The 72,089-nt window shown below is 45.9% G+C and overlaps 1 protein-coding gene and 1 pseudogene across 2 annotated transcripts; both read left to right on the top strand.

Moving 5' to 3' along the window:
• The first annotated feature begins 22,511 nt into the window (after positions 1-22,511).
• Positions 22,512-23,802, top strand: LOC146175355 (uncharacterized; annotated as a pseudogene).
• Positions 23,803-29,682: 5,880 nt separating this feature from the next.
• LOC146175356 (uncharacterized) lies at positions 29,683-52,692 on the top strand. 2 transcript variants are annotated; one of them, XM_084580740.1, is made up of 5 exons: positions 29,709-29,839; positions 30,961-31,073; positions 32,438-32,533; positions 50,222-50,482; positions 51,378-52,692. In XM_084580740.1, exons 2-5 carry the CDS (start codon positions 30,962-30,964, stop codon positions 51,581-51,583), a joined length of 675 nt encoding a protein of 224 aa, XP_084436866.1. In that variant the 5' UTR covers positions 29,709-29,839; position 30,961; the 3' UTR covers positions 51,584-52,692. The 2 variants fall into 2 exon arrangements, with proteins under 2 accessions (XP_084436865.1, XP_084436866.1); XM_084580739.1 differs by lacking the exon at positions 30,961-31,073 and having other exon boundaries at positions 29,683-29,839.
• Positions 52,693-72,089: the final 19,397 nt, after the last annotated feature.

Here is a 72,089-nt window from a genome sequence, read left to right on the forward strand (position 1 = left end):
ATAGTCAGGAACACTTGTGACTCTGACTGTCTATAATAGACAATAACTGTGTAATCTCTCTTAAGAAGTATTATTTTTCGTGCTTTTTTGACAGCAAAAACAAGGCTTCAGCGGTGTTTACATATCCATGCATGCACCTCGTTTTACAGTGAATTCAATGCGGGGAAATACCACTGCCACAGTAATATAGCATAGGCTACCATCTGGACTCGGTTAAAGTCTGTCTGTGTGCCAGCGTTGCCTGTTGTTAGGAATATCTTTCTGTGAAACCTGTATAGCGAAAATGGCTTAAAGAGAGGAACCTCTCGAATTCGTTATAAGTCATAGGCTGAATAAACCCAATTACAGTTTTTGGGTGATCTTTCCTAAAAACACTTCAAAATCCAGGAAACAGAGGGGAACTTGAACCTGAATAGAATCTCAGATTCTAAAGACTTAGGCGGGCCTTACTTATCTGAGTCTTACTAAAGCAGGCGCTCTCTTTCCACCCCCTCGCTCGAAATTGTCTCGGTTACAGTCATGGTTTTCTGTTATCCTTCCGCTTGCTAACTGCGTTATGTTATCTTCCCACTGCACTCTGCCACTCTCAGAAATGTACTAAAACAATCATAAAGTACTGGTACACGCTTCGAGTTGCACGGTTGCCATCTGAAGCCGCGTGGCGCGGAATATTGCAGTTTAATGGTGTAGCGTATAATTCGTAAAGCGATCGCGTTCCGTCCCTAGACGCTTCCTCCCTCATCCGGCTTTAATGCTCGGCTTAAGCAGCAGTAACGCTGGCGGCACAGAAATGCAGAACGATGAAGCATGCGGGTCCACGACGTGAGGTAGGTGTGGCAGGAATGTATAGAAACAGCAGCGCGTTCGAGTGCTCCCCGAACATTACATCTGGCTGCTAAAGGAGGACACGCCACGAGGACGGCGCTGCACAATGTACGAACGCGTTTCGGAGGGCTGCTGCCTCGACCGTTAGCGTCGGCCAGAGGAGAGGGGTGGCTGTTCCTGGCCCTACGGGGCTGGGATGGTAGGTCAACGCTGCTTGCGGCGAGAGCTAGCCAGCCACCGAACGTTATCTGTTGTAGGCCGTCACTGCACCCGCCACCGCTTAGGTGGTAGACGACGGCTCAACAATTTGAAGTAAAGAGAGAAAAATCAGAGCAGAAAGCTTCGAAAGGACTTTGTTTTCTCGCCACTCTTCCCTTTAATTACCTCCTTCCATTTCAAACTTGCGCAACCTTCCTCCCACGTAGCTTTTAGAACACGTGCTATATCTGAACGGTAGAAGAGAAGAACAAGGACTGCAGCATCTGGTCCTTAACCACAGCCACGGCAACAACAACAACCACAGCTGCAAAAGCCTTGGAACATGGTCGCGTTTTCTTAAATCTGTCAAGGTAAGGTTCCTGCGTGCGCTGTTCATTCGTAACATTATTGCGATTGCTCAAGTAGCGCGGAACGTTGTATTCCTATGTCTCTTTCTATTTGACGAAAAAGTGGCACTGTTTAGCGGCCGCCTACAAAGCACGCATAGTTTTCACCACCTTTTTGGGCTGCTACCTGTGAACTATAAAAGAAACGTTGCGACTGTTTATATAACTATAGTTGGGGTCATTCTAGACGTTGAATAACTATCCGGTAGGAAGAAATCAGTAGCAGATATACTACCCGTCTTTGGGTCAAAACTTTCACAAAGTGCTTCTGAGAAAACCAGCGTTTTTATACTAGGCGCTTTCTCTATTCGAAACACCACTATCTAAAACAAAAAATTATAAGAATAATTTTTTTTTTGTTTTCAGCTATGTTTTTAAATAATAATCAACATTTATGCTGAAATGAATCACGGCTCAGCTTTACTTTCAGGGCAGCCAACGAAAACCTTCATATGACCTGTGGACATTGTGTTTAAACCAATTCTCTAAAGAACCTGGCATAGGCAGTAGCACCTTTTTCTTTGTTGAATATTATTGAAAAATTTTACTTTTAGTTAATTTTGTAGCGCCTTTGCATTCAGTTCTCAGATTGAGCTACGCTTGACGAAGTGTGTGCGCTAAACAATTCATAGCTCAATGTGAATTTGCGGGCGATTAATGTCGACCCTCAGATAAAGGCCGATTCATCCGAGGGACCATCGGTCCCTCGTCGTCGGTCTGCGAGCCACGCATTACGTGCTCACAGGTCACTACTATGTGAGGCCCGTGTTCGGTCCGCTGTCAGGTCCAGCGGAAGATGTCAAACCCAGCGGTGGTTATCGGCGGGCAGCGAAGCTACCCGCGCTAGATGAGGCCCACTGTTCTCAACGTTTCGGCTGCCGGAAATGAACTCCCTCATAGCAGGCGCTCAGCTTGCGACTCGCACAGTCGTGGGACAATAGAAGACGGGCCTTCGCACTCGTGCCCTGCGGTTTGTTCATTGTTCAGAATATGGTTACGGAGTGGTGAATGGGTGAATTTGGACATGACGGGGTCGTTAGGCCTGAGGTGCGCGTGGACAAAACTCGTGTCCTTCCCTTTCCGGCTTCCCGACGTTGTGAATCGAATTCAAGTGGTCTGGCAACTTCGATTCGTTCTGGGCATCGTCTGATGTGCGGCCCGCAGACCGACGGTTCCTCGTGTGAATCAGCCTTAAACAACCACTAACGTTTTAATTTAACAAACCGTGTACTCACATGTTCAGTTAGTTCAAATCAGGTGTCTAGTAGCTATAATTGAACAGAAGAGGCTAGCCAAAGTTAAGCACCGTTGCAGTTCCTGAGCGCGTGTGTCTGGTTCTTCCCAAACTTAATTGACTTGAGAGGTCACCTGATGACACCAAGTGGCACTATCAAAGGAGTCTGCGATTTGTTTTTTTCTTCAGTTTGATGTAAACATGCACAGCATGCTCACCTTCCCCCTCCCACCTCAGTTCAGAGGAATAGCCACACGGCCATCATCATCATTAGTTTTGGCTTCTCCTATCAAAATGTGGTTCGGCTATGGTGCGTTCAGAACATCGTGGATCCTAGCGTTAGATTGCACGAAGCTACTGAACCGGTGGTAAGACCAGAGTCGAGCTCGAACGAAGGAATGCTCGCGCCACCTTGAAAGTTTTCCGAGTGATTAAGCTGCACCTTAGGCCATTAGAGACATATCGTACTAGAGGGTCCCGGATTAGTGTGGTCCAGTCATGGTCTATGCTGTGGACAGAAATATACTCTAAACTTGAATAACCTCTATGGGAGTAAAAGGGGGCACCATGTCCTGTAGCATACTCCCTATAAGGAGTAGAGTATGCTGCATAAGCCCTGGGTGAGCTCTTTTTATCCCTAAAACTTTAAAATGCCTACTGTAGACAAACGAATCACATTCTCATTTCTAAATAGGAGCAGCTCTCGTAGTTAACTTTAATGTTTCTAATGCCACCTTTAAATCTCTTCTGCGATTGCTAAATACATCGGCATGAAATAAATTTCGTTTCAGGTGGAAAATACTTCTTTGGTCAACAGTATTGCATTCAGTATACTTAGTGGTGAAATTGCTACAAAGCCTGAAAACAATACCTTGCACCTAAGGGCACGCGCTTGGGAAAATCGTGCTCACAGTTTTACTCCTTTATAAGGTAATTCTTGTTTAGAGTCTATAGGCATGCTTGCCTTCTCTTTTGTCGCTTAGGGAACACCCATACAGATGACCATGTGCACCCATTCGCGCGCAGGAATGTAACTAAACGTTTTCAGCCCCGGTTGCTTACTCGTCCTTACTGTTCAGTTTCAGTGCCCGTGCAAGCACTGGTGTCGTCAAGCTCGCCGACCGTTGCCCGCTGATGGCATCAGCAGCTGGTGACCAACCGCGGTCGCGCCCCATATTCAACAGTATGCGGCGCAAGTGGCTGATGGGACTCGCCGCAGTTGGGCTTCTTGTGACTGTGTCCATCGTGTGGGCCCAAAGCTACCGAAACACCGGGGCTGGAACGACCAGTACGTATGAAAGTGGAGAACATCGGCGCTCAATTAGGATTTTTCAGGCTGACCTTAGCAAAATTGTGATGTAGCTCAGGCGAAGCTGTATGTCTGCCATGGAAACATCAGGTTTCTCTACTATGCAAGTTTGTTAATTATTTGCAACGCGCCATAAAAATTCAAGTGTAAGCTTCTGGAGGCTTACTAGCTATGAGTCATGGGAAGCTGCCCCGAAATTTCAATTTTTTTGTTTTTCAGAGCAAAAGGTCGGTACCTGGCACCGCATTTAAACACTCTCAAAGCAAGGTTTCTAGGAGGCAGAAAAAAAAAACTGTGGTGGTAGGAAGCACAATGTGCAATTAAGGTCATTGAAGTTGGAACGCTTACGTTGAAAGAATTTCAGTGGACGATTTCTTGTTGTCTAATTTCTTTCACCTTAAGCTATGGTATATCCGTGTAACGCTACTCAAGCGACCACTGTAATTACGACAAAACTTTCCACACTTCTTCAAAGATCTTTATAGCTTCCCAGGCGTACTGCAATGTCTATACTACTATCCCTCTGCTCTGGGTGCCGGCTGTTCGATGACAACGGTGCAGGAAACCTAATGAAAGCCACATAACCAATCTTCCTCCTACAGACTTTCATTTGTCAACTCGTTAGCGTATGAGCGCCCATCAATTCGTAAAGTGTCGTGCTTTGGCGTGTTATGCCTCGGTTAAAAGAAGACACAAATGAAAGCAAAAAACATTAGGAGGGTTCAACGCTGCTGAGCTCGCTAATGCATGCTCTGCCACATGCGTCGCATTTATTGTCTCAGGTTGTTTTTTAAGGAGGAGCTTGTGAGCCTGCCTAAACAAATTACAGGGTCTCTTAAGATATCTGTTAAGAGGTAACAGAGGTAGGCGCGTATCAGCCCTTCAGTGAGGTATTTAGACAGCGCCGCCACGACCCGTTCGCATCCCATTTGTGAATTTGGGGCTTATCAAAAGCAGGTCTACATTATTTCATGAATGCAAACAACAGCACAACATAACCCAGCACTTGGTTTGCAGCGTTTCGGTCTCAAGTAAATTTTGTCGACATAGCAACCACCTTCACGGACGCATTATTGCAGTTATGTCCGTTTTAGGTAAAACAGAGCTGCTATATGCTCTTTTATTGAGTGTTCCTACGTATAATTTATGGATTTTTTCTGCAGTGTGCGGTAGCATTAATAGTAGTAGTATTCATTAGAAGTTATTTTAGTCATTATTACTCATTACTAATGTAGGACAGGCATTCGGCTCGGAAATGTTCAGCGCCTGATGCTCAAGAAAGAGAACGACGACAACCATGTGATGCGCCTGGCGCGCAAGAAAGACAACGACGCTCACTCCGACGCTCGCGCGTGTGCTGACACAAGCTCTACCACTCATCGCCGGACGTTCTGTTCACTGTTCACAGCGTAGCGCCCTGTGCTAGGTCTTAAGAATACGGCTTACACAGTATGAAGAAGCACTGAACAAGGGTAGAGAGGGAGGGGGGGGGGGGGAAGCCTCAGTTCGCAGGTCGAGCCAACGTTTCGACAAGTGGACTTGTCTTCGCTTGGGAAAAGCGGTTATCTGGGCAAAGCGATTAGGATGATCGCTTTGGCCACATGACCGCTTTGCCCAGAGGAAGACAAGACCACTTATCGAAACGTTGGCTCGACCTGCGAACTGAGGCTTCCCCTAACCCCCCTCTACCCTTGTTCAGGGCTCCTATATACCTTGTAAGCCATCTTCTTCTTCTCGTTTAACCTGGATACTAAGCATTTTAGTCATTTGTAATCAATTGTAGTCGTAACAAGTCGCCGCTAGACATATTGGTCATTAGACGTCATTAGTAGTAGGTTCTTTTAGTCATTATACTACTCCTTGCTAAGTATTTTCAGCCATTTTTAATCAATTGCGTTCCGTTGAATTCATCAAAGTTCACCGGCGTTCTGTAATTCATTTATAGGAAATAAAAAGTGCAGTATCTTTCACTCGCGGGCTCTGGCTGACACATCTCGCGGACAAGTTTTGCCGACGCAAGATTTTTACCACGAGCCTAGAGAGGCTTTCGCCTTAAAACACGATGCCAATTCGAGTGCTTGCGTTGTTTAGCGTGCCTCGTATGTTGCAAGGTTACAATGCTATTGTACACAGGACAGCCAACACCGAGCTTGGCCTGTGTGTGCTTCTTAAATTCCCTGTCCTTTCTATGTTTTCACTCTTGGCCTTGTTGAAGCACTCGCCCAAGGTTAGAAGAATTTCATCCCTGTACAGGTTTCATTTCTCTTGTTGGCAAGACCAGCTGTAGGGAAGAAGCAGGAGACGACAATGTTGCTAATTAACGACAAAGCACTGGAGGAAGTCGTGACGTCTCTCGTATCCTGAGTCACGTTGGTTTAACGTCCCAACGTGACTCAGGATACGAGAGACGTCTTAGGGAAGTGCTCCGGGTAATTTGTACGCCCCAAGGGAACGAGGAGTGGCATTTCACAGCCTACGTGTACCTTGGATCTTACCTACATCTAACCGAGGCTGCTGCGGAATTGAACTTGGGTTCCTCGGCTCAGTGGCCTTAAAGCACTCCTATATTGTTGGGCCGCCGCAAGGGGCTCTCTTGATCTTGGTTGCAATGGCTCTTAGATATACTTTGCCTCGTGTAAAGACGGATCCTGTGGTGATATAACGTCAAACTACGGCGGACAGAACAATCCGTTGAACCATATACTAAAGTTATCAGATTAACTCATTTTCAAGGTATATCATTTAACTCCTAAGGTTAGGCGCCTGGTATGCAATTTCTTATTCAGATCTGCTCGTTAAAGATAGCCTTCTGTATAGCTTCCATTCCATAAAAATTTTGTATGTTGCCCAACCCACTCTTATCTTAGCAAGCTGATTGAACACGTCTTGGAATCACCTGATTCAGAGGGTCGTTCCAGCCCTTGCAGTTACTGGCACGCGTTTTAAGGAGATCAACTGCACCCAGACTTGGTTTAGCACCCGATACCGAAAATTGCTCCCGCAAATGACTTTAGTGGTGAGTGATTATAAGGAGTGAGCTATATCCGAGTAAAAAACAAAAACCTGCCATAACAATACCTTGGCTTTATAATTTTCAAATATTCGATGTAGAGGCAGTGTAATAAGTTAAAGGGAAGAGGAGGGGACGTTGCTTCTCTGCAGCCCCGTTTGAATCAGACATAACCAAGCAGAACATGTAATATATTGGACGGAGATTAAAAAATAATGTGTGGTTATACCTAACCGGCCCTCTATCAAGTTATGTCATATGGTCTCGGTACAGCGTTGTGGAGTTTTGTGGTGTGGTATGCCGTGGTATGTTATATGATATGGTATGGTATAGTACGGTACGGTACGGTACGGTACGGTACGGTACAGTATGGTATGGTATGGTAGGGTATGGTGTGGTATGGTATGGTAGGGTATGGTAGGGTATTGTATGGCATGGTATGGTACGGTATGGTACGGTATAGTGTAGTATGGTATGGGTAGGCGTGGTATGCTGTAACATGGTATGGTGTAGTGCTGTGGTGAGGCTCTATAAGGAAAAAATGAATTCCTCTGCCCGTGAACATGATCAGGATGACCTGCGCGACATTAGCAGAGAGCTTTTTGAAAAACAAAAAGACTTTATACGATGCGGGCTAAAATGTAAGCAGAGGAGTTTGGCTGGAGCGAACGGTCTCTTTTTCTTATAGCCGTAACTGCTTGCCACAATTGCTGCAGAGAATCACTGCAAAAAGCCCGCGCTCCGTGCTTGCTTGCCGGCATCTGCTGCGGACAACGCCAGTGCGAAGTCCTCGTCCCTCCGGCAGCGATCGGCGGCGCCCTGGTTCTACATGCGCAGCCGGCGCAAGGGACACTGCCTGCAGTGGAACGCCGACCTCGTCTGCCTAGGCTGGTCACTGCTGCACTTCCGGACTCCAGCGTTCTGCAGCTCATACTGCGAAAAGGGTACCACATACTTGCGCAGATGGGCAGTTGTAATCTCGTTTGGGAAGCTGAAGGGAAAATCATTTTTATTCGTTAATTTTTGTTGACATGGGCTGCGTACAGGTTGATTGCAAGTTCTCAAGGCACAAGTTTTGCATCTGAGCGGTTGCATATACCCCACCTCGTCAAGTTGCAATGTGTGTAGGTTGAGGAACAGTCCCATACTCACGCTAGATCCTTTGTGGCTTGACAGGAGCCACATGAAGCCAATGACTCACTGCAAAAGCAATCCCTGTGCTGTGGGGACTCTTGACAAACCCTGTGCACCTGGCGTCAAAAGATCGCGCGAAAAGCGAATAACCGGTAAATGCTACTGCTTCGGAGCCTTTACACAGAGTCCTTTTTTTTTAATTGGTTCACAGGAAGGGTAAGGCGCGGTAACTGTCTCACTTGTTTTCTGTGGACACCTCGACCGCGCCGTAAGGAGAGGGAGGAAGGTGGGAGTGAAAGTGGAAAGAGAGAAAGAGGAGCCGTAGTAGAGGTGTTGGGGAGTAATTTCGACCACCTGGGAATCTTTAACGTGCGCTGACATCGCACAGCACACGGATGCCTCTTCGTTTCGCCTCCTAAATAGAGAATACTTGACGTTCTCGCGCGTTGTAGTTGATGCTAGCTACAATGAATATATGGCTCAAAAATCATTGTTCATGAAAACTCTCGTTGCCCGTAAATTTATATTTCAATCCGGATGCACGTCCACGAATAAAACCATGGGGATTTTCTCCAGTCTCCATCCCGTTCTTTTTTGTTCACCAAAAAATGAAACGGTGGCTGCTCCGCTTGAATTTTTCTTAGAGCGAAGGCTTCGAAGTAGTAATGCATGTAAATGCACAGCCTTTGAATTTTTTTATCATCACAGTGGGGGCTATGAGGATCGGCTTCTATGTGCGGCACGCGAGAATCGATTCTCAATGCCACCGCCGGATATCCACTGGATTCAATATGTTTACAATGGGTCTGCTGGCCTGGCACTAAATTCATCCAGATGAAAATGTGGTTCTTTGTCCTCAACTTGAGCAGAATAGTGTAGTCGCCTTGCTGGTGTCAATAAGCCAGAATAACCATAATAAATTTTCTCGTATAATTTATTACGCCACATTCCTAATGACGGGGAGAAGGGTAAACAGGCGCAGAGAAAGTACTATAGGCACCTGGTTGCAAGCTGACGAGTAACAGTATAACAAAAATAATAATTCTGCACAAAGAGAAAACACGAAGAGGCAAAATCTATAAAGGTAACGACAAAAACTCAACCTAATGTTCCTCCATCACTTGCCTGAAGAGCGAAGGCTTGCATGGAACCCGACGTTGTTGCATTTCATGTTACTTTGAAGGGCCAGCTTCCAAAGTGAAAGCAAGTGGCTCCCATATGTCCCTCAACGCAGATGATCCGAGACCCCGCTGCACACAGCCGATAGACAGCGGTATGCTACACTGCAGCAACGAGGAATACCACGAGGGCCGCCGCACGATGTGGTGGTTCTACGACTCGTACCAGAAGGCATGTGTCAAATGGGAGCACGTGTGCCTGGAGAACACCTACGACAGCCTCAGGACCTGTGCCACCGAGTGCCTCAGCTAGGCCTAGCTTTGAGATTAGGCCCAGTTGACTGCGACTGTTCCTTTTTCCTGCTCAAGCCAATGCGGTGTCAAGTCGACTTGAAACTGCGAGACCTGATTTTATTGAACACATCTTTATTTTGTGCTGTTCTGCACCTATTGAACTTACATACAACATGTAGCGAAGATTGAAGCCAGTGAGCTCAAGCGCTTCTCCTTCGCTGAACCTGTTCTTTTTTTATCAGATCCCCTCCATCAAAGCCGACGCGATCCGATTTTGCTACTCAGGTTTGTTTTTAATATAGTATTTCTGTACCTTACGGCATTGGTAGCTTCCTGTCTATCTTCGGGGTGTCCTTAGCGGAACATGAAAATGTAATGCTACCCAGCCACTCTGTACTTGAAGCGTAGGGTTGTGTTTGAGTGCAGCGGAATTAAGCTTCTTCTATGGAAACACAAGGAAATAATTTGATTTATTCTTTCTATGATCCCACCTTTGCGTTTCTGACACACATATGACAACGAAGTTAAATGAATTTATTTGCTTTGCAGAAATGGTCGATTTTACAAAAAAAAAAAGGCATCGAACATTTGATCGCACACTCCAAATCAGCCTTTTAAGTCTTTCAGTTATGTTTTTCATAAGAAATCGGCCTGCACTTAGCATGGCATATGAAAGAATAGACCCTGCAAACAATATGGTTGTCAGGACAATAATGTATAAATTTTATAAATCGAAAGGCTGATATTTCTGGCCTCTATAAGCACTATTAGTGCCTAACTCAGAATTCACTAATTTGTATCATCTCAAACCCTGTCACCCCACAGATACTGACATGTCCAAAACCAGCAACATAGAGCAATGAAGACCGCGTAAGAAACGCAAAATTTCTAGAATTCAATTCATATCAAGTAAAAAAAGAACAAGCGTCTAAAAATTGAGGAGGTTTATCCCGTTAAACCTATAGTTATACCTGAGCGCAAGCTCGGTTAAGCATGGCAGCCGGACTCCTACGCCGAAGACTGTGCAGACAAGCGCCGGCGAAACAGATGCCAACCCCTATTCCATGACCACGTGGCAAGCGCACGTTTAAGAACCCCATGTGGTCGAAGTCTCCGGGGTCCTAAATGGCATCTCTCGACTTAGGCGCCAGTAATTTACTGGCTCATCGGAACTCACTCAAATGGTCGAAATTTCCGGAGCCCTCGACTACGGCGTCTCTCAGCTCCACGTCAAGCATGCAAGTGAAGGGAGCTGCAGTAAGACAAGTTGAATCCACGCTCTAATAGCGACGATCTGTCCTATTTAAGAGAAACTGATTGAGGGTTGTTGAGTGTTCCGTGGCCTAGTATTTAATATTCCTTTCGTTTCCCCGAAATAAAATTGACATTATAAGTAGAGAGTAAGTAGTCAGCTTTTTAAACCATGTATTAAGAATTAAGTGTAAATTTGCAAAGGGTATTTATTATGAAAACCAGCTGAAATTTTTGCATCAAAGAACCAGTTCACTTATCTTTATCATCTGACCTTGCATAAAAACTACAAAATGACATCTATTGATACCCATCTCGCACCTACTGCGCATCAAACTCCTCTCCATAGAAAGCGCTCTGGAAAAAAAAAAGAAAAACGTAAATTCTTCCGTCATATCCTCAGTTGCTTTGATATTAAACCATAAAACCTAAATATGTTTTCATTTGTTTGCTGGTTTTGCCGCGAAAATTATTACCGCGTGTACAGCTGTCATGCAGGACACAGGATGTTTTATAATTGCGACCGCATTGGCATCCGCATAAGAGGAGAAGTATTGCAGCCGATTTAGTTAACGTGACCAAATGCGAGGCATGCGCTAATACATTGTACTTCGTTCTCGTTTCGAGGCGAGGCGAGAGTTTCAACGTAAGCCTTCATGCGAAGATCGGCAAAATCTCCCTCGAGATCTTAATGGCAGCGTATTATGAACCTTTGGCACCGCCTAATGCACTTTAATTAAGAGGGCGATGCAATAGCGATGTGTTTTGGATCCATTGAGCTCGGATTCCCAAATCTTGGCCGATCTGCTGTGTCGGTATGGTCCATCTGTTATGAAGGTACCAGCAACAACTCGCTGTTCCGCTACTGCATGTGCAATGGCCGTTCAACACAGCGTGTTGAACTGTCCCAGATATTATCGTACAATTGTACACAAGAACGTTCATGCAGTCATCTATGCACCCCCGCAGGTGTTAACATCAATGGGGCTTTCAATAATGTCTCCTAATAGCGCGATTCTAGTACGCCTTCAGGTAACACATTCCGGAGCCTGCCTATTCAACTCCATAAATAAACTTCCGCCCTTTCTGATCGGTAGTTGGCCCGAATAGCCAGCCGTTGCCACCCATCCACACAAACAAGGCACACTCTAGAGTTCGAGCCTATCCCCCACGTTTTTTAACTTGGTGACCAAAAATCTTCACGCTAAACTTTTCAACGGTCTGCATCTCCAACATGTCATCTACACGGATGTTGTAACGCAGTGGTGTGCCCGTAGTAGCTCAGGATGTCAAGAAGTGGCCATCCAGCAAGGCCTAGATATAACTCAAGCCCGCGGTACTGGCGTAGGGCTTCAATGTTTCACCTGAAAAGTCTGCCTACATTCTTGCTTTTAATCACAAGAGGAGTGCCGCTGATGCCCACCGCTCTCTCATTACACTGAAAATTGACAATTTCTCTATTTCACGCCAACCACTAGAGAAGACCGCCACGCATTGTGAATCTCAGTACCAACACTTGACAACCTCTTGTCAACGTCGAGACATGGCACGTCTCACCATTCATCAATCCCCCATTTTCTACCTCTGCGTCACCATCCTGCCTATACCCCACAACATGTTCCTAGATTCGACACGGCGAGAAGCATGTCACCTCACTAAAATGTCACACGATACATACTACACAGATGCGGAATTTGGGGACACTAACGATACAACTTCGTCTGTAGACCCTCACCACCAGACAGTTCGTCATTAGACTGATGTGCCTAGTCCGACGTTAGCTGAAACACAAGCAGTCGCGGAACCAATTCTTCACAACCCTCACAAAACTAACGCACATGGCCACCACTTGCTCATGGAAAGCCAGAATGCTCTCCTCAACTTCGTCACCAACTTCTTCCCGGGTATATTATCACGTGGCGGTGACAAGGCAATCCAAAAAAAAAAAATCAAGACAGGCGTAATTGCGCTGAAAACTTTATTTAAGGGGCCAGAACGGGGACAGAAAAAAACACGCACGACGAATGAGAAGCGCTTGTCATTCGTCGTGTGTGTTTTCTCCTGTTCCTGTCCAAGTATTAGCGCTAATTTCTTCGTATGTGCAGAACCAACTAGCCCGACAACACACACTCCTGCGCTGAAAACTCTTCAGTGGGCTGACTTGCACCCGCAAAAGAAGTAAGCAACACGACAGCGGCGATAGCGACGATAGCTCGTGTTATTTGGTCGTCGAACTATACGAATGCCCGTTGCACACGTCAACGCTCAATTAAATGGCGGCCAAGAAACACCGAGATAAAGCCATCGAAAACATCGAATAAACCCCCTGCTGTAGCACCCTCGGGCTAAGCGGGGTGATCATTAAATAAAGAGAAAAAAGTGTGTGCTGTTCTGCATTCTTCTCCTGACTGTTGGATCCTGTCTTGTCTGCAAGCCTGACTGTTCTCTCTGCCTGACCGTTCTCTCTGGTGAGGCCATTTCACGTCGGGGGATTGGCCAGTATTTGTTTTAAACCGAACCTAGGATTCATGTACAATTAGGCCTATAATGTCTCTAGCTTCCCCGGGTGGGGGTTTGGCATCCTGGTTTGCCAGTCTGCCGGCCCAAAGCTTGGACTTGGAATCTTTCGGACGAAATGGAACAAGTATAATACCGGTGGCATTTGTACCAATTGGGGATGGATTCCTGAAGTTGAAAAATCCAAAAATAATCCAGGAGCAGCTAAAGGCTGTCACCCCCCCCCCCCCTACCTAGAAATCTCTGAGGTGCGTCCGTTTGGCAGGAGAGGTATCCTATGTAAGTCCTCGAATATACAGTGTGTGTCGGACTTGCTTCGATGCACATCGTTTGCATCATTGCCTGTTAAACCTTTTATACCTGAACAACTGGCATGTGCAAAAGGTATTATACGCGGCGTGGATTCGTCGGCTTCTCCGCAAGAAATGATTGAGGAATTTAATGAGGCTGGCATTGGCATCTAATCACTATTCCGTTGCAGCAGGGATGCTGGTGGCTCTAGGGTGCCGACAGAATCAATGATAGCGACGTTTGCCGGGGCTAACTGTCCAACAGAGATTAAAGTATGGCCCATTGTTTACCGTGTAGATCCCCTGCAGCCTCGCCCTTTGCAGTGCAAAAACTGCTGGCGATTCGGACACAGCAGCAAGGCGTGCAAATCCGCATCACGCTGCAGACTGTGCGGAGACAACCATTCATCTGACATGTGCACTTCTGCTGTGGTAATTTGCGCACTATGTCACGCAGATCACCCTGCTGATGATGGTACATGCCCAAAACACGCAGATGAACAAACTGTTCTTAACATCATTCAGCATAAAAGGTGTTCTAGAGCAGATGCCTATGCACAGCTAGACCATAAAAGGAAGTCGTATGCAGCTTGTGCAAAAACAATAGCTTCAGATGTGGAAACAGGCATGACAAAGTCGGTTGTCTCAGCTGTAGAGAAATCTCTTGAGGGTTTCTTCGAGCGTATGTTAAGCACGTTTACAGAAGCTGTGTCACAGGTCATAGCTACAAAGATTGGTTCGACCGAAATTGCAGCTTTGCAAGTTGGCAACCCTGGTATAGCTGAATGCCATGCTCCTATGGTTGCTAGGGCCTCTGTTGAGGGAGATTCTACCCAAACGACGCCTGCTCCTTTTTTGTCAATGAAAGTACAGGGACAGGGTCCTGTGGATACCCACGTGTCCACCGTTTACCCATTGGATGTAGAGATGACATGTTCGTCCCAGAAGCGCCGCGCTTCTTCCTCTCCCTTACAATCCGCCCATTCTAACACTAAAAGTAAAAAAGGTTCCCCTAATCCTCAGAATAACATTGATGTCTTAAAGGAGGCGGTTACAGCCTCCCGGATTCTACAATAATCATGGCGGGTTTAAAAGTACTACAGTGGAATTGTCGTTCAATTGCATCTTCGTTTCACGATTTACAAAATCTTATCTCAAATTTCAACCCAGACATAGTTTTATTACAAGAAACTTGGCTTTTGCCAAATCGGCCATTTTCTCTAAAGTATTTTAGAACTTTTAGATCAGATCGCACTAGCGGCCGGGGTGGCGGCTTGCTAACATTAATTTCGTCAAAAACAATTCATCGGGCGAAGGTGTCACACAAAATTCTACGACAAGACTGCGAACTGCTTGCAGTTGATATCGCAATTACACAGTCTGCTCCTCTCACTATTGCAAATGTCTACTTCAAAACAGATGTCCGTACAACAGATGATTTAAGTGATCTTTTCAGTTCAACCAACGGACTGATTATTGCTGGCGATTTTAATTCACACCATGTTATTTGGGGTTACCGTTCAGATATATGTGGGCAGCGACTTTGGAACTGGATGTCTGTAAATGATGTACATTGCTGTAATAGTCCAGGCATAACCTTCATGCGAGCGGCTGCTAGGTCAGTAATTGATTTAACGTTAGCAGCAAAAGGAGTAAGGGTCTCATCATGGGCTACCGTGGATTGTGGTACATCTAGCGACCACTTTTCAGTTACGTTTAATACAGAATCTACTCCCCTTAGAGTAACTACTTGTGAACAAAAATTTGTCAACCATAAACTCTTTAAAAAGTTTGTGAACTCCTCTTTTTCCTCAATAGCATCATCTCAGCATTCTGAACGTGCTCAACAAGCACTCTCCTCACTGCTAGATGCCACTGAGCGTTCAGTGTTCACTGTGAAATCGTCTGTCCCTAACAAAATGTCATGCCGATGGAGGAACGAAGAATGTGAGAAAGCATTCCGTCGTAGAAAAGCTGCGTGGAAGAGCCTTTCCCATAACCAGTGTCCCCAAAATTGGATAGATTATAAATTTTATGCGGCTTCATTTAAAAAAACTATTCGTATAGCAAAGGATGAGTATAATGCTAATATGAATATTTATCTCTCTAATCCAATGAATCGGAAGGCATTGTATAGGTTCATGGAATGCAACCAAAGTTCTTCTCCACCACATATAACCGAGTTAGAGGTGTTATCACCCAATGAAGCAAAAGCGAAACTTGAACGAATTGCGAACGGTCTTGCTATTCGCTTTCAAGCGCGAACGGTGGCTTCCTTACTTCGACCTACACCACGTGCTGATTTCGTTGCAGTTGAGCCACCGGAATTGCATTGTATAGCGGCTGCGCTGAAACCTGCAGCTCCTGGGTGTGACGGTATTACAGTGGCTATGCTGAAAGCTTTAGTGCAAGACCACAGCTCGGAGGTGTTGAATATTGTCAATTTTTCTCTGGAAAATGCTTGGTTACCTCAAGACTGGAAAGTTGCAAAAATTATACTAAGCCTCAAAGATTCGAAAAAAGGCTTTCATTTGGATAATATTCGGCCAATTTCTCTAACTTCAAATCTAGTGAAACTTATTGAACGCATAGTTCACCGGCGCCTCACAAACCATGTGATGACCCTGAATGCATTTAATGATGCACAAATTGGTTTTCGTCAAGGGTGCTCCATTTGGACGGCTCATACAGATTTGGAGAGTAGAATTAGATTAGCAATGAAGAAGAAAGAAGTGTCGGCATTGGTCACTTTGGATATCGCCAAAGCATATGACAGTGTAGAACACTCTATTCTGTTGAATAAGATAAACGAAATTAGGTCACCTTCTTACATGTTTGCATGGTTAAAAGAATTCTTAAGCAATAGAAAATTTTTCTGCACGAGAGGTTCTATAACTTCTGAAACTTATTACCAAACTAGAGGCGTGCCTCAGAGATCGGTGCTGTCTCCATTGCTATTTAATATAGTAATGAGAGATATTCCTGTTCATCCAAATATAAAATTGTACGTGTATACAGATGATATTGCCTTTTTCTCTTCTGCACGAGATGTTCATTCCTTATATCAGCTATTGCAAGCCTACTTGAATGCCCTTGAAGTTTGGCTTGGTAAAGTAAAATTAACTCTCAACGTGAAGAAATCCTCAGTACTCGTTTTCCCACCGGCACACCCTCTTTATATCTCCCTTGCGTATTGCGGTTCACAAATCTCACAGGTTGAATCCTTATAATACTTGGGTGTATTATACCACTCCCAATTAGACTGGCGGCCTCATATCAAAAGTAATTGCCTGAAAGGTGAGCGAGCCCTTTGTCGCCTGATTCGAATTAGCCATAAGAAATTCGGTATGCGTCGAGATACTCTTTTGTTCCTCTTTAAAACTTATTTGAGACCAATTCTGGAGTTCGGCTGTGTTCTTTTCTCGGGCAGTCCTAAATACAAACTACGACCTTTGTTGCTACTGGAGAGGCGCGCTTTACGACTATGTTTGGGGTTGCCAAGAACAGTTTCAAATGCAGTCCTCTATTTAGAGGCCCGTGTACGTCACTTGAACTCTCGATTTGAGCTGCTAACTGTGCGAACCTTTTTAAGAGCACTGGAATCTCTGTCTGGAGTGGCTTCTTCCATTTTTATTACACACCAATCTCAGTTTCTAGATTATCATTGGCCGCAATATAAGCAACCACAATTTGTATTTACTCAGTCCTTGCTGTCCAAAATTGCAGTTTCGCTTAGGTCAGTAAGACGTGTTGGCAATGTTCAAGCTACTTCCACACTGTGCTTTGACCAGTCGTTGCCATCTAATGCAAAACACTTGACTACCACGGTAATAAATGGACACCTTGAAGATTATCTATTACGATATCCACGACACGTAGCTATTTTTACAGATGCCTCACAACGAAATGAAAAAGCAGCAATAGGGATTTACTCCAAAGCACTTGATTGGAGTTTTTCTTTACGGATCCCTGATTACACACCAATATTTACTGCTGAATTGCTTGCAATTGGTTTGGCCCTTCAAAACGTTCCCGGTAATGTTACTCACGTAATCATACTCTCTGACTGCCTGTCAGTCTTAGCAGCATTAGAAAGTCCGAAAATGCGTCTTTTGAAACAAACCCTGATGTTTTTCCTTCCGATACACTTACAGGAAGTACGTTTTCAGTGGGTTCCGGGACACTGCGGCATCGCTTCTAATACAATGGCAGATTATTTAGCAAATTCAGCTCTCAGTGGGCCTGTTGCCGATGTTGTACCCAATATTATCTTGCTAAATATATCCCGTTTTGAACGATTTCAAACGTTAAACTCCTTGAGCCATGAGCCACTCCATGAGACTACGGATTTTAACCATTTAAATTTCCATTGGTATGTCCGATGTTGTACCTCGAGGCAATGTGAGGTTTCCATGACGGTCGTATAATTCCTTGTTGTTGTTGTAGTGGTTATTTATTGTATGTACAAAAGGAAAGAAAAGATGTTTGCCAGCCCCGGTATCTGCTATCTTATATCTGAAGCACCTGAACTGGGGCGGCGGAAATAAAGGGATAGCGAGGAGAAGGTAGAGGAAATCAAAGAGGTGAGTGATAGGGAGAAAGAAAAGAGTAGGTAAAAATAAAAGAAATATATAGCGGCTCAGGCCTCCTCCCGGGCCCACGTATGTATCTTCGGCTTGTCATAATATCATCGTTATAATTCCTTCCCCCAATCTTTATTTATGTCGCTCTGGATTCACGCCGTCCAATCTTTGTGCGTCATGTAATGACGTGGAAACAATTGAACATTACATCCTCTCCTGCCACAGGTATGCTACTCAGAGAAGACATTATCTAGAAATACCTCTTACTCGCCTAGGATTGCCATTTACAGTTCCTGTCCTCCTCTCCTTTGGTGCAACCGTCAAAGGGTATGCCTTAAAACCGGTTTGTGAATTACTTCATAATTATAATATTGCTACTGGAAGATTTTTGTGTTAGCGCTGATCTGTCTGATTTGTGTTTTTTCTTATTATTATTTTTAGTAATTTACAATTTTATTCCTTTTTTTCATTGCTTTCTATTACATCGCCTCAAAATTTCAAGTTATTTCAGCAACACTAGCTCCTAATTATTAGGTTATCTATATCATACAGTCAAATCGACATTATCAAAAATATTATGTCACCTACAACGAATTCTGGCCAATCCCCCACTGTGGGTATGTGCCATTACAACGAGGGAGAAGAAGAAGAAGAAGATAAGCGAGTGGCCGGAATTTTCTAGACACATCTCGGCGCATCGTGCGCGACAAATAATCTAATAAAGCTTCCTTCATCTCGAGACAGTGAGCATAATCAAAGAATGTAGGACTGATCCGTATGCTAAAATCAGAATGATAAGGCCGCATGCTGGCGGCTGCCGAAAAAATTAGCTGTGGGTTAGCTTGAGGTTAAACCAGCAGTTACGCGAGAGCACTCTGCATGGCTATACGCTTGGGTTCGGCTTGAAAGTAGAGACATGGCTTTTGCACATATTAGTGTACTCTATGGTTTCAGCTTTATTTGCACTCAGGGGAATCACTTTATGTGACACTCCTTGCCTTTTGTCGTTGACTATTCTCGTTCGGGTGCAAAAGACTTCTAGTGGTATGACATCGCCTCTACGTCAAACTCCGGGGCACAACACCGTCACAACGTTTGAGCGAGCCTTATGTCTTAGCAACTCGCTGTTGTCGTTCACCTCTACCAACTACTGAGTTACCTGTCTTCTTCTTTTTCTTCTTCTTCTTCTTCTTCTTCTTCTTCTTCTTCTTCTTCTCACGGACAAGCTAGGGGACAGGCACGGACAGGCACGGACAGGCACTGCGAAATGGCGAGACTGCGGCCAATATAGCTCTCGCTACAAAAATGAAAAAATACAGATGGTTTGCGGCAGTATTCACGCCCAGCTAAGCACTTAATGTCACCAGTACACGAACCTGCATTTCCTGCTGAAATGGGTCCCTGTTCACCAGGGAACAGAAAGGAACAAACGGGTGAATGTCTTCGCTTTCAGCGCGTACGTCTCCGAGCAATCCTCACATATGGCCGGATGATTACACACCGAAGAGTGGGTGCACAAGAAACTCCGAAAGATCTACACCACCACCCGTGGCCATTTTCCCGCCCCTTCGTTACATCTTACTTAGCGTGAATCTACTCTCATCAGACAAACGCCAGCAAAAAAACTACCGCCACCGTCGACGTCGGTATTGGCGTTGTGACCATGGCACCGGCAGGCAGTATAGCTGGCAGGGGACATATGGTCGCGCACTGACTGGACGTAGGGGTTGTTGACGTTACTTTTGGCAGGAGCTCCCAACTCTTGCCTCTAATTTCATATGAGAGGGTGATATCAGAACCAGCCTGCCAGGAATCCCGTATTCCCGTTACCCCTAGCCAACGCAGGCACGTCCATGCGCCTTGGTTAAATTGGGCTTTATATGTGGGATGGTATCCTACGTTATGTCGTCGTACCCTTAAAAGCAGAGCTAAAGTATACCCTTGTCTTTTTTTAGAACAGAATTTGCGCTGCACCCCACTGCTGAAGTTCCTGATTCAAATCATATTTGCAACTTAGGTGGTTAAAACATGTCCACAGAACTTTTTAAATTTTTCTGCATAATGCACATCTGAAAGGGTTATGTTTGCCGGCACAAAATGTTTCACCACGGCCCAATGATCATCATTACTACTTCACCGCAGGCTGGTAGGTAATGAAGAAGAATATAACAAGCGCATAGTGCGTGCCTCATCCTCTCCTGTCCTTCAAGTATCTTGCTTGGAACCCTAGCTGGACGGCTCTGCTATCCAATATGCCCAACTGGTGTAAGTCGCATCTTCTCGCATTCTTTACGAGCTACTTCAGCGACTGTATCGCAGCAACGTAGAAACCGATGAGCGCTGCGATATTTTACGTAATAAGCACAGAGAGGCCCAAAAGCGATGGGAGCCCGTCACATATGAATGTTTCACGCGTATTATGTTGCAAAGCGCAGAAAGTCATGATTATTAGCGTTATTTTGACTTGAGAGAACTTAATAACCTGATTCTACTAAGCATTACTGTGCGCACCCATCCTCACGCTGGGATGACTGCTGGATGTTAAATAGGATTTGGTGCACATTGTTTAGCGTCCTAATGCTGCGCCCGCGCAATCCAAAATGCTGCCAAAATGCGCTTGCCGCGACTGGTGGTCAATTCCGTATGTCGGGGGATTAATTCCCTAGATGTGTCCCAAGGTAGCTAAGGCAAATATCAGAGAGCACATGGGATCAGCAAAAAAAGCAATAGCTTCTTCGCATGATGATGATTGAGGGGGGAGGGGAGGGGGGGCGTATTTATGAATACATAGCAAACTTGTTTTCATAAATGCATTAACAATTCCTACACCCCGTAGCAATGCGAAGGCCGATAAGTATACTTCATAGCGAGCTCCGCATTTCCTAACCCTTATGCCGATCATCTTCGTTCTCAGATTATATGGCGACATAGACGCTTGTTCGGCACTTAAAACCGAGACAAACCATGCATAAAACAAATTAAATCTGTAGCAAAGAAATGTTTGTGCATACTATCACAAGACATTTTCAGCCGCGTCCGACTGTGGTATTCAGCATTTTATTTAATTGAAAGCACTGTTCATATCCAAACCTTTTGAACAAATTTGAAAAAAAACGTCCTTCAACGCGATATTTTCGCAGATATATAACTACACCGTAACGAGCATTACATCACCACGTCCTCCCTAGCAGGAGAATAGGACTGTTTAAAAAATAACACCTCAGTGCTTTCCTCCTAGGGGTGTTAATTACTCTTGGTAAGCGCAAGGTGAGCTCCAGAAGCAAACTTGTATTCGACACATGCCCAATAATATTCTCAAAAACGTTCCCCATTGTTTTTCTATTGACGCCTTAGTTACTCTTTGTGAGCCCAGGCCAAAGTTTACCAGAAAATATTTAACTCCATATCATTGAACGTCCCCTTCTCCAAAAAATCCTCCAATGTCGGAGTTGTGAGCGAGAAATCACGGGCATGCCGCTGGCAAGTGGTAGCTTGCAACCGGCATGGTCGGGAACTAATTATTATATGATCTTTGCGAGTTAACGAGACCAGATGATATCATAAAGTTCGGATGAACTGCCAACTCTGGTTGCTAACTCCAATTGAGATAGTAAAACAAGGATCAGCCTTCAGAATCATTGCTCGGCAAATTATAAGCATTTATCCGGTATAGATAAACTCCGCGTCGCGGTTCGCGTACATTATCTTGGGCACTATACTAAACTAGTAAAACAAAAACGCGCATGAAAACTTTTCGTGTCTTTATTCCTTTAAATATGGGTCTAACTAAACATTTCATTATTACATAAGAATAACGTCTAGGTTTAGGCTAAAGCATGTTTTTGACGCAATAGCGTTGAAAGCACCGTTCATCGAAAATTCGCCGTCGTCGCGTTATTTGTGAGCAAAAGTCACAAAAATGGCAGGCGGCACCTTGGCGGCTGACATGGCCGCCCAATGACTGGACGTAGGTGCATGATATTGTAGCCGAGGAAGACAAAATGCAAGCGTTCGGTGAAGAAAAACGATGCTGATGCGGGCGATCCTTTTGGTGTTCTGGTGTCGCCGCCGCCATCGCGCCGGTTCCTGCTGCTGCCCTGCTGACCTGCAGTCGCTTTCATCGTCCCGTCCTTTGGCTAGGACGTGACATTTGGTGGAGTCGTCGTGTACGAATCCCATGCAGCGCAGCCCTACACGTAATTCGAGCCCGTTCTTAAGTCCAGGCCGAATTTTCTAGAATCTGTTGCAGTACCTGAAAGCCGCGCTAGTCAACGTCAACAAGGCCAAGCTCCGGAATTCGGACTCTTGCCCGAGGGGAAGACTGCCAGGGCTAACATCACCATGGCCTTCCAGCGGCGGCAGAAAACTGACAGTGCGGCTGCTAAGCGGATCATCTACGTGCCGGTGACCCTAAGGATTGTCACACCGTTTCGTGGCGATGGCCTGGATGATGTTGAAGACTTCGTTTAACATTACGAACGGGTTGCGCGCCACAACGGATGGACCCCCGAAAAGTGCCTTCGGAATATCTACTTCTCTCTGGAGGGAACGGCACGCTACTGGTTCGAGAACCACGAGGCTTCGTTGACCTCTTGGGAACTCTGTAAAAACGAATTGGTGCGCACGTTTGCCAACCAGCACCGGCGACAGCACGCCGAAGAGCTCCTTCACGCTCGAATTCAGGACCCTGCCGAAAGTGTGAGAAGCTTTGTAGAGGACGTGCTGCGCCTAAATGCTCGCGCCGACCCACAGGCTACTGAGGACGAAAAAGTGCGCGCCTTGATGCGGGGCGTCCGAAACTAGATATTTGGTGGACTTATACGCGATCCGTCGATTGCAATAGCCAGTTTTGTAACCGAAGCGACTAACATTAAGCGCGCACTGGCCACAAGAACAAACCCCTACCAGCGGCTGGGCACTTACCCCAACGTCTCGAGCCTTGCCTCGTCTGGCTATAGTGGTGCTGGCCTCACCGACGTCCGCGAATTCATTCGAGAAATCGTGCCCGAAGAGCTCCGGAAGTTTTTTCCCAGCTCCTGGGCAGCCTTCACCACTATCCATCGCTACGGCCGTTCGTGAGGAAATGCGACAGGCACTCACACCGGAAGCTATCTCTATTGGGCCAATGGTTGCTGCTGCAGAACAACAGCCGGCTGAAAGTTATGCTGCCGTTCTCCGTCGGCCTCCGCCCGTACCTCACCAGTACTAACGGACTACGGATTCTCGGCCTCGACGCATTGAATTCCTGGCGCAGCATGTCACATACTCTGAGCCGCGGAGACGACGAAAAGCCGTCATCTGGAGAACTGCGGACAGCCGACCGTTGGGTTTCCACTGTGGTGAACCTGACCACAAGTACCGCCGCTGCCCATACCGAGATCTCTGCCTGCGAGGATTCAGCCGGAGCGACCGGCTACCTCATTACGGTGAACAACCCCGAGAAATCCAGGAGTATCTTCGAGGCACTTCATCCCCGATGCGAACAGATGACCGTGAATATCTTCGACGCTCTTCATCGCCGATGCAAACCGATGACCGTGTATCCCGCTCACACTCGCCACGCTGCCCTCCCACGCCTCCTCACGGGTCTCGCTGTGAGAGCTTGTCTCCTCTTCCTCGTCGGGAATACTGAGTGCGTCCACGCCTGGAGGTGGCGCTGCCGAATTCGGCCGAAAGAAAGAGCCTCCACGTACTTTTGACATCACGAACAACGGCACACGCGGAAACGAAAATGGTTTAGCGGCCTCTAGTAATGCAGGCGTTATTATCGACGGTCACGCGTTCATTGCCCTCGCTGACACTGGCGCCGATTTCTCGGCGTTTAGCTTAAAGTTATGTCGCCGACTTCGCAAGGTGACCACCCAGTGGGATGGGCCTCCGATACGAACCGCAAGAGGTCACCTCGTCGTTCCGGTGCCCGCGTGCTGTGCGATGTCAGTGCACGTTAAAGAACCCCAGGTGGTAGAAATTTCCGGAGTCCTCCACTACGGCGTCTCCATAGCCCGAGCCGCTTTGGGACGTTAAACCCCCCAAACCAACCAACCAAGTTGAAAAATGCACCGCCCGCGTCGAAACTCACTGTGAGACATGTCCCGCCAAATTTGTTACCTTAGAGAATTGCTCCAAGGATGTTATTCTCGGAATGGACTTTCTTCGTGAATATGGCGCAGTCATCGATATAGGGCAGAATAAGTTGACTCTCCGAGCACGTTCTTCATCGCCGAGGTTCCGTAGAGCCACCTCAGTTGCGCTTAAAGTTGATGACGAAGCATGTGAACTTGCCACCGCTCTCGACAGTATTTCTACCTGTTCGAGCCGACACCTCCGCATGTGGGGAAGGCCTCCTGGAAGGAAGTGTACAAATGTTGCTTTCGAAGGGAATTGGTGTTGCGAGAGGAATAGCCGATGTTCAGGAAGGACGTGCCAGCATCTTAGTGACGAACTTTAGGAACGAGCCGCAGCACGTGGCAAAAGTGGCAGTTATAGCTCATATAGAAGAGATAAGTGAAGCTCGTGAGGCTGTTGCGTTGCCTAGCTGAGAGGGATATTCCACCAGACCCGCACGAGGAAGAAAAACCCTTGCAACTGAACACCGAGGAAAAACTTGAGTCATCCCAGACACGCGAATTACTCGAACTTTTACATCGTTACCGCGAATGTTTTTCAACGACATCCAGAGTTTGCCAAATGCCCGTCGCGAAACAGAATTATTGTCGATGGCGCGGCCCACCCGATTCGCCAACCACCGTACCGAGTTTCCCTGAAGGAAAGATAAGCAATACAGGAACAAGTGCTGGAAATGCTACATGACGATGTCATCCAGCCTTCAAACAGTCCGTGGGCCGCACCTGTTGTGCTGGTAAAGAAAAACGACAGGGCGCTTCAGTTCTGTGTGGACTACAGGCGACTCAAAAAGGTGACAAAAAAGGACGTATATCCACTGCCGCTAATCGGCGACACCCTAGATCGGCTTCGTCACGCCCGCTATTTTTCGGCTATCGATTTGAAAAGTGGATACTCGCAGATCGAAGTGGATGAGCGAGACCGAGAGAAGACTGCGTTTATAACACCGGATGGCCTTTATGAGTTCAAGGTAATGCCGTTTGGCTTATATGTGACAGCGCCCGCGACATTTCAACGCGTCATGGACATTGTGCTCGCCGGACTGAAGTGGCAGACGTGTCTAGGTTATCTGGATGACGTTGTCGTCTTTTCAAGCACCTTCGCTGACCATCTTGTGCGCCTCGAAGTGGTTCTTAGTTCTATACGGAACGTCGGACTCACACTCAAGCCTTCCAAATGCCGGTTCGCATATAGTAAGCTGAAGGTTCTTGGGTATATAGTCAGCCACAGAGGCGTGAAGCCAGGGCCGGCTTGCACGATAAAGTCCGAGCTAAGTCCAGACTTAAATGGTGTCTTTAGAAAGACCAAGCTTATTTAAGACGGCTCGTGTTCCGAACGTCGAACGCTTCGGGTTCATGTTCACCAGAGTGGCTTCCCAGAACGGCCTCAGCAACCACTTGGGGCATTTTTCCTCGTAACACAATCTTAAGCCGCAAAAAGCAATGGCACGGATTTTACACAACGCAAAATTGACGGAATGTGTACATCTTACAGCAGGGACAGTGCCAGCGCATCCCTGTATTTCCCTAATTTCTCTGCTTAGACACCTGGCGTCCTTGTCTCTTAACCAAGACAGCACTAGAGTCGTAATCATACAAGCGACTTATACAAGTCAGGACTGAAGCCCAGTCTTCACTCCAGTCTTAAGCGGCCATGCTAGTAGCCTATTCTTTAGACTCCAGTTAAGTCTGGACTTAGCTAAGACAGTCTTAAGATTGTTTTGTGCAAGCGGGCCCAGATCTCGAGAAAACAGCGGCCGTGGCATCCTTCCCGCCGCCGTTGGACAAGAAAACTATCAGAAGCTTTCTTGGTATCTGCTCTTACTTCAGACGTTTCGTTCGCAACTTCGCTCAGATCGCAGCGCCACTTATCCACTTTACGAAAGACAGCGTCGACTTTGTGTGGAACGACGAACAAGATTTAGCATTCAGGCAACTAAAGCAAGCCCTTTTATCCTCACCTATGTTAGGCCATTTCGATCAAAATGCCGACACCGAACTGCACACGGACGCCAGCAACAAAGGACTAGGGGCGGTGCTGGTACAATTCAAGGTTGGAGCTGAGCGGGTTATTGCGTACGCAAGCCGAACTCTTTCCAAGGCGGGAGGCAATTACTCAACCACAGAAAAAGAGTGCCTGGCCGTCATCTGGGCTATAACCAAGTTTTAGCCCTATCTGTACGGCCGCCCGTTTCGTGTGGTCACCGACCACCATCCGCTGTGCTTGGCTAGCCAATATTAAGGATCCTACGGGCAGGCTTGCGAGGTGGAGCCTTCGGCTACAGGAGTACGAAGTCACGATCGCACATGAATCCGAAAGAAGACATGATAATGCTGACTGCTTGTCTCGAGCACCCGTGGGACCATCGTCAGGAGGCGCAGAGGATGAGGAAGACAGCTTCCTTGGGGCCTTGAATCCGGAAAATATGGCAGATCGCAACGACATAATCTACAGCTTCGTCAACTGATGGTGTGTCTCGCAGGATACGAAGGTGGGGACCTCGGGTTTTCCGGCGTATTCTACCTGCATTTAAGATCCGGAATGGTGTGTCAACATTAGCTTAATATACGGCTTGCTGAGTTCTTCAGTAATTCAGACGAATCTAATCCTGACTTACTATGGTAATGTGTGCCAAACATCTTTTTTTTTTCAGATTCTCTCTTGTACGGCACGGAGCGCTTGGGGCACCAGACAAAGTTGTAAGGCTGCCATTCCTCCACCCAGGCATTTACATAAAAATGTGCATTGCGGGAAGCTTCCAGCAGAAAATAAGAGAGCAGGGATCGGCTAAGTCCAGTTGCGTTTATCTATTACACAAGTATACAGATTTATATAATGGTTGTCTAAGCAAACATCTATCAAGACAGCTTGACTAGGTTCAGAACTCCGCGTTACAAAAGCCCATAGTTTTGACGACCAGCCTATAAATATAAAAATAAGAAGCTAGTATATTGTCACGTGGTGGTGACAAGGTCGATGACACAAATGAAGAGTCGGTGATTGCACTGATAAACTCTTTATTGGGCTGACTTGCGCCCGCAAAAGAACTAAGCAACTCGGCGGCGGCGATAGCAACAAACGTGCTCGTCGATCGTGAGCAAAGAACTGCCCGTCACACAGGTCAACGCTCAATTTAAAGGCTGCTCAGGACAATCTAGATAACGTAGCAACTGCTACAAGCAGAAGCTGGAACATTGAAGAAAGACGCATGAGTGGCCGAAATCTTCGAGACAGATCTCGGTGCATCTTGCGCTACAACGAAACTGATAAAGGTGCGACTCGCGACATAGAGCATTAACAAACAAAGAATACAAAACTGATATGCGATCCAGAACCAGAGTGATAAGGCCGTATGCCGGCGGCTGTTAAAAAAAAAACAAGTACAGTTTTGAAGGTTTCGCGTCAATATAGAAATATCGATCTTGATGGAAACAGTAACGAATTTATGCAGCGGACAAAGAAACAAAATCTTTGAAGAACACTTCTAGAGAATACATGTAAAACCGCCAATAGAAAGTAAATGTCTTACTTCGAGAAAAAAGACAGTTAAGAAATCGACAATATAACAGTAATATTTGCCCCGCCGGGGTGATGCAGTGTTAAGACGGCCGACTACTGTGCCGGAGTACCCGGGTTTGAACCCGACCGCGGCGGCTGCGTTTCGCTGGAGGTAGAACGATGAGGCGTACGTCATTGTGCTGTGCGATGTCAGCGCACGTTAAAGATCCCCAGGTGGTTGAAATTACTCCGTAGCCCTTCACTACGGCTCGTCTTCCTGGCCCTACTGGGCTGGGACGGTAGGTCAGCGCCGCTTGAGGCGGGGGCTAGCCAGCCACCAAATTTTTATCTGTTGTACGCCGTCATTGCACCCGCCAGCGCTTAGGTTGTGGACGACGGCTGTTGCGGCGCTCGTCTTTCTCTCCCTATTCTTTTTTTTTTTCTCTACTTTCTCTCTTCTGTCTGCACGAGGCAGCGGAGGTGGCTCAGCTGCCCCGCCGGGGTGGTGCAGTGGTAAGACGGCCGACTACTGTGCCGGAGCACCCGGGCTCGAACCCGACCTCGGCGGCTGCGTTTCGCTGGAGGTAGAACGATGAGGCGTCCGTGTGCTGTGCGATGTCAGCGCACGTTAAAGATCCCCAGGTGGTCGAAATTACTCCGTATCCCTCCACTAAGGCTCCTCTTTCTCTCTTTCCACTTTCACCCCCATCTTCCTCCCTTCCCTTACGGCGCGGTTGCGGTGTCCACAGAAAACAAGTGAGACAGTTACCGCGCCTTTCCCTTCCTATAAATAAATCAATAAATCAGGTGGCTCAGCTACAGAGCCAGTAGCAGGCCCGTGCATTTTATTTTTCTTCTTCCTACAGCCCCAACAACAGAAACAGGTTTGACAGATACTTTAAGAATAATAGTTGTACTGTTTTGATTATGGTACGGGAAAGTTGCGGATGAGTGTCGATAAAAAATATTGATAGGGCACTTCGAAACGTTTGCTTTAAAGAAGATTAGCTTCGGTTGGATAGGGTATCGGGTTTTAATCAAAAGACCACTCTTACGTAACGCGAAGGCTTTTACAAAGTAGAACGAAAAAAAGCGAAGTACGGGTGTCGTCATCGCCGGAATATTTCGACACCAATCTGTTGGCGCTGATCCCAGAGTCTACAGTCCTCTGCATTGATTTAACTGAATCGACTGGTGGGAAGAATATCATGAGCAACTTTCTCGCCGTACAAACGTCAACACAGTCAAAAAGGGCCAGATAGCCGATTTTTTTTAATGAAAACAGAAATCGAATTTATTTTACTAAGGGTCCAAGTAAACAAACGAACTGCAGACACGTGTAGTGTACTGCCAAATTTTCACTGGCTAAGCTTTCACGCCGCTTCTGCTTTTCCTCAGGTAGCCTACAAAGCAAAGTAGTTCGTACAATGCCTTCCGGAAACTAAGAAAAGACCGTTCCTTCAAATTCACCATACAGAGCTTCTCAGGGCTACGAACATTTAACATTACTTTATTCGGTAGTCAGCAATGGGCTGACATATTTCCTGAGACAGGCAAAACCGGACAACCGACTCTTGAAGGCAGTGTTTGAAGCCGCGGGCTTGTATCGCACCTTTGGTGAATCATGAACTTCATTAGGATGACAATCGGAGTTTGTGAAATGGACCTATTTAGACCGTGCTCCAAAACATTTGCTAGGGTTTGGCTACGTTAGCATAACGAACAGAGCGAAGCTTTTGAAGCAAACGAGAGAGCGCTCACATACGTGGCATTGACTGTGCCTACGAACAGCTGGGGAGGATATTGGGTTGCTTCCGCAACAGGCACGAACAGCTGTCGTGACACGTTTTAGATAGCTTTAATTTGTAGTTATACGCAAGCAGCGGGAGGAGCGAGTGATTTATAGCCACTTATGGCGCCGGATAAAGTGCACGCTAAAAACGTCGGTTGGAAGGTACTCTCTAATAACGTGGATCCTTCAGTGAAAAGTGATTCTGGTGTTACCAAGTGGAATGGATTAAACGGCACAGGCGAACGGCAAGCCCAGGGTAAATATAATGTTGCATTTCTTTTCACCTTTCTACTCGATTATGTTTTACTTTTTGTAAGGCACCGCGGCGACTAATCGATCGCTGCAATAATAAGAACGTGTCTGCGCCTCGATCGATTAAGAAGGTGTGGAAATATTACAACCGTGATTAAATCGTTTTATTCTTGAGACCCATGTAGTTGCGTGAGACCGGCCCAATTCAAAGCATAGAAGCTCCATCGTCTTTACAAAACAAAGTAGGGCAGATGAAACCAAACTTTTGGCGATGGGGAGTAGTGCTTAAGCAAAGCCTTTCTTTACTTCCGCGCGGAAGTCTCTGGTGTAAGCCATCAAATCCTCATGATCCATGAAGGAGGAGCCTAAGCATCGCCCAACGTTTTATTTATCACCTTGTTTTAGTTTTCGGTCTTGTACGTATATATATCTATTTGTTGCACGTTACTCCCGTTTGGTTCATTGTAAATTACATGGTTCCTTTTAAATCTCGCAAAGTCCATAAGCAGCCCAATGCTACTTCCTTGTTGCCTTTCGCCTCAGCTTCTTCCATTCTCTCTAAATACATTTTCTACATCCAACCAATATTTATTAGCTTCTGTTTCGAAAATTTCCTTTGACCTCATTGGATGCGGGTCATTTTTTTAATTCTGGCAGAAGGTAAAACCGCTTGTGAGTTGTTAATTTGTCACACTTGAGAGAGCACTAATTTAAATATGTCTCAATCTATACATGGCCGCATTCTGATGACTTAACGGCTAATTTCACTAAAACAAAGTTTTCATAAAAATATTGAAAATAATTACAGGTATTTCCACGCCAGCCCTTTCCGCTGCCAAATTGTGGTGACACCGAAATAGCTTCTTAGCCACCGGTCCCTGGAGGCAGGCTTCATCACAATTCCATTCCGATCGGTTATCAGGGAAAGAATTTTGGTCTGACTCCTTGAGGTTCGATCAGGTAGACCATTTAACCATGCATATTTCGTCACGATTAAGTTTGTCTCTGCTTTTTTTTTCTAACGGGGGCAAGCCGTATACAAATGGCGTTCAAATCGATATTAACCCACCAACAATTGGGCAGAGTTGCGCTATAAGCGTCGCTTTGATTGTATACCCACCGCAGGATGCAGGAGCGTCTCAACAAGGTGGTGGCCGTAGTGTGCCTTGCAGTGTGCTTCGTCCTTATCGTAATGACCATTGCTTCCGCTGCCCTGGTTGTCGCCGCCCTCCGTTCAGGTAATCGCAGATTTATTACAAAGCGAGAGCTTAATTACGCCACGTTTCACCAATTTGGCCTTGAAGACAACAATTTGGCTTAAAGTTAAGTGGGCCGCCTAACGTTATGTTGGTCAATTACCCCAATGGCATGGAAACTTAACAGCAAACGTAACGAAGTCGAACGATGCTCTCGCTCTGCAACTAGCTTTAGAAGATTCGATCAAACCCCCATAAATTGTTTGCGGTTCTACTGTGCAAGTTTCATAGTCTAGACAGCTATTCTTTCAAAGAGTTGAGGCACGAAATGCCAGCTGCGGTCGCTGCGCATGAGAATACCATTTCACCCTTGCTGAGCACGCACTGAAAAAGCATTGAGTCAACTCAAAACCCTTAAACGCACGCTGGAAACTGAACGGGGGGATACTAACGCTTGCTCTTCCCAGTCATAATCTGAGCCAAAAAGCGATAAAACCAATACCTTAGTGTGGCTATATAGCTGTCTATATCTGGCGTCGTTGATGACAGACGTCAGTGAGGAGCTGTCCTGTAGCGCCCCTCGCCTACGTAGCCTGCCCAACCATGTCATGCAGCATCTCATTTTTGTCTTGTTTACATTACCCACTTACCCACGTTTTCACTTACTCCAGCGCGCAAACACTAAGACCACCTAAAAGGAAGCGACGAGATATCACTCTAGTTCTCAGCCACATATATTCATTATCCTATCTGTCAGTTTTGTTCTGCACTTCTCAGCACATCATCCAACAACCATCGGATGTCAAAGCAAAACACCAAATTTTTCGGTTGGGCCAAGTTGCATGGTTAGTCGCGGGATCTATATACCAGGGGTTCCCAAAATGGGTTCCTAGGAACCCAGGGGCTCCGCGTGGTGCTTTTGGTGGTTCCGCGAACTCCCACGTAACTGCCGCGCGTTTTGTGATGGCTTTAGTTTTCTGCTTTCTTGTTCTCGATTTAGAGGCCTGAGCATGAGTGAGAAGAGGTTATTTAATAACAATCTGGTTGCAAACCTCAACGCAATAAAAAATTATAAAATATACTAAAGGAGTAGAAAACCAGGACGGGTCCACGGATAAGCCGCGTCGACTCAGTGTGACAGCGATGGGGGGATATGTTTTTTTTTTTCTTTTTTTTGAGGGGTTCCTGAGGCAAAATGCTTGAGAACACCTGCTGTATAACTTCATCTCTGTCCTGGCGGATCAGGGAACTTCGTCTCTCATGGCACCGGCGATTTCAAAGAAACGGGAAATATAATTTTATCTCAGTGGTACTGATCCGAAGAACTATTCTGGTTAAGCCTTCGGTTATTTTCTATCTCTTCATCTCTCGGTCTCTTAGCGTTGCGCTTCTCATTTGAATCGCAGGGAACCCAGCGAAACCTCCCTCGGAGGAGACCACGACGGAAGCCGTCGTAACGACAAAGGCCTCCACTAAGAATAAATCCAGGAAAGCGTCGCCTAGTGAGTACTCTCTCGCGCTATATTGCATCGTACGAGAGCAAGCGTCTGACAGACTATCGGAGCGGTACATGGTTTCAAACTTCGGCCACGCGCTGAGTCGAAACAAGCAGTCAACTTCATCTTCACGCGAACTGTATACTAGAGTGGGGGCAAGGTCGGCTGGGGCTCTTTCCTGCAAGCCGGTGCTCGCATGTAAAATATTACGAGGGACTTTAGCGACTAAAGTAGTGAAAGTCGAAAGCCTTAATGCCGCATTCTGCTACGCAAGCAAACGGCACTAATTAGTAAATAAGCAATTAGGCAATAATGAATTAGCTGTTGGATTAGTCATTAATCGAGGTGAATAAATATTCATTAATTAGTTATTTAAGAATTGCTTGATTAGTCATCATATATTAATTATTTATTTCAGTCATTCATTACAATTTGATCATTGACATATGGCCATATAAGGCATGCATTCGCGCATACTGTAGTGGTGCTCTGTGATTTGTCGAGAACTATACGACATCATCCTGCCTCGGCCAATCAGAGCCGCTGCAAAAGCAGGACACATTTTGTCCACGACAGCATAAGCCATTAAAGGTTTTCGCCTTAAGGGGGCACTTTGGAGCACTAATGTGCATGAGGCGAAATACTTTGAAAGGCCGCTGATTCCGGAGGCTGCTTCTGTATGTTGAGCGGTGCGGCGTTCAGGAAGCGTCAAATGAAAGGCGCAGCACGAGCGCCCGGATTGGACGCCCGGAGCGGTATGTTTCGCATGTGGGAATCGCTTGATGACGTCATCGGTCATGGCGAGATGTGACGTCATGATGGCGTCATTTCCAGTTCATGACCTCACATCCGGTCGTGGCCGATGAAGTCACCAGATGACGACGTCACAAAGTGATGACTTCACAATGTCGCGGTATCCCTCGGAATGCACAAGAATGCTGAATTGGGCGAGTTGGTGCGTTTGCATTCTAGGAAACGTAGCGCAAAGAAGACAAGGACAAAATAAGGGATACACACACGAGCGCTTACTCACAACCGATTTTTTATTGGAAATGCTAACCGAATATATAGTGTGCAAAACAACAGACAATATGTCAAACACATCAAAGAATTTATAATAGAACAGACATCTGGGCGAGTTGGTTGGTGACATGATGAAAAAACAGCGTTACAGACGTGGACGGAGGTGAAGAACAAACAGGACGGGCGCTGAACTCACAACTGAAGTTTATTGAAAAAACACAGTATATATGGTTTAAAAATAAAACAGCGCAAAACACACAGACGAAAGAATAGAAACAGACACCACAAGCGCTTGTGGTGTCTGTTTCTATTCTTTCGTCTGTGTGTTTTGCGCTGTTTTATTTTTAAACCATGTATCACCAACTCGCCCGCTTTGCCATACAGTATATATACTGTGTCCTTCAGCTCCGTCCACGTCTGTAGCGCTGTTTTTTCATCAAGAGAGAATTTATCAAAGTATATCTCGGAGAAGTGGGCACTTCGCACGGACGCGCGCACGGACGGACACGCTGGCGAGTAATGAGCCATTAAAGTCGTTCGCCTTAAAAAACGTTTCGGTTCGCAATTTTCCCACGCTCTTTCTTCAATGTGCGTCCTTTGTCTACAGTTTGGATTACATGCAAGCAGTTTGCTTCTAAGCCACATGATGTAGAATTTAATCGCCGCCAGTGCTTTGAATTTCTTCAAAATAAATTCTGCTCTGTCTCCGGCAACCATCGATGGTCATCCGAAACACTGATGTCTCGCACAGTTTGGCGAAGGGCGCCGTAGATATAGGAGGGACTCGTTAATACTAGCGTGCGCTGCCTTTAAATGCGAAGCCCAAGTGTCATTCAGCTTTTTGGCACGTTAAGCAAAAAAACAATCAGCTGTGGTTCGACCAATGACCATCCCGAGTAGAATTGCTGAAGCAAAACGTGCTTGAGATTGGGCTAGTTGGAACATCTTCTCACAAATGCAGCGCTACTTAGTTGTACACGGACAAAGAAACTGCGCTTAACCTCAGCGTTCGTCCAGCTCCTTTGTCCGTGTACAACTAAACAGAGCAGCATTTGTGAGAAAAGGCTGAAGCAACATCTGCGGCGAACGCCGCAGCGGCGGCCACTTCACCGCGGAGGGGTCAGCGGTGGCCCCGGTCGTCACCACCGAGAGCCTAACAAGGCCTCTGCATCACCTTCTCTCCCAACAGCGAACGTCACGAGAAGCGGATGCGTGATAAAGGATCAGCCACTGAATCTGCGCGTACAGGCTTGGGTAATGGGGCGAGACGACATCATGTGACTCGACTCAGATTCGCGCTCGCACGTACATTTGCTGGTACTTTATCGCCATCCGCCTGTCGTGACGTAGGCTGCTGGAGTGCGCGGGCCTAGTAAAGGTCTCGGTGGTGACACCCCGGAGCGCCAACTGTCCACCGTGTGGCTTCACTCTCTCTTGGCGCATGCGCAGCTGGCGCGGCGGTGGCGGCACCTCTGAGAGTCATCCGCGCAGCGGAGGAGTCGGCGGGGACTCCGACGCGGCTCTCCAGCTGTGCTCCGTGTGACGCCGCTCACGCATGCGCACCTTGTCTTATGGGGGCTCCGCAGAATGGCTCGGCGACTAGCGTAGCGTTGCTTCCGCAAAGAAAGTTGGCCGATGCCAAATTTATTCGGCTGACCAGAAGATAACGCTGCTCCATCGGAAGCACTGTGGATTAGGAGGGACTGTTGGGTTGTATCGATGTAATAATGGACGCATGCTTCTCGCTCAAGCTGCTGATGACGTAAGAGCCAAGTTTTCTGCGACGTAAGAAGCAGCCCTCAAGTTTCTCATTACCGTTTATCGTAATCGCCGGCCGAAATCGCCGGCCGAATTCTTTTCCTTCGTGTCTAAAACCATGATATATATGCGATGAAAAATTATTCACATTTATAGGAAAAATGCTAGAGAATGCAATGTGTATTGAATTGAAGCCAAAAGTTTCATGCAAGCGCACTGTCCGTAACCTACTGGGTATTTACTAAGGTAGTCGCTAATGGAATGAGCAATGCCTTGATACTCTAACTTAGATTATGAAATTTTGCCACCTGTCACTGTCACATGAGGGAAGATTTTAAAAAGCCTGATTGAAAATTAAAAGCTATTCATTGTCACTGAAAGATATAGCCTCCCCGCTAAGGCACTCAAAGGAACGACACCGCATCTAGTATGATGCACTTACCTCATCTGTTATTCCAGGTTACCCTTATACTCAACGTAGCTGTTGCAGCGCCTGTCACGGTCTCCCCGAGAGCCTGTGTCTTTCCGGCGACAAGCCAACCCGAGTATTGGACGCAAAGGACAAGTTTGACCGTCGATCACTACCTGCTCTGGCAACTACGTGTACGCACAGCCACTATCAGCGACGACGAAAGGGGATATAAGCAGCAGCCAGACGTCGCCCCTGCGGGGCACGACACCGCATCTAGTATGGTGCACTTACCTCATCTGTTATTCCAGGTTACCCTTATACTCAACGTGGCTGTTGCAGCGCCTGTCACGGTCTCCCCGAGAGTATAGTGCTATACCGAGAGCCTGTGCCTTGCCGGCGACACGCCAACCCGAGTATTGGACGCAAGGGACAAGTTTGACCGTCGATCACTACCTGCTCTGGCAACTACGTGTACGCACAGCCACTATCAGCGACGACAAAAGGGGATATAAGCAGCAACCAGACGTCGCCCCTGCGGGGCACGACACCGCATTTAGTATGCTGCACTTACCTCATCTGTTATTCCAGGTTACCCTTATACTCAACGTGGCTGTTGCAGCGCCTGTCACGGTCTCCCCGAGAGTATAGTGCGATACCGAGAGCCTGTGCCTTGCCGGCGACACGCCAACCCGAGTATTGGACGCAAGGGACAAGTTTGACCGTCGATCACTACCTGCTCTGGCAACTACGTGTACGCACAGCCACTATCAGCGACGACGAAAGGGGATATAAGCAGCAGCCAGACGTCGCCCCTGCGGGGCACGACACCGCATCTAGTATGGTGCACTTACCTCATCTGTTATTCCAGGTTACCCTTATACTCAACGTGGCTGTTGCAGCGCCTGTCACGGTCTCCCCGAGAGTATAGTGCTATACCGAGAGCCTGTGCCTTGCCGGCGGCACGCCAACCCGAGTATTGGACGCAAGGGACAAGTTTGACCGTCGATCACTACCTGCTCTGGCAACTACGTGTACGCACAGCCACTATCAGCGACGACGAAAGGGGATATAAGCAGCAGCCAGACGTCGCCCCTGCGGGGCACGACACCGCATCTAGTATGGTGCACTTACCTCATCTGTTATTCCAGGTTACCCTTATACTCAACGTGGCTGTTGCAGCGCCTGTCACGGTCTCCCCGAGAGTATAGTGCTATACCGAGAGCCTGTGCCTTGCCGGCGACACGCCAACCCGAGTATTGGACGCAAGGGACAAGTTTGACCGTCGATCACTACCTGCTCTGGCAACTACGTGTACGCACAGCCACTATCAGCGACGACGAAAGGGGATATAAGCAGCAGCCAGACGCCGCCCCTGCGGGGCACGACACCGCATCTAGTATGGTGCACTTACCTCATCTGTTATTCCAGGTTAGTTACCTAAACGATGGCCGTTGTGTTAGAACCAGCAATGGTTGTTTCTTCGCGGTGTCGTGCCCAGGGGTTTTGTTGGTTGTGATGGAGTTGCTTGATAGCAGAGCAGCTCGTTGTATTAGTAACGTTCTTTTGATCCTCTGTGGCGATGTGGAGACAATCCCAGGTCCTAACCGCGAAATTGGTGATATAATGACAACTTTGCTCGCTACGGTTCAGCGGATAGAAGCTGGACAAAACGAGGTCCGTAATGAATTAAGTGCTCTCAAGCACTGGCGGGCGTCGGTTGATGTTGAGCTGAAGCAACTGTCTGACCGAATTCGTGCAGTTGAAGTAGACCTTGCTGAATCCAAGACTAAGGAAACCACGTCAGAGTATGCGCCCGGTCCTAACACCCTAGTACCATTGGCAAGCAGCTTCGCAAAATTGAGTCGAGATGCGAAGACGCCGAAAACAGGTTAAGCCGATCGAATCTGCTTTTCTTTGGCGTGGCGGACGAGTCGTCTGAAACTTGGTCAACTGCAGAAAGCAAAGTAATTGAGCTTTGCCGCGATAAACTTGGAATAAATCTCGAGCCAACACAAATTCAACGAGCACACCGTCTAGGGCAGTTCCACGCTGGCAAATGCCGCCCAATCATCATTAAATTTACCTTCTTTAAGGATAAGAATCTCATTCTGGAAAACGGGAAGAAGTTTGAGGACACCGATTATGCTGTACGTGAGGGTTTTTAGTTTCATACACGGCTAGCCAGGAAACACCTGCTAGAATTCGCAAAGTCCAAAAAAACCGCCTACAAGTTAAGTGTTGATAAACTTCGCATAGGTGATTTAGTCTACATTTATGACACTGATGTTAACCAAGTAACCGAAGTTTCAAGATAGCCAAGACGTAAAACCAATCGAGTTATCAATATCCCAGTCCAGGCAACTAGCGATATCATTCCATGTCCGCCGCTCCATTTGTCATTCACTAACATACGTAGCCTTTTCCCTAAACGCACTGAACTATGTTCATATCTCGATAATAGCAACTGCCACGTACTGCTTTTAACAGAGACTTGGTTGCGCCCTGACGTTAGTAGCGAAGAAGTTCTGCCAGATGGCATTAAATTTCAAATTTACCGTAAAGATAGGACGAACAAAAAAGGTGGTGGAGTATTAATCGCAGTTAAAGATAACATTCAGTCTTTTCTTATCGATATCCCTAGTGCAGTAGAAATCGTATGGGTAGCAATACAATCCCGCTTGGGTAACTATTTTGGGCGTCTGCTACAGACCTCCGGACAGTCCCCCTAAGTTTGTGCCCGACCTTCATGACAATATCATTGCCATTAGAAATAGGTTTCCTAAGTCTGACATCTTTTTGTTTGGAGATTTTGATTACCCTGACATTGATTGGTGTAACTTATCTTGTAATTCCTCTGCTTCCAATGAATTCGTACAACTTACACTAGACTTTTCTTTTGTTCAGTTGGTAGACCATCCTACACGAGAAGCTAATATTTTAGACCTTATCTTAACTTCTTCTCCGAACAGGGTCAGGCACATTACTTTTGATGAAGGATTCAGCGATCATAAACTTCTACAGTTATCACTTAATGCTCCTTATTTTTCACGTCGCGCTCAACCTAAACAAATCCTAAATTATAACAAGGCTGACTTCAATGCTATAAATCGTGGTCTGGAATGTTTCTCTGAACAGTTTTTTCGCAATTTTTCCTCCCGGTCTGTTAACAAAAACTGGTCTTTGTACAAGGAAGAGGAGGAGGAGGAAACAACTTTATTTAACGCATTGCATTAAGCGTTAAGAATGTCCTGGGCCAGGGTCACCAAGGCCAACTGATCTTGCAGCTGGTCAGAGGCTAACCAAGCCCGCCACGTTGGAGGAGGAGGGTGTGGAAAGTGAGGAGTTTGGAGGGCGACAGGGCATGAAAAGATGCAATGCTCCAAGTTTGCATAGTGTTCTGGGCAATTTGGGCATGCAGGGGAATGTATGATTCTGTATAGAAAAGATCGGGCAGGAGTAAGCAGTGTATTTAGTTGTATGCGTCTAAGAATGCGGATTTGCGTGGTAGTGAGAGATTTATCAGGAAGAGGAAGTGTACGGACTGTTTCTCTAATGTTGTCGTAGTGAACGTTGATTTCTTTTTTGTAGTGAAGAGTAGTGTCCCACGTTGGTGGATAAGGCCAGGGAATCCCAGGCGCCCGGTCTTGAAGTTCGCGGGCGAGGCGATGCACTACCTCATTGCCTGGGATTCCAGCGTGACCTGGAATCCACCTCAGTGTTACAGTGTGGGGACGTAGTTTGGTAAGAGCTCTGTGTAAATCATCGTGTAGTTCTTCAGGAATGCGACCCGTGTGAATGGCGCGTATAGCTTGTATTGAATCAGTGTATATGGTATATCCTGAAGGGTTAGGGGGTGCTTGTGCGAGGTCTTGAATACTGGTAACTATTGGTAGGGTCTCGAGAGTCGCTGTAGGAGGAGAATCTATATAAGGACAGAGGGTATGCGTCACTACATCGCTACAGCTCTGAATTGAGTAAGCAGCCGCTCCGACGTTAGTTCGTGATGCATCTGTGTAGATGATCGTGGAATCTGTCGGGTGAACATGGTTGGAAACGCGAGCGGAACGTCTGCCTGTGTTAGTGTCGGGTGCAACGTTTTTTGGAATGGGAATTATTCTGAGGTTATCCGGAAGCGAAGAAGGAAGGGTAATTATAGGGAGGTCTATAGGTTTGAGTGCAACCTGCTGTAGTATTCGATGTCCTTGTTTGGTGCTAGAAAGACGTGCCATTTGCCGGTCGCGATGTTGTTGTATGAGGTCTCCCAGGGGCAAGAACAGCCCCGTAGAGTATAGGCGCTCCGTGGACGTATGTACAGGGACGTTAAGGGCGGCCTTGTACAATATGTGAAACGCAACCTCAATCTGATGTCTTTGGCGACAAGTTAGTGTAAGGTAAGGAATCGTATATAAAATTTTGCAAGTGCTAATGCATGGACAAGCTGCCTGACTTGGCCCTCTCGTAGCCCGGCGTGCTTATTGACTATGCGGCGAACTAGATGCGTAAGCTGATTGCAAACTTTAAAGGTTGTAGATACATTGGCCTGATTGGTTGACTCATGGATATGAAGTCCGAGGATCCGGCAGGATGATACACGAGGGATGGGGTGACCTGCCATTGTGAGATTGATCAGCTGGTTATGTTGGCGTTGATAGCGAGTGTTTGCAATCAGCAGCAATTCGGATTTTTCAGGTGCGGGAGATAGCCCTACTTTATCAAGGTAACTAACGACTGCATCGATACCTTGCTGTAGGGTCTCCTCTACTGCTCCAGGAGACCCAGAAGTGCACCAAAGAGTAAGGTCGTCTGCATAGAATGTGTCTTTAAGGTTTGGGATAGACGCTAAAGTACGAGATAGGGGAGCCATTGCAAGGTTAAAAAGGGTGGGTGACAGAATAGCGCCCTGAGGAGTACCACGTGTGAGGGGGAAAGGATCAGATATCGAATCGGGGAGACGGAACTTGGCCGTACGGTCGCGGAGAAATGCTGTGAGGTAGCCATACATCTTTAGACCACAACCAGTAGAGACAAGGATGCTTAATAGAGGATCGTGGGCAAGGTTATCAAAAGCTTTTCGCACATCAAGGGCCACTATGGCTTGGATCTGGGAAGTGGGCGGAGGGTCAAATTCGTGCATGAGGAGAAAAAATAGGTCCTGAGTAGACACGCCTTTTCGGAAGCCAATTTGTTGAGGGGGAAAGAAATCTATGGATTCAAGATCAGTCTCGAGCCGATTGAGCACCATCCGCTCCATGGTTTTTCCCAGGCATGATGTTAAAGAAACTGGGCGGAGGTTTTGAAACGCAGGTTTTTTGCCTGGCTTTGGAAGTAGGGTTATAAGTGATTGTTTCCAAGATTCTGGGAGTGTGCTTTCTTCCCAATGTAAGTTTATAATGCTCAGAAAATGTTCTTTGTCCTTGTCAGAGAGATTTCGAATGAGTGAGTATGTAATCTGGTCTTCACCTGGAACTGACTTCCGCTTTAGCTGTTCTAGCGCCCAGTCGAGATCCCAGAGGGTAAACGGCTGATCGAGTTCTACATTGGAAGCACCAGTGTACGGAGTATAAAGGCTGGGTAGGGGAGGAGGAATGTAGAGATCGCGGAGTCGGGCTGTTAAGGCATCCGCGCCTAGTTGAGAATAGTGCTTCTCGAGAGTGGGAACAGGCGCCGGTTGAGGCCCGAGTAGTTCTCGGAGTAAATGCCAGGTTCTTTTTTGATGTAGTGTGCCGTTAATGGTGTTACAAATTTTGTTCCATTGATTGGTGTCAAGTGTAACGCAGTGTTCTTTAACCTGTCGCGTCAATTCGGTGACTCGGTCGGAGAGGCGAGCATTGTTGGGCTGAGTGCGAAGAGTGCGCAAGAGTCGTTTCCGCCTCTTCCAGATGCGTACAAGGTAAGGGTCCGGATTATCTGACGGGGCTGAAGTGGAACTCTCCTGCGTAGCTTGTTTCTGAGCATGTTTGAGTGCTTTTGTCCAGCTCTGAAGACTGCCAGTAGTATGAGAGGTGTCGCGTATAGTGCGAAAGGTATTCCAGTTTGTGTGGGAAATTTTACGTTTACGCGGACGGGTACGGCTAGGGACAGTGATGTTAATAATGTAATGGTCGCTGAGCAATTTTTCATCTGTAACTTGCCAGGTGACCTCTCGCAGTCCGCGGCCCACTGTGAGGTCTGGCATGGTGGATTGTTGGTTCCTGTAACCTTCCCGGGTAATGGAGTTTGGGGTGTTATAAACAGTTAATTGAGCTCCGTTTAATGCGTCGTTGAGTATACGGCCAGGTCGGAAGGTGTGTGGGTAACCCCAGATAACGTGCGGGGCATTAAAATCCCCACCTATCAAGAAATCGGAGTCTCAAAACAATCTTGAAGTAAAGTGCATTAGCGGTTTGGAAAGCGTGTACTCTGTAGGAGGGTTATAAAAATTTAGAATGGATAAAGGGCGAGATAAGTGATCAGAATAGAGTGTAAATGCAATAAGGTGACGTTCAAGACGACTGGGGACTTCAATGGCCTCAAATCGGATGTCCCGACGAATATAAGTGCTCACTAATAGGGCACAGTCGCTGTCATGCGCTGCATGCAGGGCACGGTAGCCCGGAATACCTTTAAGAGCACGCGATTCTTGAATGAGAATGACGTGGGCCTGCGAGGGTAAAGTCAGGAGCCATTGGATAAAGAGTGTTCGATTGGTACGCAGGTTTCTGCTATTCCACTGTACAATGTGTATGTGATTGTTCCCTGCCATTCTTAAGCTACGTTAGCGCGTCTCTCGGGAGGGACAGAAGAGGATGCAGCAGTTGCTTCAGGGGATGTAGATGGACGGGGCCGTTTAAGAGAAGGATTTAGGAAATCCATGCGTTCGTCATCCTGAAGGAGATTGCTAAGGAGGGTATGCATGAGTTCGAATGCTTGGCGAATGGCGGAAATTTCTTCTGCAAGGTACCAGATAATAGGGTCATTTCGATCGTTTATGTGGCGCATATAATTCTCAGATGTGATAACTGGTGTGGAATCGGAAGATGTATAAGAGAAAGGTTTGGGAGGGGAAATGGGAAGTGGCGGGCTCGGCTTACCCGGTGGTGGGAGCGTAGCTGGCTTGAGAAGCGGACGTGGGGCAGCTGGCAGTTCTTGAACTTCTTGATGCCAGACATTGGTCCGAGGGGGTGGTGCCGTTTCTTGATTTGCATGTGACAGAGGGGGGAAGTCCTCGCGAGTCGGAGGATGATGGGGTGGCGTATTCTGCTTGTCAGGGTGACCAGACATTTTTTGTCGTGTAGTCAATAGTCGCTTTGTAGTAGGACGCTGGGAATTAAATGGCTTTTTCTGTTCTTGGACAGAAGGTTCCAGCTCTTCCCTGAGACTCTTCCTTCGGTCATATGCAGCCTTGTGGCTCTTTTGGTCTTGTTGTTTCTGTACAGGGCAGGTGAGGTCAAAAGTTGGGTGGGTTCCACCGCAGTGGAAGCAATAGGCGGAGCAACGATGTGGTTCATCTTGTTGGCTGAGCTGGGCTGAGCAGGTGGGGCAGCGTTGATATGTCGGAGGGTGAGGGCAGTTCAGCAGCCGATGACCATATTCACGGCACCTGCTGCACTTCAAAGCATTTGGTCTTTCAGGCTTGCATCTGTACAAGACGCGGCGGAACAGAATTTGTCGAGGTACATGGGTGCCTTCAAAAGTTATTAATACAGACTCGGTCTGTCCCATCATACGAGCGCACAGGATCGTCGCATGCCACGATTCAAGGCTTTCTAAAAGTTCGGCTTCTGAAAGACCTTTCTCGATTCCATGAATTACGCCCCGGCACGATGCCACCGGGGCCGTCATGTAAGATTGGATGTTATGAGTTTTGGCTCGGATGGATAACGAGGAAAGTGCTGCTACCTTTCGGGCGGTCAATTCGTTGGTGGTCTTCAGAAGGATAACATTCTGGTGGTATTTGATTTGTAGAGTCAGAGCCTGTCGCTCATATGGCGCCAAGTCTGCTGCTGAGGAAATTTCTTGAAGAATTTCGTAGGGTTTAACCTGGGAGATATTGAGTGTACTTGGTGCCCTGATTACGACAGTTTTCAGCGTTGAGAAATGTGTCGCCGGAATCTTTTGTTTGCCTTTCCTCTTTGGGGTAATCCAGTCAGACGCATCGAAATCTTCAGAGGTATGAGCGCGTTCTTCTCTGGCGTCTGAGGCATTGGCGCGTGCTTCGGCAGCGTGGACACGTGTTTCTCCAGGAAATTCATCGACGGCACGTGGCGGCGGCGGTGTCGTTGCCATGGTAACGAGATCCGTGGCAAGGCTTAGCGAGCCTCGGGCATCATCGGAACCTATATATGGTCGGTTCTTAGCCAAAAAGCTATCAAATTCAGCACATGAGGAGTCAGAATGATCCCAGGTACTTGCCGAATAACGTGAGTTGGGCGATGGAGGTCCCAGGGTTGATGGTCTGGCAAAAAGACGGTAAATTCCGGAGCTCGATGTTCCGCCGTCTGTTCTAGTCCTACAAGGAAGAAATGACAGAACTCGTGCGTAATTACATTCCTCTAATAACGTTTCGTGTTAACGTATCTAAACCTTGGTTTAACAAATCACTTCGTACATTAAAAAACAAGAAGAAACGTCTTTTTAAATCAGCGAAGCGACTTTGCACACAGTATTCGAAAACACAATATAAGTTATGTGAAGCATCATACTGCCATGCCATCCGTAAGGCGAAGCGCAAATTTCTGTCACATAATCTTCAATCGCTCATGAAAAATAATCCAGCCAAATTTTGGAAAACCATCTCCCCCCCATCACGCACGTCTGACAATATTTCTTTACTGTATGCAACCGGATGTCCCATTCCTCAGGACAGCTGTGCAACAGTTTTTAATGATTTTTTCACATCTGTTTTCAATAACGAAGACTATTCCAACCTACCTAGCCCACAAGAAACCGATTTCCCTTTCATGAGTGCAATAGACATCACTATAGAAGGCATTGCATCTCTAATCAAAAGTCTCAAAATATCTACTTCTTCAGGATTAGACGGAATAAATACAAAAATTCTAAAACACACTGTAGATGCCTATAGCCTCATCCTCTGTCATATTTTCAAACAGTCATTAGAAACTGGCGAAATTCCGCATGACTGGAAGATCGGTCAAATAATCCCCGTGTATAAATCTGGTAACAAACACTCTGTCAGTAACTACCGCCCCATATCGCTAACAAGTGTTCCATGCAAATTACTAGAACACATCATTGCATCTAATGTCGCCTTCCACTTGGACATCATCACCTGGACTAACCTGGACCTGAACTAACATCAAGTTGTCCTTATCACTCACAAGTTTACAATCACGTCGGGATATCGCGCTTATCTGCTTGCTACATAAACTAATCTACAGTCACCATGCATCAACAGTGCCACTTACTAGACCGACTCGCACCTCCCACCGCCTGAATAATAATATAAGTTTTCAACGTCTATTCGGTCGAACACATGCATTTAACTTCTCTGCCTTGCCACGGGCTATAAAGGGTTGGAATGGTCTTCCCGAACGCATCGCTAACATATCTGACCCACTAAAATTCAAAAACGAATTGAGTACCTTTTTGCAGTCAGAATAACTTTTTTATATTGCATTCACTGTGTGCAGGTTGATTTCGTCCAATGCCGCTAACTATTGTATAATGTCATAATCCTCGGTTTATTACTTCCCATGCATGCTCTAATACTTATTTGCAGTTCCAGTCCTGTATTACTGTTAACTTTTGTATTTTAAACTATGTACCATTGTTTCTTTTGATACACTGTAACCCCTCCCCTTCACACAATGTTCCATGTTTGGAACCTGTGAGGTATTTGTATAAATAAATAAATAAATAAATAAATAAATAAATAAATAAATAAATAAATAAATAAATAAATAAATAAATAAATAAATAAATAAATAAATAAATAAATAAATAAATAAATAAATAAATAAATAAATAAATAAATAAATAAACAAGCACTTAGGTTTGCAGGTCGCCAAGCAGTGGGCCATGTACATCTGCTGACCCAGAGGTTGCTTAGGCCTTTGTCTTGATTTTTTTTTCTAAACAGCTGGCATCAGCCCCACACCTATTGCCCGATCTTACCATTACTCACCTATAGGGCTGAAACGTGGAGGCTAACCAAGAGGGTTTTACTTAAGTTGAGGACAACGCAGAGGGCTATGGAACGAAAAATGATAGGGGTAACATTAGGAGATAGAAAGCGTGCAGAGTGGCTCAGAGAAATAACTCAAGTTACCGACATTCTAGTGGAAATTGAGAAGAAGAAATAGACATGGGCAGGACATGTAGTGCAAAGAGAGGATAACCGATGGTCGCTGAGGGTAACAAACTGGATTCCAAGGGAAGGAAAGCGTAGCAGGGGGCGGCAGAAAGTTAGGTGGGCGGATGAGATTAAGAAGTTCGCAGGGGTCAAGTGGATGCAGCTAGCACAGAACCGGGTTAAGTGGAGAAATATGGGAGAGGCCTTCGCCCTGCAGTGGGTATAATCAGGCTGATGATGATAATGATGATGACTCTAATCGATCCTCGGCAACACGGTTTACGCAGGTGGATGTCCAGGGTCACACAGTTTATTGGAACATTGCATGACTTCGCTGCAGGAATAGATAACCAGAGCCAGATAGACATTATCTTCTTGGACTTTGAAAAAGCGTTTGATAGTTTGTGTCACCCAAAGTTATTATTAAAAGCGCAACACATTCTTAAGAATGACACACTGTTCTCATGGATTGCCACATATCTACCTTCCAGAAGTTAAAATATGTCATTTGACGGAGTGTGTTCAAGTTCTATGCTTGTAAAGTCAGGTGTTCCACAAGGGTCAGTTTTTGGGCCTCTTTTCTTTCTAGTTTTTATTAATGATATTGTCAACGAATTATCCGTGAAAATCAAGCTTTTTTCAGGTGACTGCATCATCTAGCAAGAAATTAAAAATGACCAGTCTTTACTAAATTCATCATTAGCCAAAATAAAAAACAGTGCACAACGCGGAAAATGAAAATAAACAAGAAAAAACCTGTAGGAATGACAACAACGCACAAAGAGAAGCCCCTTATTTTTTCTTTTCTGTTTTAATTTCCTTACAATGTATTCTCACTCCTTCCCAAGTCCTTCTGCGAAGGCTGGCAGTATTGGCGAAATAAAAATAAAATAAAATAAATCTCTAGCCATGCACTCAAAACTACTCTACGATGTCCTCTATGCATCGGTTTTTGCCTCCTTGCTGTTTTTAGTATTCACCAACAGTTTGCCATCTGATGATTCATCATCTTTTCGGATTTCTGGTAATGACTGGGTCATTTTTTATATCAACGCTATGATAATCTTTGGAAATGCAAATTCATGCACATATTAGGTGCCTTCATTCTGCCCACTCCTTAACTCAATAGGATTGTCGCTAGCCAATTCATACAGGTACCTCAACATCGAAGTAACGATCAGCCCAATTTGGACAGCCCACATAAGAAGATTAAGTGCTGAGAGGTCATTTAGATGCACCAGTAAACCACTTGTCATGTCTATCACCGCCATTAGACAAGCAGCATACAAACCCTACATTCGTGGAAAACTTTAATACGCCTTTACCACATAGAACCCTCACCAGGCCTGGTTTGTTGACTCACCTGAAGCTATCCAGAACCAGGTAGGATCTGACATAAATTCAAAATAGTACTCCAAATAGTACTTGACTTAGTGTTGATATCATGCAATCATCTCTTGGCCGCAAATCAATAACACAGAGCCAGAAAATCTCGCTACTTTCTTTTCTTTACAAAGAGCTGTTGGGATTTTTCAAAACTTCAGAAAAACATTTTACGTGCATCGTTATGGTAACCTCGGCTCTTATTTATTTACTTCGGTATACAGCGTTTTCACAGCTTCACCAATGCATTGAACAAATCGATTATTGCTAATAGTACCCCGTAGTATCCTAGTGCCCTCCTCCAACACAGTGTGATTGTGACTAATCTTTGCAGGCTTACGCAGGCTCTAGATGAGCATTTAAATCAATAATAACCATTTCCTTGTACTGGAATAAGTTACCACATAATGTAAAACCGATCAGCCAGTTTACTGTGCAGTCTGCGTCACACTTTTGTACAGCGCTAGAGCATGGCATACCTGTTAACGAAAAGCGAAGACCCCTCTTTCTGGGCTCATGTCTACCTTGCTAGCGGGTCTCTCTGGCGCTACTTTTGTTCGGTTGTTGACTTTAAACCTAAAAACTGCGGCGATATCTGGCCTTGTTTGCTCCGAGGCGCGTCTCCCGAGCGCTCTACAAAAGGGTGACGCAAACTGTACTTGTCGCATTTCTGCAATCTGCATTCCTGGATGGTCTGTCCCTATGTTCTAATTAGACCATTTTGGCTTCCAATCTTTTTAATGTTGTTTACCTAATTGTTTCAAGGGTATTTTTTTCTTTTACGTGCAATTTTTACCACTGAAGGCCTCTGTATCAGCCAAATTTGTGTAGTGTCCCTGCGGGAGCATCCTGGAAGGTTAATAGATTATGATAATGATTGTGACAAGTATAACGTTAAGAGATAGGAGACGTGCAAAGTGGATCAGAGAAATAGGTTGAGTTAATGACATTTTAATGGAAATCAAGAAGAAGAAATCGTCATGGAAAGAGCATGAGGAGCGAATAGGGGATAACCGATGGTCGCTAAGGGCAACTGACTTGATTTTTTAGAGCATGCAAGTGTAACAGAGGGTTACCAGAAAGGCCGATGAAATTTACGGGGGCCCAATCGACAAAACTGGCGCGGGGTCAATTGGAAGGATATGGGAGTGGTATTTGCCCTTGAGTCAGGCTGGAGAAGACTCTGTTAATGAAAAAGTTTTGACACCTGATTATTTTCTTCATCTGACCAAGTACAATATCATTTGCTTTTTTCATCTCAGTTTATCGCTGTTCAAACAGCGGTTCGTGTATTCTTTGTGTGCTTTTCCAAGTGATTGATGCTGTAGGCAGGCTATTGGGCGCGAGGACATGCCGTGGCACCACCTCACGGAAGCGCCCGCATGACGAAGTGGGATAACGCACGTTGAACGGCTGCTGTAGGATGCTTTCCTAGGTAGTTCAGTTGCACGTTATTACATTTATTTATTTATTTATTGAATATACACCTCAGTCTGGGCCTGTATGAGCTTATTTTGAGGTATGAGACCGAGTCGTTCGGCAAAAAAGCACTTCACCGAATCAGAGTTATCGAAGTTGGCGAGCTTTACCGCTACGACGAAGCGCACCGGCTGCAACATTTCTGATGTTATATATGAAAAAAAACAACAACAGTTGAATCTACCACACAACCAGTCAGATGTAAGCAGTCAGCGCACAGGTAATGGGATTCCTGTGCAAGAGCAGAGGACTTTCAGGAGTCTGACAGACGTTGAGCACCTTCACATAGCGCAGGCGGAAGCGGCACCGTTCGCCTGCTCCCTTGAACGTAGTAGAGCAAGCACGTTTGACTGCTGGGATAACATGGATTAATTTTTTAGCAAGTGTGAAGACGTGTGTTCCAGGCAGTGAATTCTTGCGCACTGACAACTGCCATTGGTACTCTTGATTAGAGTGGATATTTGTTTTTCTCGCGCACAGTAGTTTTTTTTTTTTTTTTTTACGTATTTCGACCAACACATCCATATACATACTTACAATGCTCTATCTTTCGTTTATTCATGAACTCTGTTATTTAAAATTACTGAAGACGCTGCCTGAGACAACTCACCATGCGCATACCGCTACCCGAGGCGGCAGAATCTTCTAGTTCAGTGAAGCTTCCGCGTCAACGTGCTCATTTAGAATAATCTGAGACCTTCTGACCTTCGCACAATCCCTCCTTTTTTGGGGAGGGTACTGCTCCATGAAGACGCCAGCATCTTTACCATCCTTCCAACAATAGAATCGTTGGCTTCACAAATGATAAGCGCAAGTTAAAACGCGCGCCGTCTCTTCTGCGGATCCCCGAACCCTTAGCGCCAACTCTAAGGACAAAATCTCGCTCGCTGAAATGTCTCACGCACATCATGAGAATGATCACTCGCTTATTTACTCATTCAAATTTTAATTAAGGAAGGAGAATTCTGCAGTGTGAGCTTATGTTTCGGGTAGCAATGGGAGCTTAAGCCGGGTTCCCTCGCCGACATCAGAGTACAGCGCGTAACGGACCGTAGCAACAGCTTAAACTTCAGCAGCCTCAGTAACGATACAAGATCAAAAAGTGCAAGGCAGGCACTCTATATCAACCCCAAACTATAGAAATAAACGCGACTATTAGCTTTTAAAACGCACAAATTCAATCGAGCGTCTGCTTCAGCAGCAGTAAGAGGAGTCACGTGATCCCACTTTCTCCCCTAGGTCGACACTAGCGCGTTCGCTCCAGTGGTGGCGCTCGTGCATAATAGGCACGAACCTTTCGCAAAAATCTCGGTAGTGAAGCTCATTTGTGTTGTACAATATGTAGGGGCGCTTGTCGAGGAGACCGGTGGAGCTTTCGAATGGAGCCGCGCCAGTCAATGCGCAGCTCCTCGGGTGGTGCGCTGCTCGAGCAACCTGACGTCGCTGGTGCGGAACCACGGTTGGTTCTACATGCCGGGCGCTGGCTACCCGGGCTCGTGCCTCGAGTGGACGCCCGCCCACCTTTGCGCCGACGAGGAAGGCCAGCCCGCCGGCGGAGGGTACCGCTACAACAGCAGCCAGGAGTGCACCGATATATGCGGAGGAGGTGGGAGACCCCCCCGGCGGTGACCGTTAATTAACAAAAGAACGAACGAGTTAGTCAGTGGATGAATGGACAAATTAACTGGTCAATTCTAGTCCGAAAAGTATTACAGAAAATCTTAAGTCATCACAACAGAATTTCTGTGCGGTTAACCGGTTGTGGTAACAAATATTTCTGTAGTAACATCAAAAGTTTCTCTTGTTACAACAGAAAAGTAATACGGAACTTCACACACATCTCACGGTACGATGGAACTACAGAATATTTTCTTATTTTTGGCATGGTTCTGTACTTTTGAACCGAAAGCTTCACTATAAGCCATGTATCAAACAAGATCAACCTGGCAGGCCGCTTGGCCTTCATTGAACCAGAGGGTGGCTATAGTACAGTTTAACCATGGTACCACACCACCACTTGACCTTTGGCACTTGACCTTGACCTATGACCCCTATGACCTTTAACGGCAGATACAGCATCCCGTGTTCCCTCTTGTTGACGGCGTCCTCGACTCTATAGTGCGGCCAATTTAATCGCTAGAAAATCATATCTGCCGCGCCTAACCGTAAGGCTAACCAAAACAAAACCACACTTTCGCTTCACCTAAGTAAGTTTAGCAGGGTTAAACCTCAGCCATTTTTTTCTCTACTGAGATAAATAAATTTAAACACTTGACTGTACAATCGAAATAATGAATGAATGAATGAATGAATGAATGAATGAATGAATGAATGAATGAATGAATGAATGAATGAATGAGAAATGCTGATTTATGTTTTTTGCTACCAGCGGAGTGCGTAAAAGATCAATACAGTAGTGAATACAATTAGCCAGAATAGATGGAACTGCCGTGACAAAAAGGCAATGCACTAAACTATAACGACTTCTCCCTTATCTGTAGGGCCTCCCATGCGCGAATGCACGATGCCATTGCCATTGTCGGCCATCTACAGCTGCACGCACCGGGAGGAGTCGGGCCGCCAGTGGTGGTACTACGACCCCGTGATACACGCGTGCAGCAAGTGGGAAGATGTCTGCATCTACAAATCGTACGCCAGTATGGCGGCATGTGTCCAGGACTGCCTACCTGTATCCCCCACGTCGTGAAGGTCGCTTTGGAGGGATTGTACCAGGGATTGGAAGCGAGAAGAAATTTAAGTTTTGCCTATATAAATGCTATACGCCAGCCTACTGTTCACAATATATAACCACTCGCCACTTCGTTGTACGTGGTCTGGATTCACTGACAAAAGATGATTCCACTTGGCCGCTCTTACCTATCAAAGCTCTCCGTATGAGCAGCTCTTTCGCAGTTGGAAATCATACACAAGTCGGTGTACGTTCTATACTTTTTCCACATTTTTTACATGACTTGTATAAACAGCCCGCATGCAATTAAGCCTTTCTGAATGTGTTTTTAGTGTGGGCTCTATATGGTCTGTATACTCTAAGTACAGTGCGGACATAAGTAAACGCTTTTCAGTTCTAATTACAATCACGCTTTCTATATTGAAGAAAGAATTATTTGTCAGCGCACTGGTGTCTGCTACCGGTTCGCACATACCACGACTACCAGTTTCAACTATGCAGCGCGTGAAAATTTTTAGAAGCAAGTAGCGTGCTCCGTTTACTTTGGTCCGCACTGGTACATTGTATGGAGAAAAGAAATTATGGAATTCCATACTGGCCTATCAGCTATAACATAAAGCGCCATTCGAGACGTACCAGTGTAGGGAGAAAGAGCGTTCTTAATATTTCTGCATTGCTGTGGTCTCACAATTGTACTAGGACGTGCCTAATTTAGGACGAGCATTTTTCTTTCCTTTTTTTTTTTCCTAAATGCAATATTACTAAGTGCACATCCGTTACAGTTCCTGCCGGCACCGTTTGCCTCCTTGTCAGAGTTCTCCAGGACCATTCCGAGCCAACAACGCAGTGTAGAAACGTATACATCTTTTGAAACGACAAGACGGACCGCCTGGAGTTATCTGAAACCTGAGGCGGAAATTGCACGGCACTTTTGCTGTCTTCAGGAACTTAGTTGACAAGATTGAGGAGTATACCATAAACATATCTGTATTGGCTTGCTTTTCAACATACTTGACTTGTATAACAGGGAATACCCTCGCATTTGCTTAGTGTTTAGCTTAGTGCCTGAATAAACGACAATTAGCTTCGCTCTAACATGTCTTCTTGTTGAATAAATGGTTTAGTTACGTGCATCGTCCAGTTTTGTTTCTTCAAGCTCAAACTGCCAGAGAATTGTTGTTCCAAACACTAATGCACTCCCCACCAGGCTCCCTATTGATGCCCGCTCCGCTGTTCCCACCTTATCATCCTCTTTAGGAAAGGTACACGAGCCCTCATTCCCCTGTGTATTTTCCCCCTCCCTCATAACTTAACGAAACTGGAGAAGGTTGCCCTTAGAAGGATAAGGGCTGGGGCGGTCCTTACCACGTCGGTAACAGGCCGATGGAAATCTCGAGAAGACATCGGACCCATCACATGCCCGAAGTGTTCCACACCAGCTGCAGAAGTGGATGTTCGTCACCTGCTGCGGACTTGTGCAGGGACAAGGGCATCAAGGACAAAGATTCTGCAGGAAGTGGGACTGACCGAAATAAGGGAAGAGGACTCCTCCAAATCACTCACCGACAACGATAAGAGCCGGAGCCTTCCCCAGTTCCTTACGGAAAATAATTTACATGGTTTTTATAATATGCCTTTAGGCAAGCTTGCGTAATAAAAAAAACAATTGTGGCAATGACGTAAGAAAAAACAGGGAGCACCACCAAGGTTTTGTTGAAAAATCACCTTTTTTTTTTTCTTTGCAGTAGACGGTCCTCCTGACTGTCTTTTATCCATTGAACCTCCGACCATACTAATTCATTGCGCACATTTCTTTCACTAAAAGTTACAGTTGGTGTTAATAATGTGTTTATCTCCGATTAGTCTTATTTGACTTGCTCGTCGCCATCCACATGCTTCCTCGGCCTAACACACTTTACCGGCTGGTTAGGAAGAACCATCTTAGTCCTCATTGTCCTAACTGAAAATTGGATATATATTGCGGCAGCGCATAGGAAATCAAATGAATGAAAAAGTTTTCAGAGGCTTATCGAGTGTACCCGGTTCCTGGAAGCGATTAGGTGAAGATGCAGTTATAACGTCCAGTTTCCATTCGTCGAGCGGCATAATGGGTTAGCGCTGAAATTTTCTTACTACATAAAACCTACTCAGATTCCCACAGTAATTGTTCTTGTCTTTTCGCACTCAGTTTACAGCTCACAAAAAATGCTGATGGTACGTAACTGCCATGCATTTTTTTAGGTAAAATATTTAAATTGTTTTGAGCGAAAATTATTGCTTTGAAAGGCACAAAAGAAAATAAACAGGGGTTGAGGAAAGGACAGAGTCGGTCTCGAATCCTCAGGAGCTTCAATTTCTGGGGAGCGGGTTTTGACTGATCCGGAGGCGATCAAGCGGCCCCGCCCGTCCACCACCGCAATTGCAAATGCGTTCTTGTCCTTATACTCGGCGACATCTACATAGACTGCCCCGTTGTACTTTCCGGCGATAGCACTAGCTATTACTAGTAGTAATGCTGACCTGATCTTCAGCGATTCAAAACCAGCCATCCGAAATTTGGCGAGGGGCAGAATATCTGTCACAGCGGCGCGATTGCAGAATCAGGCCACGGGACAAGGTACTACGGAGGCGGCAATTGTCTGGGTACCTGCACACTCTGGGAACCCTGGGAACGAGACGGCTCGCATGAATGCTCGAGGTTTCGTCAGCCAAGTAGGTGAGCCGGACGTTCCGGGAAGGTCCATGAGAGATGGGCTGGTATCCTTCATGACATTACTAATCATTTCAAACTTGAGCGGAGGATGTACCCCCCCCCCCCCCCTCCGGACAAGCAATTAATTGGTGAAGGCACAGGAATGCGTCTGGCGACGATTGCAGACTAGATGTTTCTTCAACCCATACGCGTTGAGCAAAATCTACCCGGACATTCAGCCGGAGTGCAAATGGTGTCAGGAATTGGCAACCTATGACCACATATTGTGGAGCTGCAGCATAGCACCGCCACCGGCGGATATTATGCGTGATCCTTCCCTTGAGCAGTGGGAGGCCGTGTTGGCCAGCTCAGACCCAGTCGTCCAGACCAGGGCCATGGGGTGGGCCACCCAGGTCGCCGTCAGCCATGGGTTGATGGTCATCTAACACGGAATCGTCCACACATGCTCTCTGACGAAAATAAAGTTTTTCCATCCATCCATCAGGAGCTTCAAGAATGTGAAACCGGCTGGGATGAGTGAACGCAATTTGCCGTTTTCTTTACTTGAAAAAAAAAAATCGCAGTTAGACTGCTGAAGCTCCCTAGCTGTACTGTTTGCCGTTCTGTTTCAAACATTCATACACAGCAACGCTAGACGGACGGGATGCTTGGCTAACAAAGGTTGTAGAGGGAAAACCTGGTCTTTTTGCGCATGTCAGAAGGTCAGAGGAGATTGCAAAAGAGAGAATGAGGCATACATAACACAAATTTGGCTATCGCATGTCTTCTTACGATGACGAAGGACTGTAATGCGTCAGCAAATTACTTTTTTTTTTTTTTTTAGAAGAACCTTCATGAACCTGTACCCGTTTCCCAAGTGTAACGTGTTCAGGTTATTCTTTCTTTAGGTTTTCTTCCAGTCCTGATAAAACAGCATTCTAAAGAAGAAAAAGATCAATGTACTCGCGCGTGTTCTCGCGAGATCCAGCTGGTTCGGCTCAGAAGAAGAAAACATTGAGAAAGGCGAAGGGCCCCAACAACGCAGGACCAACGCTCGCCAACTCAGTGATGCCGACCTGGAGTAAGTATTATAAGGTTACGTTTGCGAAGAAAAGCTTTTGTTTGCCTAAAATGTCGCGTGTAGCGGATTAAGTACTGAATCCCCAAAGTCTTGATTTCTAGCGTTACTGTCACTTAGTACTGGAATTTTAGAATGGGATAAAAATAGTATTTGTATGTTGCGTATGTTTTACGGACTGCTGCTATGTAATATTCACGAATCCTGTGGCTTCATATCATCGAGCAACCAGCGCCTTTAGTTTAATAATTTCGGCGATTTAAATTGTCCATATTTCAACAGGGGAGTCTGCGGGCGGACAGTCTTGGTAGTACTTGCGAGCGGGCTAGTTGGCTATACGACTCCGACGACCTCCGGCGCTGCATGGTTATACAGAAACATGATACACACACAAGAGAAACCAAGACGTTAACACAGATGATGCGCTCGCTACCAACTGCCTGTTTTTGTGGTGCGAAGAAGAATGCATCACAAAAAACGAGAGGCTACAATATGAAGAAGTAAACAAAATATTCAGAAAAAATTCGAAGCAATTAAGAATGAAAAAATTAAATGAAAATAAAACAAAAATAATGACAAATTAGGTCTAACTTCTTGTCACATTGTCCAAACGTCTTGTCCCATTGTCCAAACGGAGAAGCATCATCTCATCGCTGTTGAGCGCCACCGACGGAACACTCACACATTCCCCTTCTTCCCCCGAAATCATCTTGAATGCTTCAATAAAAACTGTCTCTTTTAAAACTGTCTTTTGCCCCCGCCAGCACCTTGGTTTCGGTGAACCTTGGTACACATATATTATGGTGAGGCTACCTCCCCAAAAATATAAAATAATGTGCCTCTGCCCGTGCCACTAGGTATAACAATGGGTGCCCCTCAAGTCCTTTTGATCGTCATCCGTTTTACAACGAGAGCTACGGGTCGTCAGGTTTCCTGGAGCAGACAATGCGGCACACGAATTTTTGTGTTCCCTTAGCCTTTCATTGATGCATCGGCCTGTTTGCCCCACATAGGCCTTCCCACATGTCAGGGGGATCTTGTAGACGACACCCCTGCGTCATTTGACAAAGCGTTCCCTATGCAGTACTCCGCATCCTTCCTTAGTCTCTGTCATTTCATTCACCTTCCTGCACATACTTTTTAACTTGTTCGGTGCGGACAGCATGACACTAATTTCGAATCGGCTGGCTATCATCTTAAGACTGTGTGATATGCCATGTACGTAGGGCAGGACAACAACCTGCCTTTTCTTTTCACTCTATTTACGTTCTCTTGTTCGGGGTCGCATATTCTTTAAACAGCTTTCAGCCGCAGATATCAGAATGCTCCTCGGATATCCGCTTCGTTTCAACCTCTCAATCTGTATGTTGACGCTGTCGCCCATCGAGTGCGGGCAGGATTTGATCAGCGCATGCCGTAAACACGAGACAGCCAGCCCCCGCTTAATCAACTTAGTATGACCGGAGGCGTATGGAAGAAGGCCTTTTGCCCCTCGTGTCCTATAAAACCAGCATGTGTGGTCTTCGTAAAGCACAAGTCTGATATCCAGGTACTGGATCTGTGCATTTTCAAAGGTGAACTCAAGCCCCGAATGCGCTTTAGGGAATAGTGCCACAATGATCTCAATCTTGCTCTCTGTGTGATCTTCATACGGCAGGCAAACCAAAAAATCATCGACATATCGAAATGCCTTAGCAACTCCACGTTCATTCATGTGATTAAAAAGTGTCCTATCACTCTTAGCAAGGATTAGGTCACTCAATATAGGAGTAATTGAAGATCTATGCAAATTCCATCTTTTCGCTCCAAAACACTTCCCTCAAACTCAACATATCAGGATCGGAGGTAGAGCTTCAACAGACCTAAAAACCGGTCAGTGCGCATTCCACACTCATTTTGAAACTTCACTGCACCGTAGACATCTATTGCTTCTTCGACAGCGAGGATGGCCAAATGCTGTGGAATGTTGTAATACGGATCTTTTGCGTCAACAGAGAAACACTTGATAGGTGCGGCCTGTTGAAGAAATCCAATCAGCTCATCTGAATTTCTCACCAACAAGGGGTCTTCTATTGGGAGACAATTCATGTATTTCTGGAGAAATGAAGCTGCTATGTGGAACGGTTCTCCACGATGACTCGGAAAGGGTTTCCCTCCTTGCGTGTCTTGACAGCAAAGAATGGTGTCAGGGTCAACTTCTTGCATCCCTCCTTGGTTAATCTCCTTGGTTGAAACGAAGCGGATATCCGAGGAGCATGCTGATATCTGCGGCTGAAAGCTGTGTGAAGAATATGCGACCCCGAACAAGAGGACGTAAAGAGAGTGAAAAGAACAGACGGTATGTTGGCCTGCCCTACGTACATGGCATATCACACACAAGATAGCCAGCCGATTTGAAATTAGGGTCGTGCAGTCTGCACCGAACAAGTTAAAAAGTATGTGCAGGAAGGTGAATGAAACGAGAGAGACTAAGGAAGGATGCGGAGTACTGCACAGGGAACGTTTTGTCAAATGCCGCACGGGTGTCGTGTACAAGATCCCCCTGACATGTGGGAAGGCCTATGTGGGGCAAACAGGCCGATGCATCAATGAAAGGCTAAGGAAACACAGAAATTCATGTACCGCATTGTCTGCTCCAGGAGACCTGGCGACCCATTGCTCTCGTCGTAAAACGGATGACGATCAACAGTACTTGAGGGACACCCATTGTGTACCAAGGTTCACCGAAACCAAGGTGCTGGCAGGCGCAAAAGACAGTTTTAAAAGACAGATTATTGAAGCATTCAAGATGATTTGGGGGAAGAAGGGGAATGCGCGAGTGTTCCGTCGGTGGCGCTCAACAGCAAGGAGTTGATACTTCTCCGTTTGGACAACGTGACAAGACGTTTGGACAATGTGACAAGAAGTTAGGCCTAATTTGTCACTCTTTTCGTTTTATTTTTATTAAATGTTTTCATTCTGAATTTCCTCGAATTTTTTCTGACTCATTTGTTTTCTTCTTCATATTGTAACCCCACGTTTTTTGTGATGCATTCTTCTTCTCACCACAAAAACAGGCAGTTAGTTGGTAGCGAGCGCATCACCTGTGTTAACGTCTTGCTTTAATTCTGTTGAGTGTGTATTGTGTTTGTGTATAACTATGCAGCACCGGAGGTCGTCGGAGGTGACAGTCTCGACACCGATTGTGCAAGCTACGGCAAAAACTGCGCTCACCAAAAAAGGAAAGACTGATTGGGGGTAAGAAAGATAGTCCGCTTTTGCGGTAGGAATTCTGAATGACGGAAACACCCTGAATCGCAGTCACAGCTCTCCAGAAAAAATTGCGCGAACATATTGTGTACAGAGTATACTGTACCGAAGGAAAGGCTGTGCAAGTGGAGCGTCGAAAATGCTGCGTACTGAGATCGATAACTCATTTACCTCTGAGAACTGCACGCAGGATATAGAAGGAGGAGGGCAGACACCAGGACACCTCTGAATGCATTTAATTTCGGGCTGTCCCCGGCTATTGATATTCCAACATGGCGCTTAGTCTCACCTGCGCGCCCCCGCTTCCAAAGCCTCGTCTTCCTCCTTCTCATTCCGTTTGCATACTCTTGCCTGAATCTGCAACACGCTCCGCGCCCTGAGGTGAGAGGTAGCTAGAAGCTTAAAAGGTGTCACCTCAATGGCCTCTGATGACAGCCATGCGACTGATGCTATGATGTGAATGATGAAGAGCTGTATATACCGGAAGTTCATTGTGCTCGTCCAGCATCTGCACAGTTTTTGCATCATGGTCCCCTTGGTGTTTCTAACAGTTCGAGATTAGATTCATCGCTGATCTGCTTCAGCGTCATCGTAGCCTTCGTCAATGCTGCACGATGTCCAAAGTTCGGTTGGACGGGGACCCGCCCCTTCTTGTATCAGCTGTGCCAACACTTGCACTGTTTCTAGGGAACGTCTACTTTGCAAGAAACGGGTTTCACTTAGCTGTTCCGCGTTTTCTGGAAGAGCGACAGTATCGATGCTCAGAGCACTGATGGTTGCATTCAGTTAGGGCTGAACGTCTGGCTTGAGGCGCACTTCGTAAAGCTCCTGCTCGCTCTCAGTCACCTTGATTCCGGTCGAGTAGGGCGTGATATACTCAATGTGGAACAGCTGGCGCAACACGAACAGGGCGCAGGGCTTCGATGCCATCTGTTGGTTGGAGCCCTTCTCCTCGGCATGAAGGTCTTATGACTGTCAGCATAATCGGCATTGATCTTGCTATACTGCTTAAACTTGTGAGCTCGGTGCTGGAAGTTCTTAGCTGCAGCCTGAAGTTCTAGACACACTGTCTTGACATCCACGCTCTGACACAATTCACACACTTTGACACAACACCGTGGGTTTCAATCGTGTTCTGTTTCTTCGCACTGACCTTTCTTTTTTTTTCTGTTCTTGTGAAAGAGTGGCCGCCACTTTTCCCGGCTGTTCGATGATTGGTTGTCTTCCCTCGGTGACTGTGGGAGCTGCATAAGGGGCCGCTGCGTTGCAGGATACACTTCTTTGTTTTGCGGTTCTGCCTCTTTCGTAACACCTACAAAGGTCGCCGTGACAGCTCGAATTACTACTGCGGCGTCTTCCTCTCGCATGTTCTTCCCAGTGGTTGCCGTCGTCAGCTCTTCGAGGGACCGTGAGTACCTCTTCCATTTGCCACCTTTCCTGTCTTGTTTACAGCCACTAAATTCACTTCCATTATTTTCTATTGACCTTGTGGTGGCCTTTTGGAAGAGCATCCGCCTCGTATTCGGGAGGTACCAGATTCTATCCCCGGTGCCGCCGGGTACCCACCGGTTTTCAATGGGTACAATCCCCCGGCCTGATGCTCGGTTCTTCAGGGGTGAAATTCTTGGAAAAAGGGGCGATGAACCAAAGATGTTGGTTCACAATAAAGGCCATGTAGTGGACTCTTGTCGCGCAAGGCGGAGTTATTGTTGTCCGATGGCGGAAAGGATCACTGTCCTATCGGCGGAACTATTTAATACCTATGACACCTTTACCTTTCCCACGTATTTCACCCCATAAGAGCCAACCACCAGGCCGGGGGAAAGCTCGTAACCATTGAGAACGGTTGGGTGCCTAGCGGCACCGGGCATCGAACCTACTACCTTCCAAGTACGAGGCGGATGCTCTACCACAAGGTGACGGCTTCTGACATCAGGACAATACACTGCGTTTAATATCCGGCGGTTCCCCCGTTTGTCAATATGAAAACATGGCGCTCTGCCTCTACCGCACGCGCCCCCGCATCCAAAACCTATTCTTCCTCCTTTTCCTCGTTCTGTTCGCAGATTCTTGCTCGAATCTGCAACAAAGAATATCGAGTTCGTGTTTAAACGAGGTAAACATCTGAATGCCACTAGTGAATTAGTATTGCACATCTCGAATATACAAGCGGGCGACGAGATACGCCATGATGGAGGCAACACCATCTTCCGGGCTAGTTGGTTGCGATGACTAGTTGGTTACTGATGGTGGCTTCATTTCGGATACCAAGAAAAGAAGCGCACCTCAGTGAGCATTGTATACGACTTACATTCGCGATACTCCTATTTCGCGAAATCGAGTACAGTCGCAGTTCTTAGCTTATCGCGCCAGTAATAAATTATCGTAGCAGACGAGGCAACGGTCTTTTTGAAGCTACAGTAAAAGACTACGTACATCATGCAGCATGGAACCTAGCGGAATACACTTGTGCGAGAACTCGGTGGTAGATAAAATTAATACATACTGATTGTCGTTATTCCTAAAAGAGAAAGTTGTGCAAGTAATTTCAATGTCTGTAAAATTGTTCAGCCTTCGCCATAATCATCAAAATTAGCCGGACTATTTCACTACAGGACTACGGCCTCTCCCATATACCTCCAATTAATCCAGTCCTGTGCTAGCTACATCCACTTAACTCTTGCGAGCTTCATAACCTCATCAGCCCACCTAACTTTCAGCCGCCCCCTGCTATGCTTTTCTTTCCTTGGAATCCAATTTGTTACTTTTCGTGAGGATCAGTTTCCTTTCTTAGCACTACATGCCCTGACCATGCCTATTCCTTCTTGATTTCCACTAGAATATGATTAACTCGTGTTATTTCTCCGACCCGCTCTGCACGCTTCCTATCCCTTAGTGTTACTTCTACTATTTTCTGTTCCTTAGCCCTCTGTGTTGTCCTCAGCTTAAGTAGAGCCCTTGTAGTTCGCCTCCACGTTTCAGCCCTACTAAAGGCGCTGTCTTGTCACAAAAGTCGAAATTGCGAGATATCTGAATTTCAATCAGCGAAGATTTATGCACAGCTACAAAAGCTGTGCGTAATAATGACTGGGTCAGAGAAATAACTCAAGTTACCGACATTCTAGTGGAAATCAAGAAGAAGACATGGGCATGGGCAGGACATGTAGTGCGAAGGAAGGATAATCGATGGTCGCTTATGGTAACAAACTGGATTCCAAGGGAAAGAAAGCGTAGCAGGGGGCGGCAGAAAGTTAGGTGGGCGGATGAGGTTAAGAAGTTCGCAGAGGTCAAGTGGATGCAGCTAGCACAGAACCGGCTTAAGTGGAGAAATATGGGAGAGGCCTTCGCCCTGCAGTGGGTACAGTCATGCTGCTGATGATGATGATGATGACAAAAGCCACCTTTAAAAAGCTGACTTATTTTGCCACAGCTAGCGGGAAGAAATATCAGTTAAAATACAATAGAGTGATTATAAACAGCAAGAGGTATACGTATACTGTCCTGTCACTGACCGTGTTTCTGAAGCTGATCCAAGCTGCGAGCACTCTCCACATCTGGCCCAACCATCTTCTTCTAATTCAGATGTCACGCCTCCCCCTTCAAAGCCACAAACGAGACCACATGTGCACTCTTTGCCCCAAGGACTTTCCTTTTTGCATTGCAGCATTCGAAGCGTCACAATCAAACGAGAAGATTTATGAGCTTTTATAGACACATGCTCATTTGACGTAATTGTCTTAACTTAAACGCGGCTATCTGCGAACATTGACAACTGCGAAACTGCCAAAAGAAGTACAACATCTATTGCTGTGACCGGGGTACACTCCCTTGTGGAGGCGTCTTGTTGCACTCTCCGATACGCCGCTTTCTTTTTACGGTCACTTCGTTTCTACGCTTGAATTTTTTTGTGTCAGGATATGTTTCAGTCCCAGAATTTTTTTTTATGTGCCCGCTATCCTTTGTCAGGTTCGCCCGTTGGCTTCTTTATCGACATTCACGATGCTTTGAACACCTTGCATTAAAGTTTCCTGGGTCATCCATTTTTGTCCTAGGCGGCTTAAATTTTCCAAACATCAACTGGTTCGTATTTGATCCTACACCTACTGTCACTTCTTCAGAATATAATTCGTTCGTTAATTTATGCGCTGACTTTAACTTAGCTCAGCTTGTTAAAAGTAACATTCGCGTTACTCAGTCTAGTGCAACTATTTTATTAACTACACAGCTAGACGTTGTTCCTTCCATTTTTGTTTTACCAGATTTGATTGATCACTCAGCCGATGTTTATAATGCGTCTACCGCCTCACCTCGTAAGAAAAATAGGTTGAAAGTAATTAGGAATTAGCAAGAGCGGACTACTTATCAACTGATATCAAACTTCAAATTTTCATAAATTATTTTTTTGCAATGTTCTCCGAAAGGTCGGCTGATGACGACTGGCTCCTGTTTAAATGCAAAATTGCGGAATTTACTAGCAAATATGTGTCCCTGCGTAGGATACAAAACCGTACAAGCTCGCTTTGGTGTACACCGAAACTAAAACGGCTGTTGAACAAGAAGAAGCGAATTGTTAGGCTAACAAAGAGTCAGGAAAGATGGGCCGCTTATCACAGTGTAGCAAATGAATACGCACATGCATTATTTGTCGCCAAGCATGCTTTTTCAATAAAACACTTCCATCCTCGTTGAAAACCAGCCCCCGCGGGTTTTAGAATACTGTTAATTGGAACGAAAAAAAAACAACAAAACATTGACCTTACATCTCATGATTTGCATATTTCAAGACATCATTGTTGTACTGTCTTAAACTCCCCTTTTTTTGTTGTCATTTTGTGCCATTGTGCCATGTGCATTTCCTAGCTTACCTTTTTGCAGTTTTTCAGTGATGGACACGTTGATTGGGTTGGTATTAGGAAATTACCCGAGAATATAAAGCTTCCTTCTCCCAGTGTAGTTGGAATTAATTATTAGATACTTCTATATGCTCCTCAGTGATATTAACAAAGGTTTTTTCGCAGTGTTTGGAATCATGGATTCTCCCTGATAACTGGAAGGTGGTGAAGGGGGTTCCCTTGCACAAATCAGGTAACCCTCATTGCCCACAAAATTACAGGCACACCTCATTAACTAGTGTACCATGAAAATTTTTAGAGCGCGTCATTTACTGCCACATTGTAACCATTTTTCATTAACTATCAGCCCGACTTCAGACAAAACATTTACTGTGAAACTCAGCTGCTCTGCTTTACTAATGACTCATTTCTGCTATTGATCGTTCATCCACTATTGACTGCATATTTATTGATTTTGTTAAAGCTTTCGACACCGTGGGCTACAGAATACTAATGCTCAAGCTAAGAGCCCTAAACATCAATCCAAACGTTCTTAAATGGATAGAATGTTTTCATGTTTTCAGTTCGTAACAGCAAATGATTGCAATTTACCCGCATGCCCTGTATCATCTGGCGTACCCCAAGAATGTCTTAAGACATCTGCTGTTTATAATATACATTAACAGATTACCTGAGAACAGATCTTCTTGAATAGGCACTATACTGACGATTTTGTAATTCATCGCAAAGTCCTTGATCCTCCCGATCATTCTGACTTTCAATATGATCTAGATATTACTTCTTCTTAGTGTGACACGTGGCTAATCAAACTAAAACATACTAAATGCAAGACAATGCGAGATTCACGTAATCTTACTAACTACATTGATCTATTTCAAGAATTAGATCTAGAAGACAGACGGTTGAAGAGATGTGGACTGATGTTCGTGATATAATACAAGAAGTTGCTACTAAGGTAGTTCGAAAGCAAAAGAAAGGCGAGAAAGCAAACTGGTTATCTGAAGAGGCTTTGCAAATAGCTGAGGAAAGGAGGATGGCAAAAGTTATGAGGGAAAGAGAAAGATACAAGGTTCTCAATCCGGATTTTCGAAAAATAGCAAGGAGAGATAAGAATGCCTTCCTGAACATACAGTGCCAAGCCGTTGAGGACAACAGCCAATTGAGGAACACAAGAGCTCTGTATAAGACAGATATCAAAGGAAGCTTCTGTGCTAAGCTGGACGGGCTAAAGGACAAACGAGGCAAGGACCTCACTGAAGCCTCAGAGATAAAGAAGAGATGGCAGGAATACACAGAAATGTACAAGAAGGATCCGTATGTGCAAACCCAACATAAGACGGTTGTGATTACTGATCTCGAGCCGGGCATCCTGAAGAGTGAAGTTGAATGGGCCTTAGCCAGCTTTGCTAAGAAAAACGCTAGCGGAATTGATGGCATTGCAGCTGAGTTGCTTCAAAACCTCAACCATGACGCTGTTGACGTTCTGTATACATTATGTCAGCAAATTTGGACAACCCTGCAGTGGCCACAGGATTGGAGGAGGTCCGTTTACATCCCCATTCCAAAGAAAGGCAGTGCCAAAGATTGTTCCAACTACCGCACGATCGCGCTTATTTCGCATGCTAGCAAGGTGATGTTGAAAATCCTCCAAGGTAGGCTGCAGCAGTATGTGGATCGGTAGCTTCCGGACGTGCAAGCTGGGTTTCGCAGGAGCAGAGGAACTAGACACCAGATTGCCAACCTTCGCTGGATCATGGAAAAAGCAAGAGAGTTCCAGAAACCCACCTATGTACTTCTCCGAAGACCTCCGCTCGCAAGTACTACCATCTACTTCTGCTTTATTGATTATGCGAAAGCGTTTCACTGCGAAGATCACAGCAGATTGTGGCAAGCTCTCCAAGAGATGGGAGTTCCAATTCACCTCATCTGTCTCCTCAGGAACCGGTGTGGAGGACAAGAGGCCACAGTCAGAACTGGGCATGGTCTTACTGATTGGTTTCCGATTGAGAAAGGAGTGAGATAAGGCTGCATACTGTCGCCCTGCCTATTTAACCTATATGCTGAGTGCATCATGAGGAAGGCCGGTCTGGACGAGACTTCAGCTGGAGTGAAGATGGCTGGAAAACGTATCAACAACCTTAGATATGCGGATGATACCACTTTAATGGCAGAAAGTGAAGTGGAACTCAAGAGACTTCTGATGCGCGTACAAGAAGAGAGTGAGAAGTTTGGGCTTAAGCTGAACCTTAAAAAGACAAAGATCAAGGCGTCTTGCCCTATCAAGTCCTGGAGTATCAATGGACAAGAAGTGGAAGCTGTGACAGATTTTCTCTTCTTGGGCTCCAAGATTACCTCGGAAGGAGACTGCAGCCATGAAATTGGGAGACGCCTGCTTCTGGGAAAGAGAGCAATGGTTAGCCTTGACCGCCTAGAAAAGAGCAGAGACATTAGTCTGCCAACCAAGATCCGTATAACTCGTGCTATGGTCTTTCCAGTGGTGATGTATGGATGCGAGAGTTGGACTGTGAAAAAGGCTGACCGCCGAAGAATTGACGCGTTTGAATTGTGGTGCTGGCGAAGACTCTTGAGAGTTCCTTGGACTGCCAGAAGATGAAATCAGTCGATATTGTCGATCATAAACCCTGACTGCTCATTGGAGGGTCAAATTCTAAAGTTAAAGCTCAGCTACTTTGGTCATCTAATGAGAAGAGAGGAGTCGCTGGAGAAATATTTGATGTTGGGAAAGGTTGAGTGTCACCGGAGAAGGGGTAGGCAGCGAACGCGATGGTTAGATAGCATCCTCGAGGCGCTGCAGATGAAGTTATGTAGTGTTAGGAAGATAGTGAGAGACCGGAAAGCGTGGCGTGATATGGTCTATAGGGTCACGAAGAGTCGGACACGACTGAACGACTGAACTGAACTGAACTGAACATACCCTGCGATTACAGGCTTAATGGTGCCCATCTAACCAAAGTTGCATCGTATAAATATCTCGGCATGCATATTTCTTATGACCTTTTGCGGAAAACTCACATAGACTACGCAACAGAAAATGGCAATTGCATACTAGGTTCCTTCCACCGGAAATTTTTCTCTTGCCCCTACTAATATAAAGTTGATGCTTTATAAAACCCTGGTGCGCCCGAAACTCGAATATGCGTCATCAATCTGGGATCCGGGCATAATTATACTCATTATTAATATTGAAGGCATCCAAAATCGTTCTGCTCGTTTCGTGCTATCAAACTGTCAGCGTAGTGCCAGTGCCTCCATAATGAAGTCTAACCTTAATTTACCTCATCTGTCTCTTCGCCGAAAAATATCACGCCTGTGTTTGCATAAGATTTATCATTTTAATTTCACTCTTAGATCCTCTCTGTTTCAGCCGCCATCCTGTATATCATTCCGCAGCGAATATAAGTTTAAGATTGCCTTACCCAACTGCCGGACGGATCTACATTTTAATTATTTTTTCATTCCAAAGACGTGTTCTGACAACCACCTCCCGCCTCCCACGCTGCCATTATTGTCGCCAGTCTCTTCAAAACAACCCTTGTCAATAACACAATGAACAACATTGTTAATATTGCATAATGCATTGAATTTCCCATTCCTGTTTTCTTTCTGTTCTTATTGTGATTCTTAACCCACTTCTCGCTGTAATGCCTCGGCCTTTCGAGTAAATAAATAAGTTATAAATATACCACAACACCTACACAGTACTCACCACGGTTTCGTAAATAAATAGTTCTTTGTCTAAATTTACGTGAAGTTACTGACGGGACACTTTAACGCCAGCTGTACGCGATTTCAGAGCAACACGAAATTTGAGTACTCGCGAAAAATAAGATCATCCAAATAAGGCGCCTGACATTCGTGTTAAATTTGAAAGTATTCATACATATCGACCGCGAGGCACCTCGAATGAGAGATGCACGTGTCTTTGTAAGACTGATAAGAAACGCCGAACTTACGATCAATGCTAGAGGTAGCTTCATTGCCAGGGGCATCAGTTCAGTTCAGTCGTTCAGTCGTGTCCGACTCTTCGTGACCCTATGAACCATGTCACGCCACGCTGTCCGGTCTCTCACTATCTTCCTAACATCACATAACTTCATCTGCAGTGCCTCTAGGATGCCATCTAACCATCGCGTTCGCTGCCTACCCCTTTTCCGGCGACCCTCAACCTTTCCCAACATCAAATCTTTCTCCAGCGACTCCTCTCTTCTCAGTAGATGACCAAAGTAGCTGAGCTTTAACTTTAGAATTTGACCCTCCAATGAGCAGTCAGGGTTTATGATCGACAATATCGACTGATTTCATCTTCTGGCAGTCCAAGGAACTCTCAAGAGTCTTCGCCAGCACCACAATTCAAACGCGTCAATTCTTCGGCGGTCAGCCTTTTTCACAGTCTCGCATCCATACATCACCACTGGAAAGACCATAGCACGAGTTATACGGACCTTGGTTGGCAGACTAATGTCTCTGCTCTTTTCTAGGCGGTCAAGGCTAACCATTGCTCTCTTTCCCAGAAGCAGGCGTCTCCTAATTTCATGGCTGCAGTCTCCTTCCGAGGTAATCTTGGAGCCCAAGAAGAGCAAATCTGTCACAGCTTCCACTTCTTGTCCATTGATACTCCAGGACTTGATAGGACAAGACGCCTTGATCTTTGTCTTTTTAATGTTCAGTTTAAGCCCAAACTTCTCACTCTCTTCTTGTACGCGCATCAGAAGTCTCTTGAGTTCCACTTCACTTTCTGCCATTAAAGTGGTATCATCCGCATATCTAAGGTTGTTGATACGTTTTCCAGCCATCTTCACTCCAGCTGAAGACACGTCCAGACCGGCCTTCCTCATGATGCACTCAGCATATAGGTTAAATAGGCAGGGCGACAGTATGCAGCCTTGCCTCACTCCTTTCTCAATCGGAAACCAATCAGTAAGACCATGCCCAGCTCTGACTGTGGCCTCTTGCCCTTCATACAGGTTCCTGAGGAGACAGATGAGGTGAATTGGAACTCCCATCTCTTGGTGAGCTTGCCACAATCTGCTGTGATCTACGCAGTCAAACGCTTTCGCATAATCAATAAAGCAGAAGTTGATGGGTGTCTGGAACTCTCTTGCTTTTTCCATGATCCAGCGAAGGTTGGCAATTTGGTCTCTAGTTCCTCTGCCCTTGCGAAACCCAGCTTGCACGTCCGGAAGCTCCCGGTCCACATACTGCTGTAGCCTACCTTGGAGGATTTTCAACATCACCTTGCTGGCATGCGAAATAAGCGCGATCGTGCGGTAGTTGGAACAATCTTTGGCACTGCCTTTCTTTGGAATGGGGATGTAAACGGACCTCCTCCAATCCTGTGGCCCCTGCAGGGTTGTCCAAATTTGCTGACATAATGTATACAGAACGTCAACAGCGTCATGGGTGAGGTTTTGAAGCAACTCAGCTGCAATGCCATCAATTCCGCTAGCTTTTTTCTTAGCAAAGCTGGCTAAGGCCCATTCAACTTCACTCTTCAGGATGCCCGGCTCGAGATCAGTAATCACAACCGTCTTATGTTGGGTTTGCACATCCGGGTCCTTCTTGTACAGTTCTGTGTATTCCTGCCATCTCTTCTTTATCTCTGAGGCTTCAGTGAGGTCCTTGCCTCGTTTGTCCTTTAGCCCGTCCAGCTTAGCACAGAAGCTTCCTTTGATATCTGTCTTATACAGAGCTCTTGTGTTCCTCAATTGGCTGTTGTCCTCAACTTCTTGGCACTGTATGTTCAGGAAGGCATTCTTATCTCTCCTTGATATTTTTCGAAAATCCGGATTGAGAACCTTGTATCTTTCTCTTTCCCTCATAACTTTTGCCATCCTCCTTTCCTCAGCTATTTGCAAAGCCTCTTCAGATAACCAGCTTGCTTTCTCGCCTTTCTTTTGCTTTGGAACTACCTTAGTAGCAACTTCTTCTATTATATCACGAATATCAGTCCACAACTCTTCGGGCTCTCTGACTTCTAGATCTAATTCTTGAAATCGATTCCTCACTTCCACAGCATATTCTAATGGAATTTGATCCAGACCATACCTGAAAGGCCTTCTAGTTTTCTGCGTTTTCCTCAATCGAAGCTTAATTTTGGCAACAAGAAGCTGATGATCGGTGCCACAATCGGCCCCAGGCCTTGTTTTTACTGCTTGCCTAGCGCTTCTACATCTCTGCCGGCAAAAAATATAATCGATCTGATTCCTGTACAGACCATCCGGTGAAGTCCATGTGTACATGCGCCTCTTGTGCTGTTGAAAATGGGTATTCGGTATGGTCAGGTTATTTTCTTGACAAAACTCTACTAGCCTCTGCCCAGCTTCATTTGGCTCGCCAAGACCGAACTTGCCTGTAATTCCAGATATGTCTTCACTCCCGACCTTAGCATTCCAGTCTCCTATGGAAAAAACGTCGTCTGATGATGGGGCGTGGTCTAAAAGGCATTGTAGGTCCGCATAAAATCTCTCAACGTCAGCTTCTTCAGCAGTAGTGGTCGGTGCATAGACTTGGATAACTGTTATGTTGAAAGGGTGACCTTGGATCTGAAGTGAAATCATTCGGTCGTTTTTGCGGTTGTACCCTAGCGCTGCTTTGCCCATTCTTCTGTTTACTATGAGAGCAACCCCATTCCTTCTCTTGGATTCGTGCCCACAATAAAAAACATAATGGTCGCCGGAGTTAAATTCTCCCATTCCGGTCCACTTGAGCTCGCTGATACCCAAGATAATAATGTTCATCCTGTTCATTTCTCGCTTGACGACATCCAGTTTACCTTGCGTCATAGATCTTTAATTCCATGTTGCTATGTGATATATCTCCTTGCAACATCGGACTTTCCGGTCGCTTCCCGACACATCCACAACTGAAGCGTCCTTTTGGCTTTAGCCCAGCCGCTTCATTCGTCCTGGAGCTACTAGTAATCGCCCTTTGTTCATCCCCAGTAACATGTGGGACGCCTTCCAACCTGGGGGGCTCATCTTCCGGCGCCATATCATTAATGGTATTGTGACTGGCCATAGGGTTTTCGTGGCAAGAAATACTGGAGTGAGTTGCCATTACCTTCTCCAGTGAATCACATTTTGTCAGAACTCTCTGCCGTGCCAGGGGCATGGCAGCTGTAAATTTAATAAATGCACGCAAGCTCTCATCCGCGCATAAAGAAAATAAACAACTTAACAGGGTGAGGGTGAGGACTAGTGGGTAAACAACAGGTCGAATAAATTAAAACCACAAATAAAAAAGAGCCGCAATTTTTTTTCTTTTCATTCTGAACTAGGTACCCTTTTCTACGGCCGAGAACGCCTGGGCCACCAGCCCGACGTGTACGAGTAAGACAACGACATTAATACTTCTAAGCGTTGCATATGTGTGCCTGCGGTCACATAAATGCACTTTTATCAATGTGTCCTCTGAGCCATAACGAGTCACTCATGCGGGAGAGGAAGCAGTTGCGTCGTGCCAGCGGGCAGTGCTTCAAGGTGTATGTGATAGCTTAACCAACCCCTACCACGGATCTGCTGCGCACAGAGCACGGGGTGTTTAACATTTCTCTTTCCACGAGCAATACGCACAGACCAGCGTAGTGCGAACGATTATGGGCCTCTGAACCTCGAAGGCGGTTAAACATAATGATTGATGAATCGGTGATTATAGCATGCAACGTACAAAGCCGATTGAGCTGGAGAGACATGGAATGCTGTGTGGCGTCTCCTGCTTTTATCGATTACATATCAGAAAACACTTTCGGTTTACACGGTAGAAGGGCCTGTTTCTTGGCGATCAATACCTTTTAAAAGCCTCATTTGCGTATATGGCTGTCCTTGTGTTTCTTGGCCTTCGCCCATCTTAGCTGCAATATGGCACATGTATTCTTTTGGTCAACGTCTGATTTCCCAAAAAGACGCATCAGCCGGAGTAATAAAAAAACACCTTATACGCGAAATCAGTGATTACTCTCCACGTGCCTATTTTATTAACCAAATAATACTGCATGTGGTATTTTACTCCGTAAAGGATATTGAGCTAAAGGGTGATGGTGAGACCAACTAAAGTTTACAAGTTAATTGGCAATAACGAAAACAACTGCGTGAGAAATGTACATATTTTTCTTTATGGAACGCACAATGACTTAACCCTTTTCGGTTCTACGTGATAACAAATTTACTGTAACATGACATACTGGAAGCATTTCATTATTTTTACACACGTTTGTGCACATGCGCAGTTCCAAGGAGCACATTGCGGGAACGTTTGAGTAGTATAAGCAGGCCTGGAAAAATCGAGAAAAACTGAGGAGAAAGGGCAAACAAAGCGGGTTTCTCCTGCAGCTATTTCCTCTATCACAGGCGTCATTTCGCGATACATTAACTATCCTCCCTCTCGCGGCATCCCCAGCACCAAATTCGCTCGAATGGCCACCACTCTTACGTTTTTCTTCGCTCGAACACAGTTTCGAAGACCGGGCCAACAAAATGATTGCCGTCCTGTGCGGGGTCTGCACCGCTGTTACGCTCGCCGGCCTCATCGTCTTCTTGGTGCTCATTTCTGTCGTCGGGTCAAGTAAGTTAGCTAAACTGGGTCTAACTGGCTGAGTCGATGGCTCGGCACATTTTTTTGAACCAAGGAGAAACA

The sequence above is a fragment of the Amblyomma maculatum genome, chromosome 10 (assembly GCF_055883805.1).
Source record: "Amblyomma maculatum isolate TAMU_Amacu chromosome 10, ASM5588380v1, whole genome shotgun sequence".
Taxonomy (NCBI): Eukaryota; Metazoa; Arthropoda; class Arachnida; order Ixodida; family Ixodidae; genus Amblyomma; species Amblyomma maculatum.

Bases quoted from the DNA above. Each gene is read 5' to 3' on its own strand.
- LOC146175356 (XM_084580739.1), top strand. From the start codon at position 29,704: ATGGCGCCGGATAAAGTGCACGCTAAAAACGTCGGTTGGAAGGTACTC. The intron at 29,840-32,437 runs GTAAATATAATG...TTTGAATCGCAG, and splicing joins AGGCGAACGGCAAGCCCAGG to GGAACCCAGCGAAACCTCCC. The intron at 32,534-50,221 runs GTGAGTACTCTC...TACAATATGTAG, and splicing joins ATCCAGGAAAGCGTCGCCTA to GGGCGCTTGTCGAGGAGACC.